The sequence below is a fragment of the Populus trichocarpa genome, chromosome 6 (assembly GCF_000002775.5).
Source record: "Populus trichocarpa isolate Nisqually-1 chromosome 6, P.trichocarpa_v4.1, whole genome shotgun sequence".
Lineage (NCBI taxonomy): Eukaryota > Viridiplantae > Streptophyta > Magnoliopsida > Malpighiales > Salicaceae > Populus > Populus trichocarpa.
Window position 1 is genome coordinate 11,596,548 of NC_037290.2, and position 72,089 is coordinate 11,668,636.

At 31.3% G+C, this 72,089-nt stretch overlaps 4 protein-coding genes across 4 annotated transcripts; 1 reads left to right on the forward strand and 3 right to left on the reverse strand.

The window, feature by feature from the left end:
• Nucleotides 1-6,358: 6,358 nt before the first annotated feature.
• On the reverse strand, nt 6,359-11,803 carry LOC18100306 (beta-galactosidase 15). The gene is made up of 19 exons (XM_006381528.3): nt 11,442-11,803; nt 11,238-11,333; nt 11,023-11,135; nt 10,839-10,905; nt 10,127-10,219; nt 9,879-10,022; nt 9,656-9,744; nt 9,473-9,578; nt 9,289-9,376; nt 8,950-9,071; nt 8,698-8,865; nt 8,424-8,614; nt 8,223-8,317; nt 8,022-8,119; nt 7,786-7,899; nt 7,594-7,698; nt 7,214-7,425; nt 6,847-7,129; nt 6,359-6,775 (listed from the first exon to the last, which is right to left on the reverse strand). The coding sequence occupies exons 1-19, from the start codon at nt 11,622-11,624 to the stop codon at nt 6,662-6,664; spliced, it is 2,481 nt and encodes an 826-aa protein (XP_006381590.2). The 5' UTR covers nt 11,625-11,803; the 3' UTR covers nt 6,359-6,661.
• A 14,856-nt stretch (nt 11,804-26,659) lies between these two features.
• LOC18100307 (FCS-Like Zinc finger 13) lies at nt 26,660-27,868 on the forward strand. Its single transcript, XM_006381529.3, has 2 exons — nt 26,660-27,348; nt 27,478-27,868. Exons 1-2 carry the CDS (start codon nt 26,759-26,761, stop codon nt 27,635-27,637), a joined length of 750 nt encoding a protein of 249 aa, XP_006381591.2. The 5' UTR covers nt 26,660-26,758; the 3' UTR covers nt 27,638-27,868.
• Nucleotides 27,869-31,712: 3,844 nt separating this feature from the next.
• On the reverse strand, nt 31,713-36,456 carry LOC18100308 (oligouridylate-binding protein 1). Its single transcript, XM_006381532.3, has 12 exons — nt 36,219-36,456; nt 35,480-35,541; nt 35,078-35,180; nt 34,828-34,904; nt 34,690-34,751; nt 34,507-34,594; nt 34,323-34,398; nt 34,183-34,213; nt 33,703-33,819; nt 33,143-33,228; nt 32,503-32,676; nt 31,713-32,190 (listed from the first exon to the last, which is right to left on the reverse strand). The coding sequence occupies exons 1-12, from the start codon at nt 36,291-36,293 to the stop codon at nt 31,903-31,905; spliced, it is 1,239 nt and encodes a 412-aa protein (XP_006381594.1). The 5' UTR covers nt 36,294-36,456; the 3' UTR covers nt 31,713-31,902.
• A 27,566-nt stretch (nt 36,457-64,022) lies between these two features.
• Nucleotides 64,023-66,573, reverse strand: LOC18100309 (protein TIFY 10A). Its single transcript, XM_006381533.3, has 5 exons — nt 66,090-66,573; nt 65,253-65,433; nt 64,713-65,023; nt 64,548-64,605; nt 64,023-64,377 (listed from the first exon to the last, which is right to left on the reverse strand). The coding sequence occupies exons 1-5, from the start codon at nt 66,253-66,255 to the stop codon at nt 64,269-64,271; spliced, it is 825 nt and encodes a 274-aa protein (XP_006381595.2). The 5' UTR covers nt 66,256-66,573; the 3' UTR covers nt 64,023-64,268.
• Nucleotides 66,574-72,089: the final 5,516 nt, after the last annotated feature.

A 72,089-nucleotide genomic window follows, 5' to 3' on the forward strand; every position in this document is an offset into this window, starting at 1 on the left:
TTTGACAGTCTACATCCACACCTCAAGTACCAAACTATACTTGAGTATTGTATTCTTTAACTTGTCTAAGCTTTAGAGTACAATGACCATTTGATAATCCACACCAAGATTTTATACCACTTGAAGATATTCTTTCTTCAAGATTTTTCTCCCACTTATAGATATTCCCTCTTCAATATTTTTCCCTTGGTAAAAATACCTCACTAAAATCAAAAGTTTTTCCCTAACTCTCAAAAGTTTACAAGTGTAATTTTTGTTATCATAATTTACTCTCTTAATAGAATGGATATTACAATTGAAACTTCTAATATCTCAATATCTCACAATATAACACATATAGGATTAAAAAAAGTTTAAGTGTAATAAGAATGAGAATATATACTATTGTGCTAGATTATGAAGGTTTTATTACATAAATTTTAAGTATAATTAAAGATTGATATTTTTGTTATGTTTTCACTTAGAACAACTTGTATATGATATATGTTCAGAATCCCTTTCTAATTTTACAATTAGACAAGTTATATATATGTTTATACTAAAAACTAACTGTTTATAGCTATCATAGCTCCACCAACAGCTAAAACAGTCGACCAGTTTTGATTGGTCAAGCCAATCGGTTGATTAGTTCATGCAGAGTTCCTAGGTGTTCATTGTTGATGAATAAGCGATGGACCAATTCATTTATTCATACCAAATGGTCGATCGATTCATGTAGAATTCTAGTTTTGAAAAATTAACCTAGGTGAATTCTTAGAATCGTCTATTTTAGATTATATTAGATTATTTGTCAATCCTTTAATGCATGCAAAGTGAAGTGTGTGAGTTCATTTTAATTGTGCTATCAAATAAGATATAAAGATTTACAATCAGCATTTAAAATGAATACTAAATATAAGTCTTCATTTTTCTTCTTGGACTTCTTGATTGATTTATTCATGAAATCCTTCATACTTGTTGATATTTTCTTTGAATAAACTTGTTTAAAACTTATCATCAACAATGCATATTATTAGTCAATTTACAACTTTATTGTTATCATCAAAATATATAAAAACATGAATATTTGACCTAAAGGTCAACAACTTTATCTACATACCTTTAACTTAATCTCTTAACTATACTTTTAGAGTTCTTCCTATTACTTTCTTTACTAAGTAGTCTTTCATCAAAAAAGAAATTTTCTAGTATCTCGAGTATAGAAGCATTGAAGATGATATGTAATGTCTTTTTATACAAGATAAATTTTTTTGACTAGTGGCCTATAGTCTTTGAGAAATCTCTCACATGAACGTATTAAAGTGACATTTTATTGCTTCAGTCACTTCTTTAACTTGTTCTAGGCCATTAAAAGCCACAATATTTGGACAACCTCTATTCATAGTATAATACATTGGTATTAGTATGTTCCAGGCTATAAAAAGTCATCATGTTTAGAGAAGAAAAAGGTTTGATAGGCTAAGAGACAACACAAAAAAAAAACTGTGAGAACATAAGACAAATAACACAATTGAGTGGTATAAAAAGTAAAGTGTTTTTACCTAAGAATTCATTTGGATACCTTTAACTTAATCTCTTAACTATGTTTGCATAGTTCTTTCTATTGCTTTCTTTATTGGGTTGTTTTTCATTAAAAAAAATGATTTTTTTTACTTGAAAGGATTTAAAATGTTATTTTATTGCTATTGTCACTTCTTTAACTTTTTCCAGGCTATTAAAAGTCACTATGTTTGGATGAGTTTTATCCAAAGTATAAAACATTGAGAAGAAAATGAAATAGAGGAATCCTAGTTTTATAACTAACAATTGAGGGTTGTATGGTTCACAAGAATAATAATTGTTCTTTGAAATCGGATCTTTACTAGTTCAAATTATAGATCCCAATAAGTTATAACACTTTTTCAATCTATAGTGTTTTCTTCCTTTTCAGTATATGTCCTTTAACAACGAGGAAGAAATACCCATTAAGATCTTGTCCTCATTAATGCTAGAGGGGATAATTTAATGTCACTTTTATTTGTGATGTTTAGAAGGATTTCTACATATGTTTTTAAGAGAAAATATGAAAGGAGGATTATAAAAGGCTCCCTCTTATGTAAGAGTCTAGATTAAGACTTGATTTCACATTGTTGATCCCTTAAAAATAGGCAATTTTCTATGCCTGAACCCACCATACATTTCATAAAGTTTTTCCTTCATCATAAATGGCTAATCCTCATATTTAGTTTAGCATTCTCCCAATTCCTTATAAATATAGTTGAGAATAAAAGGCTTTAATTCCATTATTCTACCTTTAGCCAATGTCATTGTCGTCTTTAGGTATGCTTTAGTGGGTTTAATAGACATGGAACAAATCAAATACCTACATATCTAATATAGTAGGAAAGTTATTATTCTTTGTGTGATGGTAAGTATGTTTTTTCTTTCCCTCTTTTTATTATGGTAATGAATTTAGGAGCGCCCAACACTAAATCTCTTTATTAATATTTGAATGGAAGGAAAAAGCTCCTTACCTGTTAGATATAAGCCTCTTATTATGGCCAGGTCATACAAGTCAATATTTTTCACTCTATACCTAAATAAAAAAGCGTTACTAGATTTTGACACACACACAGAGTAGCCAATAATTCTTTGTTAGGTTTGGTGGTGAATTTGGATAGCTAAATGACATAAAAAATATTTTGACATTTCCATTGTTCATTGAAGTCTTATTGCATCCTATTTAGATACCTAATATATAATCTGCAACAAGAATACTAGGCTATATTGAAATTGATTTCTTCTAAATATTTGACATCGTCATCTTCTAATGGAAGTCTTTTCTTTTTCGATGACTAATGTGAATACATGTTCTTCATAAGATGGTTGTTTTTTTCTTATAAAATAAGCCAAGCCATTCTCCTTTTGTGTTTTTTGCAACATTGATTATGAATAAATTGAAATGAGATAAACTATCTATATGATTTTGGAAACTAGTAATAAGCATAATATTGGTGCAACAAAGCTTGAGGATGTTATTTTGGTGTCTTTTAGGAAGAAGAAAAAGGTTTAGAGTTCTTAATTTTTTCTTTGTGAAAAAATATCTTGAGCTTTTAAAAGAAAAATTGAGGGTTTTACATGCAAAATGAATAACCGAAGAAAAATAAAGCAATAGGATTCTAAACATTGCACCTAAAAGCCAAAGCATGCATGATTTTTGAAAAGAAATAATTGATTGATATGTCAGACAAGCATAAAGAGCATGGTCAATATTTTTGGGTAACAAGTGCTCCTTTCCATGTCATTTATGGTCAATTAATTTGTTCGATTTCAGCATTAAATGATATAGGATATCACTTCATTTTTTTTTTCTAAAACAAAGAAATATAGAGGCATTATTTATACCAAAAATAAACATCCATTTATTGACTACATAAGAAAATTAATCGTCCATAGAAGACTGAAATCGATTGTGATTTAAGAAATCAACCATAAAAGATAAGAAACAATTGACCAAGGGGATTATATGTCATGATCATTCACGAGTGCTAGAAGACATGATTGACTAGGAAAAGGTAATTAACCATATAGATAGTGTTTCAAGTTATTAACCGGAAGATCAAGTCCTACTCTAAGTAAAAGTCTATAACATATTATACTTGTAAAAATTACAAATTAGTAAGAATACATGATTGCTCGAAAAGAGACATACTAATAGATATACAAATTGTATTAGGATTTTGTAAGCTCCTGGTTTTCCATGGATAATTTTTATAGAGTAAGGAATTGTAGTTCATACAGGATTTGAACTATGTAACAATGTAAATAGACCATTCAGTTATCGTAAAAGATGATTAGGAAAGAGACATACTGATAGATATATAAATTGTATTAGTATTTTGTATCTCCTAGTTTCCATGGATAATTTTTATAGAGTAAGGAATTGTAACAATGTAAATAGACCTTTCAGTTACCGTAAAAGATGATCATATCTAGATCTACAACTCTTATTTATGCAATTTACTATTTACTTCTTGCTTCTTTTAAATTCTATTTTATTTGGAACAATATATTTTTTCTTAGGAAATGAAATATTGGACACCCATACCTTTTTTTTTTTAAAATAAAATATTGAACACTTATACATTTGGTTTGTGACAATGGTACTTCTTTTTCTTCGGAATTAATTTTCTAATTATAGACTATTTATTTGTTTTGCCTGGAGTTAAGTTTCTATTATAGTTTTTTCTTCTATATTATTATTGGAAGAAAAAAACAAAAAACAGGTAGCAATTGATCAAGAAAATTATGCATCATATCAACAAATACCCGTGTGTGTATGGGTTGGTTTGGATCTTGGTCGTCATTAGGGCAACACCACATTTGTAGTAGCTGAAAATAGGCTCGGAAAGAACTGCAAGAGCATTAAGCATTTGGATACAAGATGTCATAACCCAATTTTTGATCATTTTATTTTATTGTTAGTATTACTATTACTATTATTTTATTTACTGAAAAATGATAATAAAAAAAATGAAAAAATGATGATGAAAAAAAAATAAAAAAATAAAGAATAAATTAAAATTTGGGTTAAGGGCAACATGATTAGAAGTTTTGAGACTTAATTGAGCTTGAAATTAATTTAATTAATCAAATCAAGGATTTAGTTGAAGAAATACCAAAATTTGAGGTTTTATTGGGGTTCAAATTGCAAAATTAAAATCCAAGGACTAGCTTGAAAATGACGCGGAAATGCAAGGATCCAATTACATTTTAACCAGGGGCTTGGTTGCAGCCTTTGAAATTGGAAAACGGAGTCGTTTTGGGCAGGCGACTGTTCGCTCGTTTTCTTCCTCTGCAGCGGCTCCGCCATTAAACGCAGGGACGTTTCTCCATTGAATGGAGCGCCCCACGCCATTACTGTCGGCTGTTACAGCGCCGATCTATCTCCCAGCCCTATAAAAACCCGGGTAAAGGCAACCTCGCGAAGGGGGACTGCAGGAAAGAAAAACAGAGGACTGCAGGAAGAAAAACAGGGGGGCAACACGAAAAAGCCAGGGGACCAGAGGAAAAACTGGTGAAAAACCAAGGGAGGATAGAAAAAGAAAAAACGCTAAAACAGGCCGGAGAGATTGCTGGCCTTCCTTCAGAACTCCAGCTTAAGGGATTCCAATTTCCCCTCTCCCCAGAGCACAGGCTCAACACACCAAACGCACCAGACGAAGAAAAAGCTAGAGAAAAGGACAAGGGCATAATACAGAGACACAGCAGAGGAAACGAAGCAGACACAGGGGGGAGAAAACGAACACCAAAGGAAGAAAACAGAGGACTAAACCCAGCTTTGGTTTAGTCCCAGAATTCAAGCATAACACAGAATAAAACAGAGCAAGAAAACAAAGAAAAAAGCAAGCACAAAAAGAAGAACCACCCGAGAGAACCGGCATCGTCATCTTCTTAATTCCTTCATCCCAAGAACTGAGAAAACAGAAAAAAAGCAGAAAAGGCGGTGGGCAAGGCAGCAAAGGAAAGCAGAAGGCAAGGTCAGACGCAAACGGGAGGCACCACCGCGCTGCAACCATCTTCGTCGTCTCCAGAAGCAGGAACGCCCCTTCTACTTTTATTCTCTGTGTTCAATATTTTATTGAACACAGTGTGAAGGTAATTTAATTACCTTCACAATGTGTGCATCTTGCCCAGCCGGGTCACTGGCTTGGGCCAGTGACCGGGCTGGGCTAGCTGGGTCTAGCCCAGCCCATGTGGGTTGAGCTGGGCCCAGCCCCAAAAAAATATATGCTGGGCTGGTCCAGCCCAGCCCAAAAAAATATATATATATATATAAAAAAACAAAAAAAAATAGAAAGTGTAGAAATAAATATTTTTGCATGTCTTAGAAAAAATGTATTTTTATTAATTTATTCACTGATATCAGGATAAAATATATATATATATATATACTGATTTTTTTGTAGATATGAATTTTTACCAACGTCAGAGTTAGAATTATTCATGGTGGAATTTTTACCAATACTAGAATTGAAAATATTCGAGATCGAATATTTACTGACGCTAGAGTTAGGAATATTATAAGCAAATTATCATGGCATAAATCAATAATTTTTTAGCAATTTAAGACAAAGCCAGCAATGCAGCCTGCCTCAGACAGGACGTTTAAGTGGTGATAATACTTCTTTTTTACGTAACTAGTCCCGAATCATAGAATCTCTGTTGATCAATTAGATTTTCTAGTGACCATAATACTAGGTGGCGACTCCTCAAACAAGACATTTCCCCCTAAAAAAACTAGATGCCAGAAATTAGTTCTTTCCTAGAAAATTTTTAGGACCGCCGCGATGTCGGGATGGAAAATTCTATCATAAAATGTAGGGAAGATCTGCCAGAGGGTTGCTATTGAAATGTACGAAATTGTCGATCTTTGTACAGTCAAATGTCAATGACAGTTCTCGAGTTTGATAAACCTGGAGACAATAATTGACGACTTGAGTACAGATATATGTGAATCTCCTCATGAAAACATGAAGCCGTAAAGAAACAGAGATATCATCAAACAGATTTCTGTTTCTGAGGACTTGTGTTCATGGTGTACAGAATCATTTTTATCTTTGATAGCAAAACCCAATTGCAGTAATCAATTTTCATTCTTTTAACAATGACTCTCATTGTATCATGTGCATACAGCTTGAACAACCAGCCTGTTATTATCAACGCCAAAGCTATCTTCTACTCCAAATGTTGCTTTTGAGACGTTTATTGAACAACTCTCCTTTCCCATGCACGCCTGCAACACCAGAAAAACTTTCAGGAAGGGAAAAACAAATACCTAATGAATCATCATGTTGTTTGATTTACCTTTTCAACTGCAGAAAAGCTACGACTGGCCTCAACGCTGCCTCTCTGGAATGAGCCGCAGCTGCTTCCCTGCGGGTCTCCAAAGCTGGCGTATTGGATATCTGAGATGATTCTTCGTCCACCGTTGCATGATAATTCTAATGTGGTTCCTTCATATGTATTTCCGCATATTGTTTCAGTTGCCGTAATCTGGAAAGAAACATCTGAAGGGTTTCCTCCGATTTCCTCGAACAAAATCAATGTGTTTGAGCCATTGTTGAGGAATGATCTTGGGACATGATACCTGATACAATGCCATCCTTTAAATACCTGATCTTAGGATAATAAGAGTAATGAATAATAAGAGCAGTTATTGATAACACAGTACCATCTTTGAGTTGGATTGCCACAATTTGACAGGCATTTGCCCTCCTTATATTGTCCACGGTAATCACATTTGCCATCGCATCCGTTGGGATCGGCAGTCAATATTGGCCAGAAGCGACCTAGACTATTCCCATTCACCCAGGCATGACCCTTGCCCATACCTTGCAAGTCCACCACCACAGGTTCGGTTCCTGATGGAGCCTGGAAGGTGGTCTAGACGAAGATACAATTTAAAACAATGATCATTGACCAAAATTCCGTTGGAAACTCAGACAAGAGTTGCTGACATAATTTTTCAAGACAATTATTTTTATATCAAATATCAACTGATCAAGAGGCATTTCGTTGGCATGAGGTGCTATTGAGGATTGAGAAGTATACCTTATACCAGGTCATGGCTCTCCCCACACGAAGATTACCTGAGACCCATTTGGCACGGCCTGAAGTTGGATCGTAGAATCGTCCCCCCTCACCATTCAATCCAACCTTAGGCCAAATAAATATAGATGATTAGGTCAATCATTATAAGCGCGCACAAAATCCATAGCTACTGGCAGCTTCCATATAATTTACCTTATAACTCCACTCGTTTGATGATAAATCAGTGGTGGTGTTGCCGCTGTCGATCAACTCAACGGGACCTCCTGCTATGCCTTCAGGTCCCTCATCAAAAAATTCACCATAGTTCTGTGTGGAAAAATAAGACAGGGAATTGTGTGAGAATTGCTTCATTGAATTTAAAGATGCTAATGGAAATTGAAGCTGAACTTGATAAACTGTGGGAACTATAGTAAGCATAAGTACAGTACCTGCAGTCCAACAGTGGCACTGAGCAAAGAAATAATGTTTGTCCCGGGCTTCAGCAAAGCAGGTTTCTCGAATGTGAAAGTGTAACCATGTTGGGAACCTGTTATATTTGGCCAAATCAGACGAGCATGAACGACCGTGCAATGATGATATCAATGTTGATGATTATCCTAAAGATTGATCTGAATTAAGTAAGATCTTACCTATCTCCTTCCCATTAACAAAAGCATGAAGGAATTGCCCTGAATACTTCACACGCAACGTCACATTTTTCGAGGCTGTCCCATTATTGTCAACGCTGTATTGCATAGATGAAGGTGGAGAATGACAACGACGGTGAAATATTTTCTAGATGTCATCCCCATAGTAATTGAAGCGTAGCACAAGAAGAAATCAATTAATACCTAGTCATGTACCATAAGTAGTCACTTTCATCATATGTTGCCGCCTTTTGTTCAAGAAGCTGAGTCGCTTTAAAACCACCTTGTCCGTGGAGGGGGGCTTTAGTTGGCTCTGGTGCCCACTCCCAGGAGAGTTTTAGAGGTGTATCATTCTCATGTAATTTCTTTACAATCAAAGAGGTTTGGACGTTAACCTGTAAAAACAAGCATGTCTTAATGTCTAAGTACTTTTAGAAATGAAAAAACAATAACATCATAGGAAATGCTTTGGTTTTACCTTTGCAGTGTTGTAAGTTTCCTTGTTACAATCTTGAAGAATACTAACAGACCAAGCAGGCACAAAGTACTTTCCATCTTGTTGCAAGTCAACATCTAGACCATCCATTTTTGTGTTGCTCAGGAAACACAATCTCTCCCCATCAATGTTGCTGGTGTACGTAGTCAGCTGATGATGGACAACATGAACTTGAACAAACTGATGCTTACTTCATACTCGTTATATTGATATCTCATTTATTTTTTCACTTACCTCAACCCACCCATCTGAATATTTTGTTGTTTTCACTGTGCTGTTAGTCAGAATCTTCTCCCCCAATTTGAGTGCTGCATGGAGGTTTTTGAGGTGTCCCCACTTGGGCTGGTTTAAATTTCCTGAAAGTTCAGATTGAAATTTTCTTATAGTGGTTAATCATAGTAGTGTTCAACAGAGAAAGGATCAATTGATACGTTACGAGCACAAATCTTCTCAATTTTTTATGCCATGAAAAACGTCATTAGAGGTGATGAAAGAGCAGACAAGTAATTTTCTGAACGCATGCTTTCAATATTGATGCAGGCATGTGAATGGTTAAGTTAATTCAGTGATTACCGTATTCATCAAGTGGTGCATCATAGTCGTAAGATGTTGCGATAAATGGGCCTCCTGACGTGCGTCCAAAGTTGGTTCCTCCATAATACTGAAAATAATTCAAAGAAACGAGTAAAAGTAATCATTTGAAGAACACACATGCTTGAAAAACTGTCATAACAGATTATGTTGGGGAGAGTTCGACCATGTAGTAGTTCTGCAACACTCCATTGTACTGGAAAAAGCGTGCCACTGAAAATGCTAAATCTTCGGCAGTCCTGTGTGGATCTTTTTGGCCCCATTTCTTGTACCTACAAGGCAAGCGTGTGGCAGGATTCAAACTCAGTGTGATTAATCGGATGAATGTAGGGAAGAAAGATGTGCTTACCAGCCAGTCCAGTTTTCAGTCCACATTTTCGGACTTTTTGGACTGTTTGGTGTAAATGTATCGCAGTAGAATCCATTGCATGTGTTAATCTATTAGGGCAACATAAAAGAAAGAAAAAAAAAGAGTGATCAAAGATATCTACAGGATAAATTAAACTGAAATACAAATGATCAGTAGCCCGATTCAAAAAAGATAGAAGCGAAGAAGAAAATGCAATAAATACCACGGATGATGGAGAATCGCTCTGCTGGCACATAATCCAGGGTACACCAATATTTTGGGCTACAGCCATTTGCGCGCACCACTGAACGTATGATTTCCCTGCTTCTCCGTAAGGCCCCATGACATTTCCATATTCGTTCTCTATCTGATATATTCAAATATGTTTAGGAGTGAGATTAGAAGCAGTTAATGCTACTAGTAATATGTGTGAAATTGTGGATTAAAAAAGATGGCTGCAGGCCTGCAAACCTGTGCGAGAATTATAGGTCCTCCTTGCGATGCAAAAAGCTTCGCTTCTTTAGCCATGTTCACAATCTTGGTTGTAAAAGTCTGCATTTCATTCTGTACAAAGAAAAGTAAGTTGAGATTGTAAAACAACTCACAAGGTTAAGTTTTTAGAATAGATTTTAAAATATAATTTATATAATTTTTTAATACATGGTAAAAGCTCTTAGAATATAAAACTTATACATATCCATATTATATTATATTTAATTTTTATTAAATAAAATGAGGTTATAAAATAAAATAGAGATAATAACATTTAAAGTACTTGTGATAACTTGGTAAATAAAATTCTAATACTATATTAAAAAATAAATTTAACCTACTAACTTAAACTTTTAAATAAGATATTAAAATATAATATATATAATTATGTAATATAAATTATTTCTTGTTCATTATAATTGCCGAACAATACCAAGGAATGTATGAGATGAAAACAATAATAAATTTTGGACTTTTATCTCAACATTTATAAGCCCATTCTCTTGAGTTTGAGAAATTATTAGATAGGCCTGGCCATGGCCATGATGGATAACTATTTTTTTATAGTTTCCATAAGTGTGGTCCATGTCGTCGTGAGTAACATGATCTCCCATGGACAGGGAGGGTCTCACATAGTTCAACAGTGGGTTCATTAGGGCAAAAAAAGAAGAAGAAGTTGACAAATTCAAACCTTGAAAATCTCATTGTCTGTCCTGAATTTGATTTCTGGAATATTGTGTAGCCACACAGGGAAGCCCCTGGTAAAGTGGAGAACAAATAAATAATTTGGTAAATCCCGTAACAAGTCCACAACTGAAGAAATTAAAGCTTAAAGGGGGGGGGGGGGGGGGGGAGGAAAGGTAAGAGTTTATTACCCGTAGTTCCATTCAGCACAGGCATAAGGACCAATTCGGAGAATGCCATATAGCCCTGCTTCTTGCACTTTTTGGAAAAACTTTACAAAGTCTAGGTTGCCCGTGAAATTATACTGTTATGACAAAATCAAAGAATGGCACAATCGAGATTAAATGGTAGGCAAAGCCAGCCTCTCGTCAGGCCGATCGAATATAAAAGCAGGTGAGTCTCCCACCTCACGACGGCGACGCTCGTGTGCGTTCCAGAAAATGTATGTTTCAATCGTATCAAGTCCTCCTTCCTTTGCTTTCTGAATCAAATCTGACCACATCTGTAGACAAGACTCAATTAAGCGAGTATATATACCATATTTTAAGACTATGTGATGCTTTAATTAATTTTCTGCAACATTTTCTTTGTTCAATATATATATAATTACCTCAACAGTGCTACGAGGATAGTGAATTGATCCTGAGAGAATAATTTTTCTTTGGCCATTGATGATAACAGCACTAGAATCATATTCAACTGCTGCTGCTGCTGCTGCTGCTGCTGCTGCTGAGCAGGAACCTATCAAACCTAAACTAGCAATGAGAAGAATACCAATCCAGGAACCCGGCATCTTTGCTTATTCTCATAAAACTGAAAAATTCAGATATGTTTGCTTTGAGATATGTAGACTTGTATATATAGGAATGTATCAAGTCCAATACAGGGAAAAACTGATCTCTAAATTTTATCTATGTATAGGCAACCCCATCATTATCCACATTTTTAAGTTAACTAATTTGGGATTTTGAAGGAACGACTTCTACGGCTCTGGGATTTGTAGTTAGTCCAGAACTCATTCAGTTGCAGGAATGTCATTCCTTATATTATTGGCCAAATATAGTTTCCTTTGGAAGGGTACAATTGAATTTATGTTTTTTTTATAAACTCACTTGTATACATGAACACACTACAATGTGGTTCGAATAAAAAATAATTTGAATGCGGAAAAAAAGTAAATCACATTGTTATTAAATATAATCCAATGTACTAACCTTGAACCCTCCCGATCCAACATTTTGCTTACCTTTAATTTAAAATTAACCCGTGTAGAAGTTGTCTTGACATAATCTAGTTGATTTAGTTGACTTGACGGATCCAAAAGCAACCCAGATAATTGATAAAAAAACATTGTTTGGCTTTTAAAAAAAGTTCAAGATGATATCTTTTTTAATATTAAGATGACAACATATTGGATCAATTAGGGTATCAAAGCTTAACCCGCTACCCAGATCATGGACTCCATTGTATTCAATAACTTTGTTATTTCTTAAACTATTTTATACTTTATGATATGATAATAAAAATAGACACTCACAAAATTAAGCACTAATCAAATGCAAGAACATTTGTTTGAAACTGTGATAACCTAAAAAAAAAACAAACCAAAACAAATTACGAAGATCAATTCAAAATAAATCAAATATTGAATGATGAAATTGAAAGGAGAAAAAAACAAAAAAGGATTCAATTGAAAGAGAAAAAAACAAAAGATGGAACTTCCTAAATGCCAAAATTTCACATGCTTTAAAAACCTTACCAAAACCATTATGTGGCCGAACTCCCCCGTGTCTACAGGTCCTATGTTATTGAAACCTAACACCATGTTCATGATCAAAATCTTCAGCCTCCTCTTTTGCATTTTCAACTATAGATTCCTCTAAAGGAGAATTAGAAAAAAGAAAGTGAGATTAAGACTGCTTATTTTTCTAACATGATTATGATTTTACTTGTGTATAAGAAGATATATTTTAACACTAATGAACTTGATCCTTGTATTCCTAGTATTTGTGTTTCTTTATTACATGGTTACGAGGATATTTTCCCTGATAAGGTTCCTAGGTAAATTGTCACCTATTAAGGGAATTGAACATCAAATTAAGGTCATAAAACATTTTCATATATGATAAAATAAAAGCAAAGTAAGGAAAACATAGTGGTCGATGCACTATCGTAAAGATGTGTACTTCTTTCAAGATTTATATAATGATGATGATGATGATTTCGGTATAGGTTATAGTTGTGTCAAGCCCAATCACAAGCCTGAATTTAGGTTTCTTAGAAAGGGTCGATTTGAATAATGATTTTTTCATATTTAAATTCATGGGATTCACATCAGGTAGTATCAAAGCAAGGCTCTAAAATCATTTTATATCATTTTATCTTGGGATATATTGTTGTCATATCTTGACTTTTAGGGTTAGTTAGGTATGTTTTGTTGGGTTACTTCAAAAAATAAAATAAAAAAGTTAATAACAATCAGTTTTGCATCAATTTTGCTTTCTTGATAGTTCTAGCTAGGTAAAAAAAAATATTAATGTCTTTGCTTAGTTGGGTTATTTTGTTCTTATTTCATTAGTCCTCTTATTTTTATAACTTTTTTGTGTCTTTGTATCATTCATATTTTGCACAAATTCACTTTGATATTTGCAATTCAATATTCATAGTTTTTTATTGATAGTTTTTAGTTTTTATTGCTTCTTATTATTTTGGATTGAGCTATTAAGTGGTTAATTTTTCTAATTTATTGTTAATTAGTTCCTTAAAGAACTAAAATTGAGATTGGGTAATAAAAGGTAAAAGGTGAGCTTATTATAGTGAAAAACCAAAATTTTATGTGAAAAGCCAAAATGTTATATGAAATATGAGAGGAGTGACATCTACTAAGTGTAAACTCATGAGGCAGCGTGTAAGGATATATTTTATCTTACTACTAACGATGTCAATAAAAAGTGGATCATCACCACCGAGGGATAAGAATAATCTAGAATTGGGTTATTTGGCTATGCAATAATAATTAGAGTTGATGAAAATAAAGTTTGGAGTGGTTATAAATGGGATGGTTGGATTGAGAATCGAAGAAGCTAGCCTTCAAGATTGGCTAATCCGTAGAGGTCTAAAGGGTAGAAGACCTATGAGACAAGCTATTTCACCTTTAAATGAATATATAGACAAAAATAAAGATGGAGAGGTTAAGGATTTTGATCATGAACATGATGCTAGGTTTCGGTAACATTGAACCCTCGGATATGGGTAAGTTTTACCATGTGATTATTTTGGCTATAGGAGAACAAATAGGAAAGATGATTTTCGTGATGTTGAGTATGCAGTTGATATAGAGGCTTTGGTGATTAGAAGATTGCTAATGTTCAAATTAAGGAGGATGATGTGGAGAAACAAATGAAGAACATCTTCCATGCTATAAGCAACATAAATAACAAGGTATGTAGTATATATATTGATAGTGAGAGTTGTGCTAATGTTACTACTGCAACACTTGTTAAAAAGTTAAATCTAAACACCATTAAGCATGAAAGACCTTATAGACTTCAATTGTTGAACGAATATGGTGAAGTAAAAGTTACTAAATAAATTTTGATTTTTTTTTCGATTAGAAATTATAAGGATAAGGTTTTGTGTGATGTGGTTTCTATGTATGCTACTCATTTACTGTTAGGGTATCCTTGGCAATTTGATTAAAAGGCCAAGCATGATGGGTTTTGAAACATATATTTTCTTGAAAATGATGGAAAAACTTTCAAACTTGTACTATTGTTATGTAGACATGTTTATGAAGATCAATTAAGACTAAAGAAGAAGAAAGGTGAAGTCAAAAGTTCAAAACAATCATGCGAGGATGTGAGGAAAAGTGAAGTTAATAGGAGCAATGAGAGAATAATTTCTTAGGTTATTGTAAATACCTTTTCTTTACAACCTTGCTAAACAAAGTCCAAGAAAAGAACTTTTTGTAGACTTATATCGTAAGCATTGTAAAGAGAGGACAATTATCATAACTCAATTTTTACCCCCCCACAAAAAAAATATAAAAAGAGAAAAATCTTCTTGCCTAAAAAGAAACAAAAATTACAAAAGAAAAATATATTTCACGCTTTTACTCTAATTTCAGTGATTTTCGTAAATTTTTATTATTTCAAGTGTTATTATTTTTCATCATTTTTGTTTTTTGGGCAATCAAGAGAAAAAAAAGACAAAAATAATAATAACAATAAAGAAAATAAAATAAAAAAATGTGCAATTAGGGATAAAATTGAAAGAAATAATAAAAAAATGGGTACAATTGGCAAAAAAACAAAATGAATCCAGGAACTAAACTAGAGAAAACAAAGGAATGAGAAGGATGTAAAAAAAAGCAATTAGGGATTAAATCAAAAAAAATTCTGAGAAAAATGTGTGATTGGCCAAGAAAATAAAAAATACAAATCCAATGACTAAAATGGAAAAACAACAAACTTGGAGGATCTATTTTGAAAAAAATAAAACTTCCCCCTTTAAGTTAAATGGTGCTATTGCATGCAAATAAGAAAAGGTATGCACCAAACAATGTTGTTTTGGTGCAGCCTTGCACCATCTTCCTTTTTTTTCTACAGCACCACACATTTTCCACCCCTGAATGATTATATTTTATCCTCTCTAACACATCCTAAACACACCTATTTCTTTCCCTAACATCCCCTCTCTTATAAACATCCATCTCCATAATGAAAAGACCTTTGAAATCGCTATAAAAAAAGGTTAAAGGAGGCTAGGCAATCATGGTTTTTAACGGGAAAAATGACTTGTAGGGATGGAATTTGTCCAATTGGAACCACTTAGGGAGGCTTTTATAAGCCCTTCCCCTTCTATAAATAGATGAAGAAGAGAATAAAAATTTATTTTTGGATGTAGGTTACTGTTCAAAATGAAAAATAAAGTACATTTAACTATTAATGCATGGTTATTATTCATCTATACATTTTTATTTTATTTTATTTTTATTGATTTCACATTCGCATTATCTTCGTTTAGTAAATTGAGTGTTCGCATTTTTATGTTCGCATATGTATGTAAAAATTCATTTTTGAAAGTAGGTTATTATTTAAAAATGCAAAAAAAAAATAACATTTCATTATTCGTGCATGGTTATTATTCACCCATGTATTTTTATTTTATTGACTTCATATTCACATTAGCTTCATTTTGCAAAACATGCTTTCACCTTTTTACATATGCATGTGTGTGTAAATTTTAGGAAGTAGGTTACTATTCACTCATGATTTTTTATTTTATTTTTATTGTCTTTGTATTCACATTAGTTTTATTTTGTAAAATTATACTTCCACCTTCTTATATATGTATATGCATGTAAATATTTATTAAAAAAAATAATGTTGATGAGTTTTCAATCAAGTTAATGTCATGTTTTAATTAAGCTTAGATTTTAACAGTTAGGTCAACATGTTTTTTAATTTTAAAGACTGACGTAGGTCTAACATGATATTTTTAACCTTAAAACTAGCTTAATAATGAGTCGACAAGTCTTCACCAAGTTAACATCATTTTTTTATTGATCTTGGATTTTAATAGTTAGGTCAATGAGTCTCCTTGTTTTCAAGGATTGACGTAGGCCTAACATGATATTATAATCTTAAAACGAGTTCAATAATGAGTCAATGAGTTTTTTTAAAACTCAGGGACCAAAGTAGATTTAGTATAACACTAGTTTCATCTCGTTTTACAAGAATTTATTAAGTTGCAATACTCTATATCTAGGGTTTGATGTTAATTCAACGATCATCCACCAACAATAAATAACTTGTGAATAAGTTCATAAAATAATTGGATAGTTAATGGCGTACATGAAATTAATTTAGAAAAAAACATGACTAAAGTAATCCCTTTTTTTAATCAAATGTTAGAATTTTATAGATCAAAAAGTTAGACTAACTGGAAAACCAGCAAGTCATATATACACCTGCACAGAACAAGCCAATGGGAATAGGTTCCCAACAAGCACAAAAAAAATATAACCTAAAAGAACAAACCATCGGTTGTTTTAGGAACCCAAAAGCTACAGGTGCCAAGGATAACCGAGGAAAACAGCTGTCCTCCACAAACTATCAAGACAGACCATCAACACATAAATGTTTAAACGCCATTTACACAAAAACACTAGAAGCCATAAGCTAGAGATCATGAACCACCCGAGGACAAGCAGGTGGGCTCAGCAATAAGGTGTTTCACGTGAAGCCAATATGCATGTATCATGCATTCACGTAGTAGCAATTATCATGGAGAAAAACCATGATGAAGAGCTCAGCCATAAGCAAGAGAGCACAGCAACCCGAAGACAAAACCTGGTGGGCCCTGCAGCTTAATTTTGTCATGTAAAACCAATATGCATGGACCATGCATACACGTTGCGACGATTCTCATGAATCATGAAGAAACCAAATCAGAGGATTCAGCAGCACAATTAAGAGATAACAGGCCACCCAATCAGCCTACATATAGAATTAAATAATCCTTTTCATAGAAATGGAAGACAATGTAGAAAAGGATTTGAAAGCGCCTGAACATTGTAGCAATCTCCTTAGACTGCCCATCAAAAATCCACTTGTTTCTTTCCTCCCAAATGAGATACACCGTGATACCCAGAGAAACTCGTCTCATCCGAGCCTCTAGGTTATTCCTCTGAGAGTGTAACCCCTGAATAGCACTGATCAAAGTCTGCATGGTCCTCCCAATCCGCAGCCAAGATTTTATCATTGCACACAGACAACATGTCCATTCACAAGCACAAAACAAATGACTATAGGACTCTTCCACTTGCCTACAGAACATACAATTGGGATTAGTAGGGACGAAAACCAACCTGACACGAGTCCTAAGCTTTCCTAGGACAGCCAACCAGAGGATGAAACTGTATTTAGGTAGAGACCATTGTTCCCAAACCACTCAGCCCCATGAGACTGTTGAACTAACCAGTTTGAAGAAATCATAGGCATGGGATAGAAAGAAACCTGCACCAGTAAACCAACTACTCAGCAGAGTAATACTCGACTCAGAGTCCCCACAGAGCTGCAAGAGGAGGTCCCTAATAGAAATGATAGCTTTCCACAGCGGAGAAGAAGAGTGATATGCATGAACAGACCAAATGGTGCCAGAGTTCAAATAAAAATGGTGAATCCAACGAATCCAAACTGAATCCATTTTAACATGAATATTTCATAATTGCTTGCCAAGAAAACTTCTGTTACAGGCCTAAAGATCAAACAAGCCAAGAGCCCCCCTGTTTTAGGCAAGCAAATAGACTTCCAAGCAACCAAAGCTGAGGTACTTCGTCTGATGTCACCTGTCCAAAGAAAATTTCTGCAAATGCTAATAATGTTCCTCATCACAATGTCAGGGATGGGGAAGATATTGAGCCAGAATTGGACTTTCCCAAACAAAATAGACCGGACAAGCTCCAACCGACCATCATATGTAAGGTGCTTGCCAATCCAACCTTAGACTGAAGATTTCAAGTCCTGCAAAAGTGGGGAGAACTGACTGGCAAGAAGTTGATGGGGACTTAGAGGGACCCCAAGATATGTGAAAGGAAATCTCCTTTCTTTGAAGCCAGAAGCAGTGAGAATAGATTGCTTTTCAGAAGTGCCAACTCCCCCGAAGAAAATGGATGATTTTTGCTGGTTGATGTACAAACCAGAAGTCTGGCTAAAGAGAGTGACCTGTTGAAGTAGACAATGAACTGAAGAGGAGTCACCATGGGAGAGAAGTAAAACATTATCTGCAAACGCAAGGTGGCTGATACCTTGCACCTCACACTTTGGATGGAACCGAAAGCCTTCCTATTGGGAGGCAAGCTTGAGCAGCCTGGAGAAATACTCCATACAACAGATAAAAAGATACGGAGACAAGGGGTCTCCTTGTCTGACTCCACTCTTCCCCAAGAAAAATAACTAAAGTAATCTTTCATTTGAAAGGATGCGGTAAAGGTGATTTCTATCTTTATTTAAGCATAACCAACCCTTTTTTATGGATATGTGTAATTGTATAAAATGGAAAAACTATACAAAAATACGAGGATCATACCCCCAAGAAGTACGTTATCCTATTACCCAGATCCAACTGACTTTAGGCACGAGGAAAAAAAAGCAAAAGCTAAAGAAAACTAAAAAAGATCTGAAAACAAGACTAACTGAACAACAACTGAGAAGCATGTCAACTGGTTTCTAGAAATCTCAGAGTCGGTCGACTAGTTATACAAATAAAAATGCAGAAAAAAAACCTAGAAACTGGTCGATCAGTTTATGGAAAACTCAAAATTGATCGACCAGTTCTGCAAAAATAATAGACATGCTAAGAGGAACTAGAAGAATAATAAAACAAAGGTACCTCATAACTCTAAAAGACGCCATAAGACCTTAGAGTAGCAGAAATCTGATACTTTGGTTCTAACTCAACCAACTAGGACCAAATAAGCTTAAAGATCTCATTAACAACATGGTGAAGTCGATAAGCCTGGTGAAAAAATCGATTATTCCTCTCATACCAGATGACGTAAACCATGGCTGAGGGGACTAACCAAACAAGTGGATGTATAATCTCCTTCTTCTATATATAGTGCGTTTATGCCCACTAAAGCAAAGGTCACCATGTCATAGAAGGTCAACTCACAAAGATCCTGCCTGTGATAGGCCCTAAATTGAAGCAAAGAAAGGACAGTGAAAGAATAGATGGTCATGTATCTCAACATACGACCTATAAAAGATATTTATTGAGGAGCTGATGATCTAATAAGCATGGAGTCTGTCCATGGTGTGAAGACGACCTATAGAAACAAACGATATGACATGGAAACTAGATGAGGTGATATATAGAATTTGTGGGTCTCGTGTCTCCAAGAACCTCTTATGCCAAGTCAATAGAAAATATCCCTAATGAATGACCTTCCAAACATAGTGATATGGCAATGCAATCCTTGGATGGGAATGAACGGAGTCCTAAATAGGCTAAAGCTCCCGACTACCAAGGAAAAAGCCCAAGTGCCCTTCTCAATAATGTTTGAGACCTTGACATCCCAGGGAAGCCCAGTCGAGGATAGCACCCTGAAAGGAAAATTACTTCAATCTCTAGATCTAGTGCATACTTTAGCATTCTTAGTCTCCTTCAACAACTATATGATGACTTCAAATTATTTTTTTTCCAAAAATACCTCGATATGCATTTTTTAGATCTGTTTGCATCGCCTATAATGACATCTTTTTTTAGATTTCCTGGAGCATATATTGTCTTTCTTTTAAGGATGTCACTCTATGAAATGACTACATTTCGAGCTAATCACTTTATAAAATGATCAATTTTTAATTTTATCTTTTATAATTTGTTTTTCCATCTTGTTATGATGTAAAAAATACAAAAACAAAAACATGACATATCAAAAAAAAATTATAAAAGGCAAAATAAGATATAAACGAGTTGCCACCTATTTTTAGAGGTAACTAGGACATTTAAGATTGATCTTGCAAAGTCTTAGGTCAGAGGCTAATTATACCTGAAAAAAATAAAAAATAAACTATCTTAAGATATCATGTCTAAGTTAAGTTACTCTATTTTGTTTAACTTAAAGACCAATTTTAAGAGTCACACCTTTATGTCAAGTTGCCTAAACTATTAAATATGTTAATTTTCTATTTGTTTTTGTATATATTTCTTTCTTTTTATTTCTATACCCTTTTTTTATTATCTTAAGATTGGATTCTATTTGTTGTATACTTCATTTTTGTTTGCTCATTTACTTATTTTGTTAATATCTATTTATACAATTATATTTAATTACTAGGTTCAAAAAAGGTCCCTAACCTGGTTGATTATTTGTTATGCTCATGTGTATTTTATTATAATTATTTTTAATATTCTTATATATATCCTTTATGTTTTCTAATTATTAGAGTGGATATTAAGAAATGCTCATGCACTCAATTCACTATACTTTGTCACACATTTGTTTTTAGTTTAGAATGAGAAAAAAATGATGTCATGATAGACTTTATCTTTAATGAGCACTCAAGAAACATCAATCCTTATGGAAAGCTTATTTGGTTGTGATGGTTAGTCAATAGAATTTTTCATTTCATACTTTTTACACCTAGTAAACCTTAGACCAACCTATTATAGCATGTGACCCGAGGATTAAATGACTTCTTTTTAAGACTAATCTAGGTTAGTTAGCTTGACTGTAAATTTTAATAACTTAGAATCATCCCTTGTAATTTTCTTGCATTGTCATAATAAGCAAGCCAAATATGGATGAAAGATTGACCAAACATCATAAGGTCATGAAATTTTGGAGATGGATGACAATAAAATAAAAAATGCAAAGCTTTTACTCTTAATGTATCCAAAATAACTCAAGAATCTAACTTTGACAAAGATGATATTTCTTTTAAAAAAAAAGTATAAAATGTATTACATGATCTAGTATATCTTCAATATTTTATTGGCGATACCAAGTAATTGAGTGCTAGAGCAAGTTGATTGACTCTATCCATAAGTAAATCTGCCCAAATGATTTTGTTTATGGATTTATCAATGAAGATCCATATTCATATTCACAATAGAATTTTGAATAGATAATAATCCTCAAATGGTTGTTTTGTTGAATTCACCAAGAAAACATCGTCAATGCAAATTATAACCTAATAAAATAAGCAATGTAATTTTTTAAAATCATAAAATATAAAGGATACCATTTGCCTTAGAATTTAAAACTTTTAAAGTGTCATTGTTGAGTATTTACTTATATTAAAACAATACTTAAGATGTCCCAATAGGAGAACAAACATGAAGCATAGAAACTCTCATCATCCCTCATTGAAGGCTATTCCATATCCATTTTCTCGTTCTATATATATATATATATATATATATATATATATGAAGGTTATTAATTTTTTTTATAAAAGAAAATACGTTTTTTTTTTTAAATCTGCAATTTTAGACAAAGAAAAAAAGGATGGAGAAAGAGCTCTCTTAGACCAAAATCATTAAAAAGAGATTGAAGTCATGAAAAGTGAAGTGCATCGATTAAATGGTTTGCTTGATCAAGTGCATCAATATGGAAATTCTAGTGAACAATCTTCATATATGGAAACTACTATAGTGTAACTCATTATGATAGCATGGATTTTCTTTTCCATCAATCAATTAAAACCAATCTTGAAGAATCTTATCTCTTCTCTTAAAGCATGTCTACTTTGTTAAGAACAAGACTAGTTTTTTTAAAAATCAACTAAGTTGCACCATTTATTGTTGTCAAGACTTAATTTCCAATAACTCCACACTCATCTTTGATATTTCCCCAACTATCCCGACCTTAAACATTCAATTACTGGTCTTATTTTAAAAGCTTATAAAGGAGAATGTTTTAAAAAAGATGGGTTAGATAAGTACTATTCAATTAAAGATAGGTTGTTGAATTATAACACCTTAAACTTTTTAAGAATAACAACATTTTCTTGAGTGGAGTTTTCATATTATTGCAAATGATAATTAGGAAAAGACTAGCCTCGAGGAGATTCTATGATAAAGGGATGATTATATCAAATGAAAGATAAAAATCACACTAAGATATCATACCTAAGATAAGTTGCTACGTGTTTGTTAAACTTAAGGAACCATTTTGAGGGCCATGTTTGTATGTCAAGTTGCCTAAACTACCGAGTGTGTTTGTTATTAGGTAAAAAAACCTATTCAATCCTAAAAATAAAGTGATTTTCGATTCATGACAAGAAATGTCTAATTCCTCACTTTTAAACAATAGCAGGTGTTGGGCTAAAATTAGTGGTGAAAATTAAAATTGGCCTAAAAAGATTTCTTTTTAATAAACATAAAATAGGGTTGACCACCACCAATTGCACTTAGTGGGCCTATAAGGGGTTTAAATAACCTATTCTAAACACGCTTGCTTAGAAGAAAAAAAAAAACAAAAAGAAAGAGAAAACACAACTTCTAACACCAAAAACTAAAATATGAATAATGCATCAAACAACCATACAATCTTCTACATGTTAAATGAAAAGTACATAAAAAATAATATTTATAAATATATCAAATGTTAAAATCTTAATAGATAACAAAAATAAATAAAGTCACCTTATAAGTGACCTAACTAGCTAAACTATAGCTAGATGGAAAATTGACATAACTGCTCAAATGAGTATTATTGGTGACACCCTTGAACATGCTAATCTAGATACACAAATCAAAATCAAGGAGTTAAAATTATTAATTAGTATAAAATAAAACAAAATGTTATATATTTATCTATCCATGTTATAATTACAGAAGGACATCATTATTAAGGGACCAAATAACTGAGGAACATTATAATCAAGGGTTACAATATCGAGAAACATGATAACCAAAGGACACTCATGAAATAAATAAATAGATAATATAAAAAAGAATAAAATAAACCACTTCATTGGAAATATGGTGGCCTTATGAATCGATAATGTAAAAAAAAAAAAAAAACAAACATATAAGCAGACTAACATTTTATTAAACAAGCAAGTAGGGTTCTAATTTTAAGAGTAGGGGATGGTTTCACATTTAAGGCATTTCCCTTTTAATGCATAACATAACTTTAAACTAAAAAGAAACATAACACGAATCTAACAACATATAAATATAGACAAGACATCGATATATAAGTGCAAATCATAGCAATCATGTATATTGTCAAATAAACCGAATTCAAACTTTAAATTTGAAAAGAACTTTAAAACTTAAAAGAAAATTAAATTGGTTAAAATGTAAAATAAAAAAATAAAACCATGTGTAGGCCAAGTATTTTAAGTTTTGAACTAAAGGTGCAACACCAAAAATTCATTATTGGAGAATTTATATGCAAAAAACTCCATGCAACATCATAACAATCCAAATAAATAGTTTTGTATTTGTAACTCTCACAAAAAAAAAAAAATTAGGCAATTTTCAATTGAGAACCTTTCTCTTTAAAACGCTTTTTTCACTTGAAAACTGACGGGAAAAAAAAAAAAAGCATGCCCACAAGTTAGAATTTTAATTTAGAGTTGAAAATGTGATATTTATTTTAAAAAAAATAGAGATGACATAACCACACTCACATATGTAGTACATCACTATTGGAGTGTAAATCATGGGAATGTACCCTAGTATTTTTCTCCCTTGAGTTTATATGTGGAAGATTGTTCTATCTTATCTCATTCTGAATATGATTGGGTTGATCGACAATGACATGTATGGTTTCAAAGTTTGTCTCGATTTTGTACCACTCACATAGCTCACACTAAAATGTTTGGTTAGCTATTGTGCCTCAATGCATTTTAGGGAGAACTAGCTAACTCTAGGTTCACAGATCTGATCTTCTTCCTTTTAGGTTAGTTATTAAACTCGGACTGGCCCGGTGGGTCGACCCGGTGGCTGGACCGATCCAAGTAATGTGAAAGACCGGCAAGAGCAAAAAAAAACAGTCAAACCCAATCAACCTGTCGAGTCGACTCGTGACTCGGGTGACCCGGCAAAACCCGGTAGAGATCTTTTTTTTTCAAATGCTTTTTTTTCCTAACCAGAGACCCCTCTTTTTTTCATATTTTTAAGTTGGTTATTAACCCTTTTCAAATTTCACTATATAAATACTAGAAGAATGTTTTATTTTTCAATATGAGATTTGAAACCCTTTAGTAAATATACTCTATGTTCACAAGTTATTTTTTCAGTATGGAATTTGAAGTCCTTTAGTATATATACTCTATGTTCACAAGAAAAAAGTTATGTTTTTTCAACGTGGAATAAAAAAAACTTTTTTGGTTTAAATACTTCAACTTAAAATGATAACATAATATCTTTTAAATGTGGGATAAAAAAATCTTTTAAAATAATCATTTAAACTTCATTATTTACAACATGTATAGCATATATTCACATGGATTGTTTCATAATTTTTTCATATGAAATATTAAAACTTCAAATATTTTTTTTATATTTTTCCTAGTTGACCCGAGCTGACCCGGGTCAACCCGTGTAACTTGAGACCCGGCTCCTTGACCGGATTAACCACAGATCGGGTTTGATAACTATATTAAAAACAGTGAATCTGTTGTAGTTAAAGCCAATAAAAAAAATGAGAATAGGTGAAAATGGATAAGAAAACAAATAAAATAGAAAGGGTAAATCAATGCTTATAAAAGAAAGGAAATAAAAGCAAAACTAAAAAAAGAAAGATAGATTGAATTAATTGCATAAGATAAATTATATTTTTTAAAAAAATTGTATGTCCAGTGTTGGCCATCTTTTTCATTTATTGATATTATATTTATATCGGTATAATATATAAGTCTTATCTAAACATCTAATTTTAATCCTATAAAGAGTTATGTATATTGGATAAGGAGCTTACATATTGAATTATAGTACAATCTTAATTTTTTATTATTGATAATAATGTAAGTCCTAACTAATTTATAACTTTGATTAATTTAACTAATTTATAACTTTGATTAATTTAATTTGTTGAGGTTCCCACCTTGAATAAAATTGAACCTTTTAGTTATTCCCTTGCACTTAAAATCACGTGGCCGATCACTTCTTTTTTTTACAAACGAATATTATCTAATGGACGGAGCTCTTCTATCTTCCTCAATGTCCTTCGTCCTCTTGTCTTAAGGGAATAAATGAGATTTCGTTCAATCTCCGTGTCTTTGAAAATTATGTTAAATGTCCAAGTTAAAGTTAAAATAACTTTCTCAAGAAAACAAATTGCTACTATTTTTATATGTAATTAAAACAAATTGCGACTATTTTTATAAATAATTAAAAACAAATTGGTACCTTAATATCTACAAGAGATTATGCTTTTTTTTCCTCCAATTAGTGGGACTAAAAAGGTGTGAGATCTTTATTCTCTAGTGAACAAAAAATTTGTGATCTTGCTTGCTCTTTTCTATTGGAATATGCCACCACTACACGGTATATCCAAGCACACGGTTTTGGCGAAATCCATCGTCCCTCGAAGCATTCAACAAAATATCCAACAGATAAATTTAAATATTTTTTTTTTTAATTTTAATTAATAACTCAAAATCGTGAAAAGAAAATATCAGAATTTTTCAATAATAGAGAAGAACGCGGGAGAGGGTAAATTCCAAGCGGAAAAGATAGGAAGGAAAAGAAAACCACTTCGCGATGCCGAAAACGTTGGCCTCCAATCAGGGGGCCCGTTGGTGGTGTTGGTAATAATTGCCCATCCCTTTTCTTCCTTCAGATTTTCGACACGTAACCGAGACCCAGACAGTGATGTGACGAATTCACTTTTCTTGGAATCTTTTTTTGGAGGGCTAGATGAAGTCTCAATCATTAGATTAGTTCATGCTTCGTCATGGGTCCCACCTGACAAGTGTACTGTAGGTATACTGTAGTGTTTTTCTAAGAGTTTTTTTTATTCGAAAATATATTTTATTATTTTTATATCAGTATAATAAAATAATTAAAAAAAATAAAATTTAATAAAATATCACACAGCTTTTAATAATTAAAAAAAGACTAGTAATATATGAGAGAGATATTGTTGAATTCAAAATAATTTTAAAATATCTCTATTATTAAACTAGAAAATGAAAATAAAAGTGGGAAATAATTCACTGGTGGGGTCGATCTTTCCTGGCAAACAATCAGAACGGAACCATCATTATTATATAATTCCAAAAAAGCATGGCCCCAAGTCCACCTGCTCCATAATAATAAAATAAATTGGAAAGAGAGAACTCATAGCTAGGCCTACTTGCCTAAGATATCAAATCAAATCATTTGGGGTGATTTTCCTTTTCCTTTATAAACCACCCCAACATCTAAATCTTTTTCTCTTAAAGATTTACATTAATCTTAACGATGTTAGGCAAGAGAACAAATCCTATGATCGGAAGATTGTCGGAATTATTGGTCTCAGGCACCCGTGCCAAGTTCATGGATGCTAACACCAGTCCTAGAAGTCCACTGGACTACATGAACCAGTCACCAAAAGGTCTAAAGAATTATCATGATCTCGGTGGGGTTGGATTGGGTATTGTTGCAGCCCTTGACAAGCCTTCTAATACTGATGTGGGGCATGAAGTTTTGGCTAAGTATGCTGTTTGCAGGTCAAATTTGAATAGATCAAATCCAATTCCAGTTAATTCTGGTAAAGATTGTGAGATATTTAACTGTGGTTTTGAGGAAATGGATATGAAGAGCTTGGAAGACTATACATATGTCACAATCCATGCTCCTAATCAATCATTCACGAAGGTTTACTATGATGGAGGTGAATATGGAAAACAAGGGCATGATAGAAGATGTGAGAACATGGGATGTACTTCTGTTCCTAAGGGATTTCCTGCCAGACTTGTCGAGGATGTTCCCGTATATCCCACTTCAGATTTTCTGAGTTCATGCCACTTGTGCAGGAAAAAACTCTACGGCAGAGACATCTACATCTACAGGTACAACAATTTTTCTTCCGGCTCCTTGAAGTTTTCTTTAGAAGTTATTTGCAGTTGTATTCTTTACATGGGTTTCAAGACTAGAATTGAAGCATGAAATTAAACGTTTGTGTTCTAACCTGTTTTCAGGGGAGAGAAAGCATTCTGCAGCGTGGAGTGTCGATCGAGTCAAATAATGATAGACGAGCGCAAAGAACAGTGCAGATCAGAAGTTGCGAGATCTGCAGATGTTTCAAGCTCGCCTTTCAAAACAAGCCCCATCTTCTCAACTGGGATTCTTGCAATTTAGGATAAACATCTCAGTCCTGAACTTCCAATTTTACACGGCAATACGCTATACATATGACAATCTTATCAGCTCGATATTGAATATAATATAGAGCAAGCATAGCGAAAGAAAATTGTGGGATATAGGCTATGCAGTTTATGTTGTATTGAGAATTTTTTAGAAAGCGAATTTTGCATCACAAAATGATTATAATAATCATAAAGCCATGTTCAGGCAACAATTTTATTTTTATCCCTTTTTTAGATCAACGAAAACTTTTGAGTTCTTGAAGGGTAGCGCTCTCTCTCTCTCCCCCCACTAAATTTCATCCCATCTTTTTTCTGGGTTTAAACTTCAAGTAGAAATCTCAAATCCTTTCCAGGGTTTAAACGTAATCTGCAGTCGAAATCCCAAGTCTCCACTGCAGGCTGTACCCATAGGATAGAGTAACAGTACAGTTAGCCTGTTTGGAAGTGTGTTTCGTTGCTTTTCAAATAATGAAGATTTTTAATACAACAGACAGCTTGGTATTGTGTTACGTTTTTTTTACTAGGTTTTATGCGTAGTTATTTTTAAATTTTGATGAATCTCACCATTACTGAAAGGACGATCCATTTTAGAACTTGAAGGAGACCAGAGAATAAACCAAGAGAAGGCAGTAACACTCCTTGTACATTATATCAAGAACAAGGTTGTCAATTCCGTTTCGATAAGTATTTTGTTTTCTCAATTGAAATGAAATGTTTCAGTTTAGGAGTGTTTCGGCGTGCTGTTTCGGAGTTGTATTGTTCATATATATATATTCAATAAACATAATTCAAATTCAAGATAAATTAATTATAAATTATACAATACAAACACAATGTCAAACAAATATAATTTTAAAATTTAAAATATTTCTAAATAGTCAAGATTAAATAGATCTTTAACTTAAAGTAATTCAACTTAAACAAAATATCAAAATCTTATGAAAGTAAAATGTTTTAACACAAATATTTTAAATATAAAGTTAGGTCAATATTATCAAGGCTAATGGAATCTAAAGCATCCCTTGTTTTGCTCAAATTCCTACATAGTATAAACATGAAAAACAACAACATGAATATAAACCATATATATTAGTGATAAATCTAATTTTAAAAAATTAATATCATTGTTAATGAAAATAGTAATAATAATTTTCAATATTATTATTAATATCATTGTTATTGAAAATAGTAATGAAAAAGAGTTTTTTTTATAATTGGGTGGTTTAATTAATTAAATTGAACAAGGTTCAATTTGATTCAATGACTTTTCAAGAGCGGAACGGAACATGTGGAATGAAACCGGAACGTTCCGGGTGGAATTTAGCCGAAAAATCCGGAACGGACCGAGATTTAAAATGAGATGAAATTTGTTCCGTTTTGTTTCGTTTTTTGAATTGGTATGGAATGTTTCGGCCATTCCAAACGAAACGGAACGGAATTGACAACCTTGATCAAAACTGATCACTGATCGGTGACAGGTTCCAAGAGTGACGTGGCAAGCTCAGCACCTCTGCAATGATTCGAGACTTTGGAAAGAGATATTACCAGGTTTCGTATCAATTTAAAAAATAAAATAAAATACAATAATTTTTATATTATTTCAAATCTGAATTTTTTCACTAAATTTTTACTTGAATGATGTGGTTTCATTTTATATATTCCGTTTGAATTTTAAAAACTCTTTAAATTAAATAGAAGTTAGTTGAATTTATTTAATTAAATTACTCAAGTATAAATAACTCTTTTCATTACTATTTTCAATAACAATAATATTAATAATAATATTAAAAATTATTATTAATTTTTTAAAATTAGATTTATCACTAATATATATAGTTTATATTCATGTTGTTTTTTTCATGTTTATACTTTGTAGAAATTTGAGCAAAACAAAGGATATTTTAGATCTCATTAGCCTTGATAATATTAACCTATTGAATGAATGAATTTGTGAAGAACCTAGCTTTTTTATTGGAGATGATATAAGTTGGGAAATTATTGAAGTACCTTTGTCTACTTTGACTTTAGAGGATGAAGAGATGTTTTAATGACGAGAATGAACTCGGTGAAAATGATCAATTATTGAAATGTTTAGTTGATGACTTTCCCTACATACCACCACAAGATCAAGATCCTTATTTCTATATTAATGATGGAGATGATGTTTAATTTATGTTTCTTTTGTATTAAAACATTTTATTTTTATAAAATTCTGATATTTTGTTTAAGTTAAATTACTTTAAGTTAAAGATTTATTTAATCTTGACTATTTAGAAATATTTTAAATTTTGAAATTATATTTGTTTGACCTTATGTTTGTATTGCATAATTTATAATTAATTTATCTTGAATTTAAATTATGTTTGTTGAATTATATATATATAAACAGTACAACTTCAAAACAACACGTTAAAACATTTTAAAACTAAAATTTCTATTTTAATTAAAAAAATAAAACATCTACAAAATAAAATTGACTAACTTGAATTATACAGCTTAATGCTGGTCCACAGCAAAATACAACTATACTTCCTCGCAAGAAAACAAAACCAAAAGAGATGGGTGTGGTCATGCGAATCCATCAAGAATATACTAGTTTTTATAGCCACGTTGTATCGTAACTCGAATTATAATTTTTTTTAATATAAAATATTAGGCTATTGACATGATTCAATTAACTTAGCAGATTAAAAAAGACAACTCAGATAAGATGTAAAAAATATAATTTGATTTTTAGAGTGTTAGCAACACTCATTTGCTAACACGTATATTTTTTAATTTAAATATTATTTTATATATCTTAAAAGACTTAATTATCTTTAATTCCATATAAAAATAACAAAAAAATATATATAACAAAAGTTTCATTTATAATTTTAAAACCTGACCCAGTAATCGATCTGGTATAGTAATCGAGTCACGGGTTAGATGGGTTGACCCGTGTCAACCCAAAAAATAGAATTTAAAAGCCAGTCTTTCTTTTCCCTTGCTAAAATTAATTAACGAAATAAAAGCCAAGGCATGCCATTCGTTTTTAAGGCAACACAACAGTTTTCTACAATAAAGTCCTAAAATTAGAAAATAAAAGCCTAGGCATAACTTATATTGCTGGTGGTGGTTGCTAACCCTGGTTAGTTTAGCATCTTGAAAAAGATTCATACGTTTTTTTGTTGTCCACAATTACCGCTTAGGTTTTCCCTGCCCTTCATACATCTTTTTTTTTTCTGGAAAAATGGATTGTATCTCGTTTATAGCCTGCATAAAATTGTTGCATTTACTCTATTCTATGTCGTGATGTCCTATTATTAGACTTATGGCTTCTTCCCAGATCGAGATTGCTTCGTCTTCACCGTTTGTTTGTGGTCTAAGAGATCACAATCGACATGAACGATGTAATAAAAGAGAGCAAGAGAAAAAAGGAAGTCATGAAAAGTTAGAGGAAGAATTATCTACTTTGCTAGCAGATCTGAACCAGTATGGGTTGCCTTGAAGTCTTTTGCTCCTGTGCTCGTCTTCACGAATCGCAATAGATAGTGAAATAGCTTTAAACTTTGAAAATTGAGGTAAGAAAGATTTATATTTTAAAGGCATCCAAGTAATTTCACTTGAAATGATAAAAAAATTAAAAGACCCAAAAAGCCTCTCGACTTGAGGAACACGTTTTTTTTCCCTTAATAGATGATTGAGTAATTACACTGAATAAAAAATGTAAAAATACCAATTAACCCACTCCCTTTTAATGATTACTATGAAGAGAATTTTCCTCGTAAACTCAAGCTTTGAGCTTGCCAAACAAAAGTAAACTAATAATTTTACTCTGCGAGTCCATATCCATAGTGAAAATCAATTATATGCCCAGTAGATGTCTATACCATGCTAAAAGCCAATCTATTTGTACTGAATTGATTAAAATTGAAATGATTAAAATTATCATCTATCTTTCAATATAGAAGTTGTTTAAATAATAATTATTTTTTAAAATATTTTTTACTTAAAAATACATTAAAAAATATATTTTTTATTTTTTAAAATTCATTTTTAATATTAGCACATCAACACAATCTAAATATACTAAAATACATTAATTTAAAGAAAAAAAATCAAATGTTGAAAACAGGGTTCTCACCACAATGCCAAATATTTAACATGATACAGCAACATTCCAGAGAAGGAGTAAAATATCTTAAGCAACTCAATTCTAAGTTTTTTTGCCACTTATTTCTCCCTCCCATGCTATAAGGGAGTTTCCATACAACATTAGTGGTAGTACATTAGCTGCTGTGTTGTTGCAGCATTCTGGAACCCACCATCATAAATTGCCTGGCTACTTCCAACAGTACCCATTCCCATGACTGCCTGCTTAAGGGCATGATGACCCTGTGGATGCATAAGGGCCGGTGCACCGTATTTGCTCAATGCCATCTGCTGTTCATAGGCTGCAACTGCAAGTTCAGCAGCTGAAAGGCTTGGCATATGTCCAGCAGCTGGTGGGGGAAGAGGGGTAGAGCTTGTCCCTGGGGGAGTGGGCTTGCTACCCCATGAACACTGCAACATCAAGATATCATTCGATTAAAACCATTTTGACATCAAGCTCAAAACATTTGCATAACTGCTACTAACACAGCTTTAACCATGCCACATTTGGATACATATGATATTTTCTTTCCTGAGAAAAGTTCAATAAAGAAAAAAGACAGCAAAATGCCATGCGATACAGGTCACGGAAAACAAGCATTGGCATTCTGTAGTAATCAAAACTACTTATTCAGAACCTAATCAATAAAAAAAGATCTTAAACATAAAAAAAGGGAAAACAAAATCCCACATCAATAAAAAAAAGCCATCATATGAATATACCTTAATTGGTTTTCCATACATAATTCGAGCATTTCCCATCTGAATAGCCAGAGCTGCTTCAGCATGGGTGCTGTATCTCACAAACCCAAAACCTTTGTCACGTTGCACCCGCACATCTTCAATAGTTCCAGCACCAAGCATATGGAAGTGCCGATGTAGATCAACAGAAGTAACCTGCAAGTCATTTGTTAGACACCAATCAGAGGAGGTAGTCCTATAGCATTTTGATCAACTTCTGTCCAGAGGAACATCATGTATAGAAACACAAATGGAACAATAAGATCCCGACCAGACTTACACAACTCCATCTCATTGCATTAACTATCTATTGATCCAAGCAAATCCGAATCTCTTATATGATAACAAAAATGAAGATCCCATGTAAAAAGTTTTAATTAACTCACAAGTTGGTGAGTATCATAACAGTGTTTAATAATAATATGGTAAACCCAGCAAGGGTATGCAATGTGACATAGTATAGGAAATATAATCATAATCTGATAAACAAGCAAGGGTGTGCTCACTACAATTTAACCTTCTTTTTTCAAAAGACAGCAAGGATAATCCATAGTAAAAGTGCATCATGCCAACTACATAAAGATCGAATAGGATGATAATTAAATCACAGCTAAGTTCTTGCCTCAGGAGCAAGATTGCCAACATAAACTGTGGTATACTGAGGATTGTTCTCTGGAGCATCATCATTATTCCTTTCCTGACCATCTTCTGCATAGAAGAAAATAACCATTTAAGCTATAACATGGTAAGAAGATGCATATGTAACTTCAGCATTTCAAGCTTATATGATACAACACCTCCAGCAAGAACATTAACATATAAACTGAACCTAAAGAATAAATTCTATAGCAGGTTTGGATACCGATATGCATCTGAATCATTCATCTAACATGTATACAAGACAACAGATTCTGTACACCACACACAAAACCATATTTTCTTTTTTTGCTGGAAATCATTGTGAAGAGAAGTTGAAGACCAAATTAGCAATCCTTTAGCAAAAACAGACAAATCATCAGGCCCAAAAAATAAAAAGACAATTCAGCTAAATGCCAATTGCTTAAAATTTTGGCTTCCAAAAATAATTATATAAACAATTAAGTTGAGAGGAACTTCACGACAGTAAATTTACAAGTTGATATTCAACCACAGGTTCAATTCAATGTTCATAGAATAGCTCACCTGATGTTCCATTTGTTAGATCTATACTTTTGGCATCAGTACTTGGCTTGTCGTCATTAGTATTGGCACCTTTGGTGGCCCAATTACACCGAATTTGTCTGCTCCCAAGCCACTTTCCTGCAACAACATCAAGTCAGAACATCATTATACAACTCCATAGTAGTGAAATGAATCCGACAGGAAAACTTTGACACGCAAACAATGATTTTCTACATCTAAGGAGTACTTAACTTTCCAATTTTTCAAAAGTAATTCATGACAGCAGAGTAGACAAACCAGGTGCTCAATAACAGATACGCCAATGCATGGGCAAGTAGAGATAGAGTAATTCTGCTAATTATAGTTTATAAAACAGCCAAGAAATGGCACACAAAACAACTCTTTAATCTAGCAATGTAGGGCTAATATATCTCAACAAAATACAAACTGATTAAGAGCACAAATATAAAGGAAACTGCTTCACGACAAAGCAACACATACCATTTAAGTCATTAATTGCATTTTGAGCCTCCTGAACAAAATAAAAATACAAATAAAAGTTATGACATAAACCAATTGAATGAAGACAATTTATGGAGGAAAGGGAGTAGCCAAAAAATTCAAGTAAAAAAATTTGATACCTGCTGATTCCTGAAAGAAACAAATCCAAATCCTCTAGAACGACCAGTCTTCTGGTCCCACATAACCCTTGCATCTCTGTAACCGAGCACCAGTATGCATGTCAAATTAGTCTCAGATTCAACTTAGAACTCAAGATGATCTGAAACTGTTCATCAAAAAAGTTGAGAGTAGAAAGGAACTTACGAACAACTAGGATATGCAGAGAAACATGCATACAATGTAGCATCTGTAACTTCAGGGCTAAGATCACCAACAAAGATATTATAATGACCTGCATGTCGCACGGAACAAATAACATTAGTTATATCCTAGCCAATGAAACCAAAAACAGTAAGAAACAATAGTATAACTGATGCATGCATAAACCTGATGTATCCTCTCTCTGACTACTAGCATAAGCCCAATTAACTTTAATAGGCTGCCCAAACCTGCAAACAGCCAAAGAACATATAAAGAAATAGGAACGATAAAATCCAAAAACAACCTAGTTTGTTTCCAGCTTACAGATGCCTTCCATTAAGGGTCAATATGGAAAGAGCGGCGGATCTGCGATCAAAGTAATCCACAAAGGCATAGGATGACTGCAAAGAAACAGGATGCCACCACATCAGTACCCAAAAAAAAAAAGATCAAGGGGCAAATGAAACAAAGAAGTCACTATGAAACAAAATTGACAAGAAAAAACAACAATGAGTTGAAAAATTTTCAACAAATATTGCTTGATAACAAGTTATGCTGGAAACTTAAGCCTAACCTTATCTTTCCGAATGAGCTTACATCCTTCAATAGGTCCAGTGTTTGAGAAAACCTCTTGAAGAAGGGGATCTGTAACTTGTGGGTGGATGTTTCCTACATACCTGCAGTTTCCCATGAAAAACAAAAGTCCTATTAATAACCAATACACCAATACCGAATAAATAGAATCTGGCAAAAAATAAAAACACAGCCTGTCACATAGTGCAGGCAGGACCAGAGGATGAAGTACCAGTGTGTTGAGACCACAGAGTAACACTAACACACAGATTGACACATAAAAAGGGAACATATAGAAAGGAAATAGTAGTTCTAATTGTCAGGTTTTCAGGTAGAAAAGTTATCCAGTCCAAGCACCAACAATTGAGTGTATGCTAAAAAAAAATATGGCTACAACACTCACACACTGCGGCAAGTACTTGAATCAAAGCCAGGAGGCAGATTTCCACTCAAGATAGGCTCTATCTGCAAAAAATAAAATAAAAAAAATAAAACAAAAACTCCTAAAACTTAAAAACCTACACTCCACAACACTTTCAATATATATGTTTCGAAAAACACCATCCCCGAAGCTGAATGCAGCACCTAATAAATTAAGTTTCAATTCAGTAGTTCCACGTCTTCCTTACAGTACCAAAAGGCCACTTGTGACTAAAAAATCAAATTGTCAACACCAAAAAGTAAGCTTAATGCTAAATTCCTATGCTTATTATGTGCACTATAAAAAAAGATGCTAAATTCATCAGTTCCTCCATTCAATCACACTATTATCATGACCAAACGCCCACCAGCCCTCCGCTCACTCAAATATAAGCAAAGGAAAAAAAAAACAGAAATTAAAATTTTAAAGCCCTCTTCCAAATAACATAACATACCCGTTTAAGCATTTGATAAAACAATAAATTAAAATTATTTATATGATAATTTTTTTGTGAAGACACACACCTCAATTAATATTTTTCACACACTGAAACCATTTTCTTTTCAGCAATAATATACCTCAAGCACTAAAAAGTCAAAATAAAAAAACAAAACAAACATCAGTATTAACGAACTAAAAGAAAAGGCTTTAACTTCGATCACATAAAAAATCAGTAGCTTTAAAAAAACCCTAATAAATCCAAAGGAAAAGAAAAACAAACCTGAGGAGCAGCTAGGAGAGCAGGATGAAGATACTGCATCATGGCCTGTTGTTTTAGCCTCTGCTGTTGCATCATCTTCCAATCAAAAATAAAATTAAGAGCTAGGGTTTCGAAATTAAAAGAAAAAAAAGGAAATTAAAAAAAAAAAAGAAAAAAGAAAGAAAGAAAAAAAAAAGAAAAAACCCTCGAGAGAGAGAGGGGAAAGATCAAAGAAAACGAGAGGGAGTGATAAGTGATATGGAGCCAAGTTTCATCATTTTTGTTGCTGCTGCTTTATACTGTAAATAAATAAAATTAAAAACTAAATACTAAAAACGACAAGTTAATTTGGTGAGAAGTTATCATGTCTTCTTCAGTACATGGAAAGGCTTGGTGTTATCCATTTACGTTGTTTGGTTCTATTCTGTACGTAACGCACCCAATTGGACCTGCTGATGTGCCATGTATTATATATTAATTTAAATTAAATTAAAATTAAGTAAAAAATGAAAATAAATAAATAAATAAAAGAATCCATATATGTTGTTTGGTTCTGTTCTGTACGTCACGCACCCCATTCGACCTGCTGATATGCCACGTATTATATATTAATTTAAATTAAATTAAAATTAAGTTAAAAATTAAAATAAATAAATAAATAAAAGAAGTACTTGTCCATTTTGGATTGTGATACAATGAAGTGGATTGTAATAATTGTTTTTTAATTCCTTTTCTTTGTTATTATTTTTTTTTCAATTTAATTATTTGATAATGTTGATTGGAATTTAAAATTGATATTTTATTTTTATTTATTTATTATATGGTTATTGAGGTCTCGAGAAGCAATTGTTATTGGGTTGTGTTTAATTTAATGGTAAAAAAATTAGATTTGGTTGTTTCCAATGAATTAAAAGTGAGGGACCAAAATTAAAGGAAATGAAAAATAGCTTTCATTTTATTTTTTATGAAAAAATGTCAATTCTAACCCTTTTTTTCTTTTTTTCTCCCATCAATCATCAATCTTTTTTTTCTTTTCAATTAAATCTTTTAATTTTAGATTGTTTAGGATTTGAAGTTGATACTTTATTTTAATCTATTTTTATGTAGTTATATCAATCACAAAAACCAGTCTTGCTATTTTTTCTTAATCATGATTGAAAATGAGAGGACTAACATTATATTTGTTAAATATTTGAAGATCCTTTAAAAGAAATTATTTGTCAGTGCCTCTGTGCTCTTTTTTTTTTGTCAAAAAAAATTTTTGTTGCCTTTAGTTTCGAAATTACATGATTATATTTTTCTTTTATTTTGACTCTCAAGCTTGAGAGAGGAGAGAGAGAGAGATGATGTTTTACAATGAAGGAAAGAAAACGTTGATAGACATTTACTTTCCAACAATGAAACTTGCCTTTTTGTTTTTAGAGTTAATGGGTTCCATTTATTTAGGTGTTCCATTTAGGTCTTTTTTTCTATTTATCTTGCCTAAAAAAAGTAGATTATACTTTAAAATTTTATCTTGACTCAAGTTGTTTTTTTTTTTGTTTTTTAATTGCTTAAATGGTGATTTAATACCAAAAATAAGTTTTTTGAGGGCCATGAGGTGTTTGCTATGTGTTTTGGGTTGAAGAATGGGTTTTTAATTCATAAAAGATAGCTACTTGATTTTCCAGGAACCAATAGTGGCCAAAAACTATAATAGTAGGTGACATGTCGCTTATTATTTTTTTTACTAGGTGAGTCGGACGACATGTCATCTATCCCTAAAAAAAAATTATAATGGGCTAGACACGTGCCCTACCCTAGGCCTATGATCATGGGCTTGTTTTAGGCCCAGATGTGCTAAGCCAACAAAGTGTGTTGGGCCAACCAGGGCTACATGTCTGAGCTTTTTATTTTTTATTTTTTGTGGTTTTTGTTTCTTTTCTTATTTGATTTTTTCCACCTTTATTTTTTTCTTGTTTTTTCATAATTTTATTCATTAATATTTTATTTGTTTTGAATTGGCCTACGTGATTTGTTTCATTTTGATATTTGTGGATTTATCACAGTTTCAAATAAACACCTCAATACTTAGGTGATGCTTAACTTTGTGAATGTTTTTTTAATGGTACAATTAAATGAGAAACAGTTTCAGAAATAACAGAGTTGTTAAACCAAGTTGAGTCCATTACTCGACTCATGTATTTTATAATTAAATAAAAATAATCTAAAAAAACAAAAAAAAAACATTGGAGTTCATAACCTAGGTTGAGGGTTTAACGGGTTAGGCCATGAAACTCGGGTCATTCTAATATGTCATCATCTTAATATTAAAAACAATCGTGTCGTCTTTAGATTTTTTTTTACTTCAAAATTGTTTTGCTGTTTGTGAACCTTTATTTTTTCAATTATTTTTTAACAGGTTAACTGCAAAAAACAAGTTAATCTAATATGTCTTCATCTTAATATTTTTTAAAAAAATCTTCTTGGGATTTTGGTTTCTTTTTTTAGTTCAAAATATTTTTTTTATGGGTGGACACTCTTTTCTTTTTCAAAAAAAAACCTTGACGAGATAGGCCGTGAAACCTGAGTGTACCTTCTTTTTTTTTTTTCATTTAAAAAAGTGTGGTTTGGCTTAGGGCTTTGCTCAGGCCACCTATCTAGTTACAACACTAAAAGTGGACCTGAAAGTAATGTATCAAACAAGGATTTTAATTCTCATGATTTTAATGATGTTCTTTTTTTTTCAGAATTTTTTTTTTGTTGCCTCGTAATTTTGATATAATCAACATACTTTGTTTATATTTTTTATGAATTAATTATTTTATTTTTATTTTTATTAAATATATATGCACAAATACAATATACTAATTAATTTTAATTTAATTGATTCTATTCACGGGCTCGCCGAAAAGGAAAGTAGATGCACTGGTACATAACAACATAACATAGAAGTAGAAATTGAGAACCGAAAGATCTCCATATAAAGAAAAGAAGACGTAGATAGCTTCACTTCCAAAACAAGACTAATGGCTATATTTGTTGGTTTTATTTTTTATTAATGGAAATCCTTCATTAAGCAGAATGTCAAGAACTAATCTTAACAAAGAGTTTAAGTGTAGAAAATAGGATTGCGAATTAGAACAAATGAGAAGAATAAAAGAAATTCTGCAATACAGAAAGTTTATTCATTTCCAAGATAACTGTTATTTACCACATTGTTCTATTTATATTGATTCTCCAACTAATTAACTAATTCTGTTACAATCATCAACAACTTAACTTTATTCAAGTGTTAAATGTTTGCCTATATTAACTAAATGTAACAACTTTTCCCTCTAATCCTTTCCTTTTGGTATTTTTCTTCATTTCTTCCAACCCACGTCACCTTGTTGCTGTTGTAACAATTGTTATTGCTGTAATAATGCCCTTTTCTTGAAAACATTCTTAACCTGAAGAATGTATGTTAAATTCTAAAAATTATAGTTGAAGCTCTTCAAGATCCTCCCAAGTTTCAACTTCAGTAAACAAATTTGACCATTTAACTAGTCTAACAGCCATAAACTTGTATTTTTTCTACGTAATCCTTCGTTCCAAAATCTCTATAAGATTTACCCTCACCTTGGCTTATTCATCTGTTACTGGAAATGTTGAAGATACTACTGCATTATTCCTAATCTTCTTTTTCAGCAAGGAAACATGGAATACTGGGTGGATATTGATTATTGTAGGTAACAAGTTTATAGGGTACTTACTTAATCTTCTAAATGATTTTATATGGGCCAAAATATCATGGATTCAACTTTATATTTCTTCTCAATGCCATTGTTGTTTGTTTGTAAGGTTGCAACAATAAATACACTTATTCTCCTACCATGAATGTTTTTTTTGTCCTTCTCTTATTTGCCATTTGCTTCATCTTATTTCTTATCATATCTATTTGTCTCTGTAATCCCTAATTCATTCCATTTCTCTTCTGCAGTAATTCTCCAACTGTAGCCATGATTACCATTTCTAGTAATGCCACTTTTATTGTTTGTGGAGAGTAGCCATACATAGCCTAGAAATGGCTCATGTTAATATTGGAATGATAACTGGAATTGTAGCACCATTTTGCTAAAGTTAAAAAGAAGTACCATTGTTTAGTATTATCTATGGACATACATCTTAAGTATGTTTTAAGGCATTGATTCATATTTTCTGATTGCCCATCAAATTATGGATGGTAGATTGAGCTCATAAACAATTTGACTCCTAACAACTTGGATAATTCCTTCTAAAACAAACTGGTAAACATTTTATCTCTATTAGTGATAATGATCATTGGTAATCCATAAAACTTATAAAAATAATTTAGAATACCTCAGCTACCACCTTAGCAATGAAAGGATATGAAAGGACAATAAAATGGATGTACTTAGTGAATCTGTCTACAACCACCATTACAGTGTCTTTACCTTCAGACTTTGGAAGTCCTTCCATAAAGTCTATTGTAACGATATATATGTCCTTAAAACTTTATTGTTCATCCTTTAGAGCAAATGATGTTGTAATGAGCCTTCCAAGATTCCAACAAAACTATTTTATTTAGATGCATTTCTAAACAAGGTCTAAAAACCAAGAAAATACAACTTAAGTATCTCTCAACAAGACTAAACCTAAGTCCTAGATTTGGGAGGAAACTCTTCCTACAACCTATTTTTATATTAATTTTTCAAACCAAAATTGATAAGAATTAATTCTACTTAATACCATAATAAATTCCTACTATAATCAACTTTGTCCACTCGTTGTAATACTAGAATTAATCCTAATATTTTTTGGTTTAAATTTCTATTAAACAATGTCTAGGTTTATAAAGAATCAGTTTTTAGAGAAGAAACTGAAAAAGTTGATCAAACTTAATCCATTAGGCTGGAAAAGATAATGGGCTGGAGAAAGTAATCCTTCATGGACTAGACCCAAGCCCAATATTATATTTGCAAAAAATAGTCTTTTTTAGTCCAAAACTTTAGTTCAAAGTAAACCCAAGGTTCTAGCATAAGTCGAACCATGCATGCAAGTGTGTGATTTTTAGCTCAAAATTCACTTTACTTGGGTTATCTCTCATCTAAAAGCTTAAGTGCCTTTTTGACCCAATTTTAACTTTTCACCGTCCCACTACATGAATAACAAACAAAGCTTGTTTCTTTTCTATTTGAGATAGAGGTTTTTAAAGGGTTTTGGGTTTCTCCAAAATATGTCAGCCATGAATTCTTTGAGATCAATTTCTCATTTACTCATAATTTATTTAAATTATGTTGATATCCTATGTTAAAGAGCTTATGTTGGAGATTAAATTCCAATAAAGTTTCAACCTCAAAAGTGAGTAGACCTTACTTTTAATTTGGTTTCAAATGTGTTCATTAACCATGTTTTAAAAAAATTTCCAACATGACTTTCCAAAAGTGTCCAAATCTTTTATTTGATATTGCCTTTGCCAAATCTTCCATATTGATCTAACTTTGTTCAAATCGTGTCCACACAATAGAAAAAAATGATTGTCTTGCATAAAATAAGTCAATTAGCTCAATTTAATGCAAGATATCTTTTGTCAAGTCTTGATTTTGTTGTGAGAGGAGTTCTTTCCTTTTGCAATAAGTTTTATCTTAGTTTTGTGGTTTATTTTCATGTTTGCAATCAAGATTTTCTTAACATAATTGTTGGGTTTTCCAAAATATATAGACATAGTGAAAACAATAATTTTAAAATTTTTCAAGAGTCCCAAGGATCATGTCAGATAGATCTAGAGTTGTTTAGGGTTTATACAAAAATTACCTAAAGATTAGATGTTCTTTTCACCTTTGAATATTTGCTTCAAGACTGGGTTATCACAAACCACAAGTCATCCAAATATCTGATCTCTAATGATAATCCATATAGCCACTAATGAGAAATCTCATAAACCTTTGTAGGAAAAATAAATTGATATACCTTTGAGTGCTAACTTTTTTTCTTTTGTGTTTTAGGTGTTTCTGTACTATACTTCACTCACCTTAGAAAATAAGAGGCATAACATTCTATTTATAAGGAAATCTTAAAACCCTATAAATGGTAAAATATCAATTTGCCCTCTGAATAATATCATATATATTATTTCAGGATAATTTTTAGAAATTTATTCAATCACGTCCCTACTTGATTTTTTTAAGTCTATAATTCTAATCCCCTGTATTAATTACATTCTAGTTCTCAATTTCTAAAATTTATTTACAATCAAGTCACACTTGATTAATTATCTCATTTTGATTTCTAACTAATGGTTCTTATGTATGTGACTCGTTAGGTTTCCTAATAAGTTGGTTCAAATATAAATCATAATCCTAAATAAAATAAGATTAAATAAATTAAACAATTTAATGTATTATTAATTTAACAATTGATTGACTTATATTTGAAGAATAAGTACAATGTCTAGGAACTTATCATTATCCCCTAAATATTAAGAAAGTCAAAAGTGGTTTGACATAACCTTTTAGTGACCAGTTTTGCAGTGTAATTATTATCAAGAATGTTCCAATTATTATTAATACCTTTAATGTATTATGCTTTGTTAAATCATTTTAATTATCAATTATAACGACTCCACTTTTAATACATTTTCATAATAAACACTCAATGCATGTATAAAGAAGATGAGATTTTTTTTTTCTCTCAATAAGTCCTGTTTTAATTGTTATTAATCCTTTAAGATTGATTTATCCTCTACCAAAATTCTTGTTAATGTTTCGGCAGAGTCTCCTCTATATATAGGGCATCCTAAATCTTGACATAGTCTTGTATACTTCTAAAATCAATATCTCATCACATGATCCAATCATCCTGGATCAATACTACATCATTATACACAAGAATAGACAATATCTATTCTCTCAGTCCATCTTTTGACCTTTCACATAGATTATAAAGCATACAAATTTAAACATATACATATCAACCAATTAAAATAAAGCATGCATTTAATCGGTACTTGGACAATTATAAACTAAGAACATTAATAAAATTTATGGAACATATTCATATTTAAAACAAGAGAGCAAACATGGATATGATTAAATTTATGATCTAATTTCATTTAGTTACACTAAATATGACATACATGTTCTAATATAATTTACAATAACATCATTAAATTTGATTACATAATATAAAATACATCCTGATTACACAAAATAAGATACATCTAGACATTCAAATATATATTACAATCTAAATCCAAAATACATTTTTGTTTCTCATTACTAATTTATCAAAAAAAAAGTTACTAATTTATCAAAAAAAAGTTATATGAGAAGGCCAACTATTCTGCACGAGTTTGTAAAGGTCCTGTAATAAATATGGCAATTACATTAACACTAATTTAAGACAATTGAGCAAAGTATATGGCAAGTTATATAATAACACACTGCATGATAAATTAATTCTTCAACCCAAATATTCATGTTCCTTTAAAAATAACATTCTTAATTTCAGAACAAACATAATATATCCACTCGATAGACACATTAGCACTTCCAATACTCCTCAGGGAAACAAGTTGATAAACTTTCGGTAATCAGGTAGCTTGATGCCTCTAGTACCCCTCAGGTATTAGTCAATTCTTAATCTCGGTCATCAGTCACACTCATGCCTTTAGTATCTCACGGATACTAGTCAATTAAAAATCTTAATCGTCAGGTAAATCTGATGCCTCTAGCTTTTTTTAGACAATTAGTAAGAAGACTCTTGGTCATCAGTCACACTAATACCTCTAGTATCCAATGAATATTAATCAATTTCATATCCCGGTCATCAAATAAATATTGACAAGACCAAAGAGTTGATGTCTTCTCCCAAGTGTAGGAGTGTCGAAGTAATAAATAACCCGGCAAGACTGGGATCGAACCACAGGGAGGTTAACTGTATACACTAGAAATAAAGAAATAGATAATAACAAAAAAGGAGTTGAAGAGAGCTTTGAGATGTGATATTGATATAAGGATTAAACAAGGATAAAATAATTGTCAAGGTTAGAGGATCCACTAATGGTATTTCAAACAAGTATAGTATAAACTCTTTTTATTACTCAACTGGAAACCACACACAAAGGAGGTTTCAATCGGATTATAAATTGTTAACATGATTACATTAGTTATTTTATTCGAATAATGTTAATACTTGTAAATGTTGTTGGGTTTTCATGATTATAACTTATGTTAACAACAAATCCAGTTCCTTTCATAGCACAAATGTCGGTTATACCATACGGTTGGACTATGAAATTGCCAAGTATTTGTTGTACCAAGGGTTATACAACATAAATCTAGATTAACCATTTAACAAGCAAAGTATTAAAAGTGAACAAGATAACAAATACAAAACATGTTAGTATCAAACATTAAAGTCCATGTTGAGTTTATACTATACTTATTTTTACACCATTAGTGTAACCTTTTCGACTTGACATAATAAACTTAGCTAAACATAATGAAAGAGAGAAACATAAATAAACAAGATAAGAATATAAATAAGATATAAGTTAAGTAAGTAAAGGAAAGAAAATGAAAAGCATAAACAAGAGATTAATATAAACAAAACTTAAGCATTACAAAAATATAAAGAGAGAGAGCAAGAACATGATCTTGATATGAAAACTAAGATGCCTAAATGCATGGCAAATGCCTCTTTTTATAGGCCAAAATTCAGAACTATTGATTTGATGACTAATTGTTAAGAGGGTGGCCACCTCTTGACTTGGTAACAATCCTTATCTTTTTGTCTGCAGAAAACGTCATTGCTAACATCAGAATTTGAACAGATAGTCTTTATGAAAGTTCTAGGAAATTGTCTCAGCTTTACAATAAAACAAGAATTGATGCATTTGAACTTCTAACACTCGAGATATAGGCTGAATACTAAATAGTGTCTGGGCTGCAGGATAGATTCTGACTTCTCCGTTGTTGCTACCATTTGAATTAAGAAATAACACTTTTAAATCTTGGACTCTCATGAAAGTTTTAGGCCTATGTCTTAGCTTTCCATGCATATGAATCAGACCTAAATCCAAGTTCTACAGCTCCAGTTATAATCCAATAATCGAATGGTGTTCCAGTTTGGACTGAACCAGCATCTCTTTTCTAAGCTTAGCCCTCTCTTTGTCTTCTCAATTTCAGTAGTTAAACTCATCAATCAATCCTTTGATTTATGTGATAGGCCTGTATTTAAGATGAACATTTACCATAAATTAAAGGTATCTTATATTATTAGACATGTTATTATAAAACATGCTCTAATTAGGGAGTTATTGATACTTTAAGTGCAAAATGATAATATAAAACCTTGATAAAAATGCACTTTTAAGTACTAATCAAATATGGTGCCTCAAGTACCCCATGAATACTAGTAAACTTCATATCTCGTTCATCAGATAAATATGATGCCTTTAGTACCTTCAAGTACTAGTCAATTCTTATCCTTTTCGTTGCACAATAAAAAAATAATAACAATGTAATACCCATTTAATGAATTTGCAATTAAATGAATTAAGACAATCTTAATAATATTTGTCAAAGGTACAAGTCACCTACCTTCACCTCCAACTATATGCACTTCTCCAGCTGCAGAAGATGTCACTCTCGGTATCTCTCTTTAATCTAGAGAAGGTACCATTATCAATATCTCTTTTATCTCATAACATATCATTATTCATTTTTAAATTTCATACTACCACACCATCCACCTATAAATTGTATCCTTCATTTTCACAACTTAAGTCCTACTAAGCATATTTCAATTAATCAATTTATGCTTTATTTACTATATGAGCTCTCAATTAAATCAAATTTAATAGCATCTTTTTGCATTATATGACCTTCCTAGTCTATATACTTTCAACCATAAGGTCTTTCTCTCCTTTTCTTTTTCCAATTATTTTCTTTAATTCTTTAATAGTTTAAGTTCCAAATCCTTCATTACATATATTGTTTAAACAAAGCACTCTAATTTCTACATCCTCACTTGCAATTAATTCCAAAACTATAACTCACAACTTTTTAGTATCAGGAACAAAGAGCATATTTTTCAAATAAATAGTGTTAGGATTAGTATCAATCTTAGCATTAGTGTTATTGGAAGAATATCACCATTTCCAACCATGATAAAGTCATTATCAATGTAAGTTTTAAAGTTATTTAGTTTACCTTTGTTTGTAATCATATATGTTAAAAGTTGTAGTATTAGGCAACCATTTAGAAGTTTGATTATCTATAATAGTAAGAATTGGTAATGCTTATGAAATATCATTATCTTGGAAGGAAAACGTTAAACCTATTAAAATATTTTAAAGCATATGGCTATATTTATCACATATTTGAAAAACTATATCAATTATATTATTGTTTAAATTTTTAGTTCCTTGCTAATTTATCTATAAAGTTATTTGTAAAATGTTTTGCCTGTTACTATTATTATTATTTTAAAGATAGCTTTGATATCCATTCATTTACTTTATCTTTATTCTTGAACAAATCTACATCCTTTGGAATTGAATCTCTATTGAAAATTGCTTATCTTTTTATTTGAAGCTTGCTAGCTCAAAAAAGCTATTTAAGGGTGTTAAAGGTATGTGTGTGTGTGCGCGCGCGCATATTTATTTTTAAAAAGATACAGGATAATAACTATAAGATTATAGATCATTAAAAATTCATTCCCTTTCTCTCAAGCTAACTTTTTCCCTTGTTCTACTATAGTATCTTAGTATATTGTATTAGTACACTCATAACTGTTTTAGAAAATCAATCTTTATAAATCTCTTCTACATCACAACCCATGACAAGCTTTTTAGCTTTATTGATCTATATTTTCAAACTCGGATTTTTTTTTATGGCCTCAAACAGGCACCTCGTGCATGGTTTAATTGGCTTAGTCAATTCTTGGTCTTCTTAGGATTTCACAGTTCCAAGGCTGATACTTCCTAGTTCATTCTACATCTTGCTAAAGCTACAATATTTCTTATGGCTTATGTTGATGATGTTTTATTGATTAGTGATAATCTAGTCTTTCTTCAGCATCTTATTATACATTTGGATATTGAAATTGACATTTGTGATCTTGGTTCACTTCATTGCTTTTTTGGTATTGAGGTTTCTTCTAGTATAGATGGTTTGCTTCTTTCATAACAATGGTACATAGATGATCTTCTTAAGAAAGCTAGTATGTCTAAGTGTAAACTAGTTGTCACTCTTATTGTCATTGGTTCTTCTTTTTCCTAATCAATTGGTACTTCACATCTAGATCCTACATAATTCAGATAGTTAATGGGTCTTTTTCCATATCTCACATTCACATGACTTAATATTTTTTTGTGTTAATAAAGTACGTCAGTTCATGCATTTTCCTACTAATGTTTATTTGTTGGCAGTTAAACACATCATTTGCTATATATTTGATACTTCATCCTCTAGGTTGCATTTTGACTCGTCACTTAATAGTTTAATGATTTTGATTGGTCTGGTAAATTGATGATCGAAATACCACTATTGGTTATACAACTTTCCTTGGTCGCAATTTTATCTCTTGAGAATCTAGCAAATAACATACAGTTGCTTGCTCTTCTACATAGGCTAAATATAAGGATATTGCTAATATTGTTGCTAAACTTAAATGGGTTAGATCTCTACTTCATGAAATTTGTATTTTTGAAACAACTCCTCATATGAGATGTAATAACTTAAAAACCACTTATTTGTTTGCAAATCTAGTTTTTCATACTCACATCAAACATGTTGAGATTGATTTTCACTTTATTTATGATATGGTTGCTTGGAAGGAACTCCAAGTTTAGTTTATTACTTCTGATGATTGGATTGTTGGTATGGTGATTAATCCTTTCTCATCATCTTGATTTATGTTCTTATGATCTAAGTTAAATGTGGTGCTTTTCGCATTCAACTTGCGTAGTAGTATTGAAGTAATATGACCGAAATGAATTTTAGGCCCATGATTAATAATATATTTATTATATTAGGGTCCATTAAACAAAACCCATTAGAATTAGTTGGGGTTACTTAACTACATCCCTATATATATTAACCAAAAATATATAAGGTGTGAGTTTTTCATTGTAATATTAAACACATATTATTGTCAATAGCTACAATGAAATTACCTTTTGCCCATTGGTTTTAAAAAACACTAGCCTTGGTATTGGGGGTAATTTTATCTTTTCCAATGGCTTATTGGTCATTAAAAGATTCTTAGAGGGTATATTCATCTTTAAAAAATAATAAAACTATTGAACAAGGGTATTGTTTTTGTCTTTTCGCTTATTAGAATACAATAAAAAAGAGTTATTTGCCCTTAAAAAACATGAAAACAAATAAGGCATGGGTCTAGGGATATTTTTGTCCTTTCACACATGTTTTTTTTTTAATTTCTAGAGTCATAGGGGTATTTTAGTATTTTTACATTGAATAATTAATTTTTTATTCAAAAAAACTGTTAAAGCGTGCTCATTACTTGCTAGCGAATGGAAGACATCTACACCATTTAGGCAACGCATAAGGTGCCACCCAGTGGCCAAACCTTCCCTTCTGCCATGTCTTTATAAATGTTATCGTATCCTCTTCCTCCTAGTATGGCGTGTGATGGTATATGATAGACGATTTAGTGTTGATGATCATTTTTTTCCTTCTTTTTAATCTCTTACCCGAAAAAGTACATGGTTGGCTTTTTTTTTTCAATTTCATCCTTATTCTTTTGATTTTTTATTTTCGTTCTTATCCATTTTATAAATTTTTTGTTTGTTGTCAATTTAGTTCTTCAATTAAAATTTATCATATATAATTTTTTTTATCATTTTGGACCTTATTCTTTTGATTTCTAATTTTTTTTCCTTAGCCTTTTTGTTAATGTTTTATTAGTTTTCAATTTCATCATTTAATCAAAGTTTATATTGTTTTATTTTTTTAATTTGACCCTTATTCTTTTGATTTGTTTTTTCTTTCGTTAAGGTTATTTTTCTCTTCAATTTAACCCTTCAATTGAACATTCTTTATTGCCCTCTAATTTATTTTTTATTTAAATTTTCACCCCATTCTTTTAATTACAATTTTTTGTTTTAGATTCTTTTGTGTAATTGATTTTTTTTTTCTAGTTTTATCATTTGGCATTTGATTTGTTAGGGATTAGGCTTCGTGGTTTGTTTTTTTTTTTTGCAGTGCTTTTAATCAAATAATTCAGATCACGGTTCTGAAAAGTTAATGCGGTTTGACATCTTTTTTCCCCATTTTATTTTATGATTTTATCATTCTGCATTATTATTATTTAAAAAAAAAGATTGGTTTTGTGATTATCTTCAATTTTTTTTCTATCAATTTATTTCAGTCTCATAACATAGGTCATGAGTTTTGTAGGCCTTTTTTTAAAAGGTTTTTTTTTTAAAAAAAAAAAATTGTTTGTATTTAATTTTTAAAGATGTTATTTTGATTCATCCATAATATTTTTTATCTTATACAAATGAACTTTGTTTTTAAAAATAAAAATATTTATTTGTAAATAATATTTCTAATATATTCGGCCTTGCGTAATATTGTTTTATTTTATTCAGTCATCTTCATGTGTGTTTCTATTTTGATTATTTTTTATTGATTTCAATAAACAAATTCAGTAAATATAATCAAGTAAATGTCTCATTTTACATGATTAAATATCTTGATATATATTCATCTCTTAATTTTTTTCAATTTCTCTTTTAGTTATTGTTAATAACTTTTTTTGTTTATTTACATAAATGATTATTGGGTCAAGTTTTTCAGTTTCTCTTTATAAATAAAAATTTACGACCCACGACAGAACATAGGTCAAATAGCTAATGTAATATACATGTATATATTTATGTGAACATAGGTCAAATAGCTAGTGTAATATACATGTACATATTTTTAAAGAGAATATATGGTAGCAAATACAAGATTATAACTCACAACAATTTCTTCCCTTTCTCTCAAGCTAACTCTCTACCTTTCGCTCAAGCTAATTTTGTTCCTTATTTTATTACTAGGTTCTTATAATTGATGAAGAAGACATGATTGAAATTGGTACTCTATTGTGTTACCAACCTTGCTTTGAAATCATAAAAATAAGATAATGAGTAGAAGGTTAAATTACTCATTAGGAGATGAGTTTGTATTTTTTTTTATGTATGGTTTTTACAATAACCTATAAAAATCATAATTCTATAAATCATACATGTTAATATGAACAATTAGTGGTTTAATTACAACAAATGATCATAAATCATAATTTTGATGATTTCTATATACATCTTTATAGTATAGACTAATTCTCTATCAATTATCATAAGAGATTTTTAAAAATGTTGACTCTTTTTTATGGATGATTTAAAATATTTTTATCATTTTTATATATTTATGAGAATAATTTTTTAAAAAAATATTAATTTTAAGATTCAAATTAAAAAATAGATTATTTAACGGGCCAACCTTAAGGTTCTCTTTAAATTATTTGGGTACGCAAGTTGTCATTGGTCTTGTATGTTAAAAGTACAAGTAATGTGGTGGTAAATGTGTTTTTTGTTTTTTGTAGACAAAGAAAATTTTAGGCTGATTTAAATTTTAATTGAGATTAAGTACTTTTTTTTTTTTTAAACGATCTTAAAACATATTTTATATTAATCTAGTATATTTAAAAGAATTTAATTAAATATTCTTGATTTTGACTTCATGATTTTAAACCTAGAAAATCAAGGCAGAGAATAAATCTCTTTAACCACTAGATGATGGCAGATATAAATCTTTATATTCTCCATATGTAGGGTAGGATTTTTAGTTTTCTTTTCTTTCCTTCTTTTCTTTTCTTTTATTTATTTATCAATAGGGTATGCTCTCAAGCTGTCATAGAACCAGAGACATATTGAAGTTGGGCCGGACCACAGAAAGAGCCCAATGTAAAAAGCAGCCGAACATTCGGAGAAGGTAAAGAAACTTTTCGGAGCCCATTGTTCACTTTGTCCACCACAGAAAAGAGCAATGAAGAACCATGCTGAGGAAGAAGAAGACAACAGATGGCAGAAAACCCAAATGGAAGACTCTCCAGCCCTCTGCTCGATTCTATTTTTGTAACATCCTTCTTCTTTTATCTGTATTAATTTAATCTCTTCATTTAATCTTATTATGTTAAGATTTAAGATTAATAGCGTTAAATCTTCTGTTAAGTGAACAAGATAAATAACGTCTTATATATTTTTTATAAAAACAAATTATGAAAAAAAAAAAAAAAAAGTAACAGACGAATGTAGAGAGATAATTGGGTATTTTGGAAACTTATGCAGCACTCTTTTTATAAAAATAAAAGTTCAAAAAGCTTATTTAAAAAAAGGAAAAAAAAGTGACAGAAGTCACTCACCTTCGTCTTTCTTTCTCAAAAAAATTAATTAGGAGGGCCCGGAGCATGCATGCGGGGCATGCCACTTCAGGGCTCTTTTTTCTCGATTTTAATTTTTGTAAAAACTTTTCTTCATTCCTCAAAAAATTCAAGAAATTTTATGGTGTTTAAATTATAATTAATGATATACTGTTAGTTATACAATAAAACTTATTTTATAAAAATAAATAAATACAAATAGAAAAGAAAAATATTAAATAAATATATTCTTAATACTTTTGATGAATCATGAATTTTATTCTTTTTCTCACTTGTATCGGTTTTTTTTCTTTAAAGTGGATTATATTAAATAACTAATAGGATGTTATTAGTTACAACTTGAGTGCCATAGAAGTTTTTCAAAATATTCACATAATTGATCTTTATTTCTTCTTTAATCTTCATGAACTAAAGTGAGAAATTCAAAGAATTAATCTATATAATAGAAATTTAACAATACCAATATAATAGAAATGATTAAGAATATAGTGTGATGACTTTGCTTCAGATTTATTAGAGTTTTGATAAAAATGAGACTTTGAGCTACAAGTTTATTTATTAAAAAAATATTTTATAGTGATGAAGAGTGAATTAAAATTGATTTTGAACCATAATTTTTTTTTTAATATGAAAAGTTTGTTTGTAATTTACTTTTCTAATTCAACCAGATTTTGCAATATCTAGTCTAAGCAATTCATAAATAGATAAGCTAATTGTGTTGGATCATGATTGGAAATATCCAATTCAAAGAAAAAAAACAATGTTTTTTTTTTGTTTAAAAGCTTTATGGAAATACCCTATCTAGCCATTGCAATTTTTCATCATGCTGCAAAACTCTTACATAATTATCAATATCAATTAATTAATATTTTTTTATACACTGATGAAGGAAAAAAAAACCTATATGGGAATTGAGCTTTCTTAGACTACAATCTTGAATTTGTCTGTGAGCTTTCTTACAAAACAAGTTTATAAATTATTGAGTGGTTGTTTTTATTTCTAGAAATTGTTGAATGGTTATTTATAGTTCTAGGAGTTGGTGGTGGTTCATGGGATTGCTAGATTGTTAATGATAGTTCATGAAATTGTTGGGAGGTTGATGGCCACGTGTAACCGGGCTTTTAATAGTTGTGATTGACGTATTTATACACTAAGTCCTTGAACTTATTTCTTGGAGAAGGAAAATATTTCCTAGAAATTTGGGTCATTTATGGTTCTATGCTCCCTATTATGGAGATATTAGTGATGTTATTGGCCATAATGTTTTGCTATTCCATTGGTGGAGATGTTTGTGGCAAGTTATTGGTTACCTACTCTACATAGAAATGGTTTGTGTTTATAGAAAAAATTTTATGTATGGAAAGTTTATGTGTGCAACTATTGGAGAATCCAAAAAAACACATAGAGATATGTGTGTGATAGTATTAAACAACTCATGGCCTGAAATACCAAGATTATAGTCCTTCTGGGACAACCAACCATGATTTTTAGTTGTTTGGGCCATGCCCAAACGACTAGTTTAGGTGGTGCATGCCATGCACACGTTACCTATAATTTGAAGAAAAAAAATATGCTTCATCATTCCCTCTCGAATCTTTGAATTGTGAAAAATTTTAGAGATTTTCATCAAGTTTTCATTGAGCTTAGGTTATAGTTAGAGAATATTTTCATATGTAAAGAATACTCTACAACCATAGCAAAGCATTATGGACAGAGACATTTGCATGGGGTCTTTGTCATAAACATGGAAATTTTCATATGAGTCATTAGAGACTTTCATGGATATTGTCATGTAGACTTTTTATAGGAGATATATAGATTTTCATGAAAATATTTTTGTTAGAGACATGGAGATTTCCACAGAGACTTTTATTGGAGTCATGAATATTTTTCATTTGGGATCATGGAGAAAACTATTACTTTATTAAAAAGTTCAAAATATTTTTCCAAACAAGTGGATATACAATTTCTAATAGTTCAAAATATTTTTCCAAACAAGTGGATATACAATTTCAAAGATCCTCTGATTTTAGGTATCCCATCAAATCAACAGATTTTCTTCTTTTCTTACTCTGACTTTGTTTTTATTTTCATTAACTATTAAAGGAAACCTCTGGCAATTAGTCTTTTTATCTTATTTTTTGGGACATGTCATCTCTTAGTGTCATGTCCATGGTCATAATGAAAAAGACAAAACTTATTAGAGTTTCTTGTATTTATGCTTTTTTTTTTATAGAGGAAGGATAATGCACAAATTCTTTCCCTTTGATAGCAGCTAGCACCTCAACATAAGTAGTGGTCAAAGGTGTGGTTAGGAGCTCATGAAAAGTCAAGCAATCATGGATGTGTCTCTTAGTGTTTTTTTCTCGAATGTTTTGGTTAGGGGAATGATGGCATCAATGAGATTATGCTTTCTATAGATGTTTGTTTCTTCCACTTTGATATAGTTTTCATTACATGTTTCATACTGAGAAGATTTTATCAGGAAGAGTATACAATCTTTCTTTAAAAAAAAATACTTGTAGACTCTATTAATCAGAGCTTCAGTGGTAATAGGTTTAAGTAGTCTATTCAAGTTGAGAATTTCCTCATTCAATCTTTGAAAATATGTCATAGTGTTCTCATCTTCTCGTTGCATAATGGCAAAGATTTTAGTGAGAAGATTTTTAGTTATGATGTTTGTACTGAAGTGCAAAATAAGTTTGGCACTTTGATCATAAAAGTTGATGATGGAACCAGGCTTAAGGCTCTGGTACCATGAATGAGAAGATATACGAAGCATTGTAGGAAGTATATTACACATGACGTCTTTGTTTTCTATAACAAGTTATAGGATGCTTCTCCCATTTTGTATATGCTCTATAAGGTTTGTGAGTCCATTGTGATTGTCTAGACTAGCTTTTTTAGAGATGCAATCTTTAAATAGATGAGTGTGTAGTATTTTACGATGAAGTGAAGATTTTTCTACTTGATGGGGATTGTGCTTGTTCTCAGGAACTTGTAAAGTTGTTGATGTAGTCTCATATTTATATTTTTTTCCTAAAAAGATTATATGGGTTAGAATCAGATGGAGATAAATAGATCCTTATTTAGAGCATCTAGTATAGGAACGTTTCTAATGGTAGGGTAGTTACTTCCAATTATATGACTACAAGTTTCTTCATGCCTACTTGCTTGCATTTGATTCTGATATGTCTTTTTAGGGAATTAGAGTTGTCTCTGTGCATTTTAGGGAATTGTCTTATATTAAGAAGATTCCTAAGAAATTTTCTAAAGATGAAAATAAAACTGTGAAAACATCAATTGATATAAATGTGTATATGTCCAAGAATAAAGGTAAAGGAATAAACCAATTGGAATATCCTCGAATAATTGGAAGCCATTAGTATGTTATGAACTGTATAAGTCCTGATATTGCTAACTCAATTAGTAAACTGAGTAGATTTATAAGTAATTCAAGTATGGATATGTAGAAGGCAAAAAAAAAAGTAGTCGAATATTTGAGGTACATCTTAGACTATTGGCTATATTATATTGGTTACTTAGTAGTACTAGAAAGGTATAATGGTTCTAATTGGATATGTAACACTAATGATTCAAAATATACAAGTGAATATGTCTTCACATTAGGTAGAGTAGTTGTGTCATGGAAATCCTTTAAACAAATATGTATCGCTAGGTCAACAATGGAATTAGAGTTTATTGTTAGAAATGAAGCCGAATGGATTCAGAATTTTTTATAAGATATTCCATGTTGGCCAAAACCAGTGTCAACTATTTGTGTCTATTGTGACAGTTAGTTAGCAATTGAAATGGCACAAAGTACTATGTATAATGGAAGTCTGTACATATACATCATAGATATAATATCGTTAAATATTTACTCTCAAATATAATTATTTCCATTAATTGCGTAAAGAATATTACGAATCCGCTAACTAAAGGTTTATCAAAAGAGCTTTTCTGTAATTAAGTCATTAAAGATGAAAGAGTGTAGTGATGGTAACCATACCTATTTGATTAGAGATTCTAAGATCTAGGTTTAAATGGAAAACTAAGTCATATAACATTCTTGGTAACACTATTAGTTGAGGTAGCTTTTGTGGTTGTAGTTTGAAAAAAGTTGTTTTACAAAAAGTACTTTTAGTTGAAGTTGGTTTGATATTTATATATATTTGGTTAAAACTATGGTTGAAATTGAGGTTGAACAAAAAGTAGTTTAATGTGTTTGGTTAAAAGAATGCTTTTCAAATTAAGGTTATAAAATAATTAATACACACACACACACACACATATATATTGATGGTTTTAAATTTAAATATTGTAGATTTAACTACTGTTATTACATCATAAAATAAATAATACTTATATCAAATATTTTTTATTGTTCCATTAAACTATCTACAATTTCATCACGTACAAAATCCATCCGACAAGGAATACAATTTCCTTGATTTCTTAAGCGCGTTACAACATCAGGCAAAATATCATCAGGAACAAAGCGATCAAACTCTACAAATGTTACGTCATCAAGCGATCTCCTTCTAATTTTTTGAATAAAACACAATTAAAAATAAATTGTGATGAATTACTTTAAACGACTGTAAAAAATATCTCTCCAAACCTACAACTGTTGTTTGAGAATTCATGCTCAATAAGAAATTTCTCAATCTCCAATTTATTTCTTTTTATTTAAACTGATATTTTTTCCTTAAAAAAAATCCATATTAAATGTATTTGTTTTGAAAATACCATTTCGATCACTGTTGCGGTAGTAGTATTGAAAATGATGTTTTCAGAATAAATGCACTTAATTTATTATTTTTAAATGTAAATAATATAGTAAAAAAATTACTCTTAAACGGTGCTAGCAACTTCCAGATATTTTCCTAAACCTGGAATTGTAATTCTATGCATGCCACGTGTCTTTCGAATCATCTAGTCAATTACTTGCAGGGAAAAGTTATTATAATTAACGAAGTCATGTAACTCCACTGTGTCCGCAGGTTTGCGGAAAGCAGCTGAGAGCTGCTTTCCGCAAACTAACAGTTTTAACCAACTTTAAATAGGTCCTACATGAATGGTATATTGTGGTTCTTCATTACCAAACATTTAAAATCTGATGCTTTAAAAGCTACCGCAGCCGCGTAAACAAATGGCCACTAAAATTATTATTTCATGATTATTCATATGATTAAATAAGTGCTAGCAATAACATGATAAAAGGGTGAGGTGAGCTTTTAATGATTTTCATATATTGGTACTCCAAGTGGAGTATAACATAATACTATAATGAAAGATCATCTATATGAGCGAGAAATATTTTTGTTTTTTTTAAGAATTTTGATAAAGGCTGAATTCTATGAAGCAATCATGAATCAAATAGTTGTTTCGAGCCAAAATGAACACAACTATGAGAATGAAAGGAAATCTCTAGGTATAGAATTATGTGAGTACTATTGTCTTGGTTTATATAAAAATATTAAATAGTTCAAGACATCACGTTTACTATATAACCAAGTAAATTCGATAATATTTCACTAAGTTCAAAGCCAAAAGCTATATATTCTAATGTAGTAATCTACCAAATCAGTATCTATCAACAAATCTTTGAGTCACTTTTAAACTAGTAAGACAATTTTCATTCATGTGAGGGATTGTTGAAAATTTGTTTTAATTAAAAACAATTATGAGTGAATGAAAAATTCATCTTTAAGAACCCTTGATTTTTATATATTTAATTCTTAATTTATAATGGCTAATTAAAAGTTGATAATGATAGAAATTAATGCTTATTAATTTTTCAATCTTTTAGCTTTCAAAATTCACTATAAAAAGAATGGTGAATGAAGAGTTTTAAACTTGAATTTTTCAGATTTTACACACTCTTCCTCATCTCATTTTTAGTATTTTTTTATGCTTTGATTTTCCTTTTAAGTCTAGAGTTTAAGTTCATCTCGTTGAGAGATATTTAAGTTACATAATATTTGGTTCAAATACCTTGTTTAGAAGTGCATCTAAATCAATGTTGTGTTGTTGGGATCTTAAGAGATATATCGCAAACATTCTATAGGCACAAATGAAAAGTAATAAAGCTTTAAGAACAAATGAGTTATTCTTAACAACAACAAAAGTCTCATTACTTTAAAGTTCTTCAACCTCCATTATTTTATTTTAAGCATGCATTTTTATTATTAATATGCATACTAGAACTTTCAACAAGTACCCTCTGCTTTTCCATTTGATGAACAGCGGAATCACCGAACCTTTAGTTTATTTGTAATTGTGATGCAAGTGATGTGAAATTGAGTTCTAAAAATAATGATTCATTACATTTTGCTTTGATCTTTTCATATGTTTATTATTGTTTAATAATGGAAATTAATCCATGTACAAAGTTCTTTTTTTTTTTTAAGGTAAATTTGAGTTTTCTTTAAATTATTTTTTTATATAAAGAAAAAATTCATATTTGTCTTTCTTGTATCATATGCGAGGCTAATAATTACATTACTCTCATTAAAAAAAAAAAAGTTGTTCTATGATTAAGAAACGTTGCTTGTTTATTTATTAATGCATTTAAATTTTAATCACTGGTATTATTATATATTAGAAGATTAACATATAGATTGGATCTCTTTTACTGTATAAACCAATGAAAGAAGAAGATTTTAATTATTGATATCTACTTGAAAAAATAGAAAATATAAGAAAATCTTGACTAAAAGACTTTCAATTACAATTTATTAGCACGAGTTTCTTATAAATTATTTTTAGTTAAACCAGTTGAAAGCTCATACCATTAACTTCAATTATACTCTATATATTTTAAGAAATTATATTTTTTTTTATTTTAGTTTTAAGATGGCAATCTTTTTAATTTCATTTCAATCAATAAATAAATTAAACATTAATATCGATTTAAAAAATAATATACCATAAAAATCATATTAAACATGAGTTAAGCATTAATTTCTAATGGGTATGAGGTCTAGTTTAAACCCAATGTTTAAAAATATAAATAAATATAATTATAATAACTACGATAATATTATTAATAATATCAGCACCACTAAGCAAATTTCTAAGTAATTGGTTATATATACAATCAAGAGTGTTGTATTCTTGTACCACAGGGCACACGCACAAATATTTGATTATCTTATACCATTACTACCGCCCTAATATAATTGTTCTTCCACTTAGCAGCAGTTTAAAATTACGTTACGAATGGAGTTTCTTAAAAATTAAAATTATTTTTGTTTAAAATTAAATTTTTTATATTTTCAAATTGTTTTAATATATTAATATTAAAAATATTTTTTAATAAATAAAAATAAAAAATATTTTAAAAAAATAATTACTATCACACTCCCAAACACTCTCTTAAAAGTAATTAGATCCCGTTTATTTTTATATTTTAAAAATATTTTTGAAAAAATTTAAAATGTTTTTATTTTTTTTTACTTTAAATTAATTATGTTTTGTGTTTTTAGATTATTTTGATGTACTTATGCTAAAAATAATTTTTTTTTAAAAAATATTATTCTAATACATTTCGAAGCGAAAAACACTTTAAAAAACAATCATTATCACACTTTCAAGCAGTGTTTTTAAACCGGCCCGGTCCAAGGCCTAGGTCATGAGTTTTGACCGGGTCACCCAGGTCAACTCCAATTTTTTTTATAATCAACTGGTTACAATCGAGTTTTTAACCAGGTCAACCCGTCGGGTCATCAAATTTTTAACTACTTTTAATTTTTTATAAACCCAGTCTAGTTCCAACCTCTCGTGCTCATAAAATAAGTCGTGGGCATAAAATAAGTGCCTTGTAGGATAAACGGAGGAGCATCCCACACCAAAGTCGTGGGCATAAAATAAGTGCCTTGTAGACATGGACAAAGCAAAATTAACGTCCTCTCCTTTTTGTGATCGGATAGGGGCAAAGCAAACGCTTGGCAAGATCCATGTGGAACAGGTCAAATGAAGCCGACCCCTCACACGTTGCGACATTGCATGCCAATAACAAATACTATATAGTGTATTATTTATTTATTTATCCTCGGCAGCCACAACCACCGCACATGGCTGCCTCTCTTTCTTGCTTTTCGAATAATTTTAATTTTATATGTAACATCAATGCGGTGAGACATGAACAACGTGGAAATATCAAGGGTTATTTGACTTGGACTCGTGGATACGTTCTGAAAGGTTCACACAGAATGCCTCCTCGCCTTTGCTGAATCTGACTTCACCGCTGAATGCTAATATTCTGAACTATATACCAAAAATAAATAACCCCTGCCGCCATTCAATTGTTATTTTCACCTCCAGTTTTATATATATATATAAACAGCTCCCTCTCCTTCACCTCGTTCTCTTCTCATCTTCCCCACCAAAAACCATCGGGTTTTGATGTTAAAACAGCCACCACATTAGTTGCCATCCATGACTGAACTCCACAGGCGGCCAGCCACCATCCTCCTCAGATTTTGTATGGGTCGTTGGAAAAACCAAAGCCAAATTGTCTTTTCTCTTGGATTTCTTAAATTTGAAGATTTTTTTATATTAATTTAATTAATTAAAATAAAGATGATTGGTTTGGTTATAAGATTTTAGTATTATATTAAAAAATTAATTCAATATAAAAAATTAATTTATTAAATAAGATTCGAGAATACTCTAAATAAGCACGAGTTTTCCAAGTCACAATCTCCCTCGCTAGTGGGTGTGACTTACCTGGCCTTTAGTGAGAGGTTGACGAGATCGTGAGCTACACGATACGCTTCTCACGCGCTATATGAGTCATTGGAGTGGTCATCAGCGATGAGGAACGGTAGCACGTTGAGATTTCATTTCTCTTGTGATTATCTTGAAGTTAGTCAAAGTGGAACTTTTGTTAGTTGTGAATTATTTCTCAATTTGTTGCGTTTAAGTTTTTAAATATTCTTAAATCGACAATGTTTAATTATTGTTTGAAATAACTTTTAATTCTATATATGCGGATTATCATGGGTACTTTGTTCTCCTCAAAGCGTGTGGATTTTTCAAAATGTGTTTCTTTAATTCAACGTGCTTCATTAATTCCACTCCACGTGCGGATTTTTCAAGATAATCTTCAATTCAATACAGATTATCTCTCCATTCATTGCATTTAGAGTTTTCATATATTTTTAAAATAATGTGATTTATTTCACTCGACATGTGTAGATTTCTTTTTCAAATGATTTTTAATCTGATAAATATTGATGTTGTGGACATATTTTTATATAATAGCGTTGTGTTTTATTTCAAACTATGTAACATTCTTCCGGTTTGATTTCATTGCATGCCATGTTTTATATTCAAAATATAAAAATATTGTCTTTGGTTCTTTGCGTGTTGCATGTGTGTGTGTGTGTTATTTGTGACTTATTTCCATCTGGTTCAGTGCATTGTTGTGTTTCAATATATACATATATGAAATAATAAAAAAATACAAGAGGATATACATGCACAAAGCTTAGAAGATTGCTCAAGATTAATGGTGAAGAACTAAGATAACAAGTAGAAAAGTTGGAGGATTAAAATGTATAAGATTGATAAAATTGACAATCCAATTCTGACTGACAAAAGGCTTCACCGGTGAAAAATATTTGTATTTGGGGTAAAGAAATACAAATTTGGATGGTTAAGGATTCAATAAAAATTTTAAAATGCTTAATTAATTTCATTGAGGACTTGTTTGCAAGGAAAAATAGTAAGTTCGGAGGTCAATTAAAGACTTAATTGTAGATTTCCAAGACCAAAGACCAACCTATATGTGGCGTGCAATTTTGATGGTAGAAATTGATCAAATCATGGGCTAAATTGAAAAGAATTAAAATTTTGATGGTCAATTAAGGATGAAATTGAGCAAATTAAAAGTCAAGAACTCGTTTGTAAAAGGAGTTGAACTCTATGGCTGATATTTGAATTTGAATGCAATTAAGAGTTGGGAGACAATTATGAGTGTAATTAAAAGAAATTGGAAGAGTAAAGACCAAATTGAAATTGGTCAAATCCCAAATTAAAAAACTCTAATTTCTAGGGTTTAACCTAGACGACGTGTTGTTCACCCATTGTTCATCTCCTTCCTTGGCAATTTTGGATGATCGAATGAGCATGTTCAGGAGAATGAATGTGGCACCTCTAACTACCTCAGGAGTTATAACTACCATCATTCAACTGAGAAATACCCCATCTACAACGCCATGCCCATGAAATTAGATGTTTACACCCCAATTCTTTTATATAAGTCTCCAACATCTTGTTCCCGATCAGCTTCCCTGCATTTTCAGATTATGGGTTGATTGAGTTGGTACCCTTGAACGAATAAATGTCAAGCTTCTCAAAGGGCTCTTATCAATGACTTTAAAACCTCCATCTCAATATCAAAAGGCTAGAAATAGATCATTGCCCTCCAAGTCTAACAAAACCACCAAGTACACCTAAAACCAAAGCCACCATTCAAAATCAGCCTAATATAAAAGCTTTCGGTTGTTAGCTCTTGTCTAGAACCCTTTCACTTTGATCAATCTTTGAGGAAATCCACCAAAAAAACCTAGAAAACCCCGATAAATACCCCTGGAAATCAAAGGAGAAAAAAAAGAAAAAAAATAAGGAAATACTCTATTAACAGACCCTATTGTGAAGGTTCAAGAGCCTAACATAGAAGGTTTAACAAGCTTTGAAAAGAAAGAGAATGAAAGGGAAAGAAGGAAGGAAAAAAGAAGGAAGGAAAAAAGAAGAAATAATAGCCCCTATAGTCAGCAAATTTGGAGAATGTATAACCATGTAAAAACTCAAGGGTGGAGTCCATGTGGTCTACCCATTCATGTTTCTTAATGTTTAAACCTCTTTTGTTGATTTTTTTAACTTGTTTTAACGTTATGATGTTTTTTTAGTTTTGTTTTGATTAATACGTAACAATATTGTTTTTATTGTTTAAATATTGTTTGGAGTTATTGTTGATGCTACTAAGTATCAGGATAATATGTTTGTAATTGATTTTGATAAAATATGGTAGTTTTGGATTTTTTTTTTCAAAAAGTGACAGTGGGTGTTTGTTGTCTTTTCTATTTTGTTAGTGTATGTTCTTTGTTCTTGAACATGATATGGGTTCCAAATGTTCAAATAGTCAGTTTTGAATCGGAATTTGATGTTTTTGTTGACTGTCATTGAGGCTGTAGTTATGAAATTAAAATTTAATATATGTTTGTGATGATTTGATTTTTTTGTTAGTTCTTTGGATTCAACTATGTTTGATATTGGTAATATGGTTTGTGAGAACTAAAAGCAGTGTGTCTAGGCCTAGAGGGCCAAATCTGGGTTTTGGCATTAGTTCTTTAATTTCTGGAAATTTTCTAGATTTTGGGTTCATTTTCATTCTCATGAACTTTGCCTTAGCCTTTTGTTTTTGAGTTGTTTTAGGTTAATTCTTGATACAGCCATGTTAGCTTGTCATTTTTAACAAATAATCTAGAGTTAAAATGCATCAATAACACGTATGCATGCATTTAGATTCTATGATTTTTTTTACTGCCCACACATATTTTGATCAAATTGTAGCTTTTGAGTGTTAATCGAATAAAATAGATGCATGATTCTTGATTTATGCATGATTATGAACAAAACCTTATTCTTGATTGCATAAGAACTTATATGATTTATGATATGTGTTTGCTAGGTTTCGATTTGAATATTCATCGTGTTCTTTATGTTCTTAGTATTTGATCTGTGTTTGTTAGAAAATTTTATATTTTTGTGTTTTTTTTTAAGTTTTGATCTATTTTTAGTTTAATTTTTTGTTTTGCTTTAGTCTCATGTCAAATCATAATTTTCAGTTCGGTTCAGGGTTGAATCAATATTTTTGGTTTAATTCTTGATCTCTTTTTTTGTTTTAATACCTAACAAGCTAGATAAAGATATATTTTTCATCTTGAATAAAATGTTGTTGGATGACGACTTTTTTATTTTTAATTTTTTTCCTCTCAAAATTCGTCTTGGTCCTTCGATATTCGATCTTACTGGAGGCCATTCCGCGTTCAGGTTTCAAACACGCGTGATTTTATTTTAAAGTGGAAGATGAGGAGAAAATAAATATCAAACATGGCGGTCATTGCAGGGGCTGACCAGGCAATAGAACTCTTGGTGTTTGAGCCTTTTCATGATTTGTCAATCCTCCCTTGACAATTTCTTACAAGGGGAGGAGATTACTGTATTCAAAATCTAGCGTGTGATCAAGGTAAATCCTCTATTCATCATTACATGCCACAACAACCATATCCAAGGTATTTTGTTTTTTACCATTTCCAAATATTCCACCGAGAGGGACATGAAATTTGATAATAATTGCAGATGAGAGTTCCATTTAAAAAAGAAAATCATCCATCAATAAAGCTTACTTACATGAACTAATAGTGAGATTGATAGAGTTAGATGATCTACAAATAGAATCATTAAAGCCTAAGCTTAAAGCAATCACGAACGAGAGCTAAAAAAAGGGGGAGAAAAATAGCAGGTTTCAACCCACCCAAAAAAACCAAATAAGGTAGCAGCCTAGCAAGGCCTAAATTTGTAAATATGCCTAGTGGAATGAAAACAATTATCAATGGACTAGTGTGTTGTAGATGGAGCAGCCAAGCCGAGCCACGAGAACTCGCTTTCAGCTGGCTTAGACGTAGTTGCTGCAGGATTTATTTGGTATGGAGCCTTTGCGATGATCCTGAGCGAAGGACACAAGTAAACAGCACGATCAATCAAATGAAACATATAATCAACAAAGTCGTACATTTTATTTTCTAGTTACATTAATCAACATGATTTGAATCTTGTGCGTATATAATCCGCAGCAAATGGCAAATGATTTTCATTTTCTTTGGCATGGTCTCCTACCTGTCTTTTCTCTTCTCCAAAAACCGGTGGAGGGAAGCTCTCCTTGCAATTGGAAGATCTGAAGTTCAAGAGAAAACCCTTTATTAGAAACATGGTGTCAAAAGATCCAGTCACTCTCCCTAATCTGTGTCCATGCAAATAAAGAAATCATGGGAAAGAGTTTACCATTAGCTATAGGTTGAGGGGCTGGTTGCATGCACTCTTGAATCAAGTTATTGCCAAAATTAGGATGAGCATTTGAGCTAGACGGAATTGAAATGGTGGACTCAATTGGAGTTTTTGAAATATTAGGAGCGAGGGCAGGGTGACTGTTGGCTGGAATAGAAGGAAAGGCATTCTGGATCTGGGAGCTTCCCTTGCTGGCTAAGAGCATCACTTCCTTAGCCTTGTCAGCCGGGAAATCGTTGAAGACAATAACTCTTCCGGCATAGAATATAGTCATTTGCGCAGTTTGGGGTTCTGCGGTGGCAGACTTGCTAAACAAGGTTCAAAAATATTAATCAGTAAAAGCAGAAATTCCAAGTACAGATAACGAGTTACCACATAGATGTGGAACTTCAAGTGCAGTAAATTCACCGACACATCCTCAATAAATTGATTTAGATCACACTTGTCTGTCCGATTTTCCACATCTCACATGTTAAGAAAACGGATTCACATGCCAATCAAGTCCATGGATAAAAGAGGTAGTAAATCCACACACACCTTGAGTCAAGTTTCATTGGGACATCTTCCTTGGGAGCAAATCCAGCTTGTTGAGGGAACAAATCCATTGATGTAAAATTCCGAGGAGCCCCCATGTTTTGGCACGAAATGTGACCTGGTTTCTCGCTCACTGGAAACAGATTCATGGTAGACGGGGAGCGACGCAGCATCTCAGACGGACCTGCAACATCACGATACAAAAAACTAAACATCAGATCTCTTTCTCCTGTTTCTCTAACTTGTATAGCTACTAATGTTGACTCTAAAGACAGACATGTAAAAGCAAGCAGTGGCTTGTTTATAATGAGGCAGAAGAGAAATCTGGACCGAGTTTCTTTCTAACCGAAACAGAAATAATCTCAACAGAATTTTGAACATTTAAACAGACTTATAATTAAATTAGACACATGCATTAAAAAAAAAAAAACTGAGTTTGAGTATTCCGAGGAGCGGCGGAAAAAAAGGGCACGTTCTCTGACCCATAATTAACAGGAACATGTCAAATTATTAAGTCTGAAAAATTCTTGGATCTAAAGTAAAGATAAATACTTCAAGATAAATCAACATTACAATTTCCTAAAGTGGTCAAAGTGATTTGCAGATCTAAAAGCCTTAATTACTGCCAACAAATTATCCCCTTCAGCTCTAAAATAAATCGATAGGGCATCATTCATCAATGCAAACAACAATTTTATTTTTATTTTTTTAATAAAGAGAAAAGAGAGAGGGAGGCTGGAATAAAGGGTAACCGTAATCAAATTTTTTTTTTTAACAAAAATAAATCTTCCTGAAATCCTAAAAGAGATGGTTAAAACAGAGAAAGGAGAGGATTCATACCGTTTTTATTCGGGGTTGATTCGCTGTTGGATGCCATGCCAAGATTAAGATCTCCGAAACTACCTCTCTCCTTCAAGTATTGACTCAACAGACTACAAGTCTGCGAGAAGCTCGGCTTCTCGCACATCTTTCCCATGTTCTCAACGAATTCCGTCGAGCCAGACATCTTCTGTAGTTTTCCAAATCTCAAAAAGCAAACGACAGAATTAAGATGATTCCGATGTGCGTATGTGTGGAAGAATGATTCAGTTCTTTGCAATCTGTATTTTTTACAGCACAAGGAACGGAGAGGGGAGAGATAGGGTTCTCTTTATGGAGGAGTACTGGAAATTAAAAGAAGCACGAGGATTATATGGGCATTTTAAGCTTGTTTCCTTGCAGCTTCGCAGATGGTTCAAATTTATTACTCTACTTTAATGCTACCATTATTAGTCGTCTTTTTGTTTTATTTATTGGTGTATTTCAAACACGTTTTCTTTGCATTTCTAAACGGCGATGTTTGCGTTCCCTCCGACTCCCTCCTTTCTCTTTTTCTTCATTATCTTTATCTGCCTTCCCATTATCATATTGCTCACGTTTTTTTCTTTTATTTACGGAATTGCCTCCGCATCTTATGTTTGCTTGCTCATTGTTAATTTATATTATTTGTTTTCAAAGGGGGTTTTTTTTCATATAATTATATTAAAATAATTTATTTATTTTTTACATCAACATATTAAAATAATAAAAAATAATTAAAAGAATATAAAATTAATATTTTTTTAAGATAAATATATTTTTAAAACATACTCAAATATAACTAGAAATACAAATTTGCATATAAAAGGAGAAAATAAATACATATACCGACTATTTTTTCTAGTTTAGGTATGGAATATAATTAAAGTATATAGAGATTAAATATTTTATTCATTGAGTGCACTTGTTACACGTGAATACTTTACTTGTATACCTCTCCTGACCCCCGAAGGCATCTCAAATTTTTTAATTAATTAATACTGTCGTTTAATTTAACGCGACAATCTTAGTAGACGGCGCTTAAAATAACGGCGTTAAGTGCGGTGCCGACTTGCTGGTAAACAATACGACCAAGAGTGGGGCACCACCCCATACCAGTGGTTTTCCTTTTTTTTTTTTTTTTTTCCAAAAAAAACAAAAGAAAGCGGCAATTGAACGTTTCCTCGACCAACTAATAAGAGCCACGTGGGGGAAACGATAGGTGAAGGTAATTGCCCGTGGGAAATCCTAGACTTGTGATGGATTAAAAAAAGAGGATGGGACATCACCATGTCCCTCTTCCACAAGATTTTCATGTGTTCCCATTTATCTCATGCTGTCCTGTCGTCTCATCTCTCCTCCCCCAAGCAACACAAACATTTCATGTGTTGCCGCCTCGTTCGTTTCTCTGTTTTCTAAATAATTTTCAAAACATTTAAAAAGTTTTATTTTTTAACTTTAAATTATTTTTTTTATTTCTAGATTGTTTTAATATTTTAATATAAAAATAAGGTCTTAAAAATTAAGACATATTATTTTAATATATTTTTTTTTTATAAAAAATACTTCAAAAAAATAATTATTACTACGATCTCAAACTCCTCGACATAATCTCTTCGTACCACAAATCATGTCTTCTCTTTGAGTGACAGGACTAACGGAGTAAGTTTATTTAAGAATTAAATAAATAAACTTTATAGCTCAACTGGTTAAGCTCTAAATTTATTCTTTAAAAATCTCCAGTTCAAGATTCCACAAATCTCAGGCTACTGGAGGCTTATATGGTCGTTAACTTTAAGGCCCGTGAGATTAGTCAAAATGCACGCAAATACCTACGTTAATAAAAAAATAACAATAAATAAACTCTAAACTTATACTAAACTTATATGTAAGATTATTTATTTAAATTAAATTCATTATATATATTTATATATATCAAACCTCTTTATACAATTCAAATTAGCTTACCGATTGAAATAAATCTTGAGCACCAACTTGGTTTATTTCCAAAACCCTCTCTTAAATTAAGCCTTAAAAAGAGTCACAAACATTAGCACGAGTCGTTGTAGCAAGTGACTAGAACATGAATTCAAAAGGCATTATCTTTCTATAATCAGACTATTAATTCTTTATCTTCGCGTGCCTTGGTGTTGGACCGCTGCGTTTGAAATAAACCACACTCTCTTGTTCTTGTTGGGCAAAAAATACTTGATTTTCTTGCACTTATTACTTGACCAACTATCACCTATCCACTAGCATCTTTTAAGAATTCATTCACACCCAAAACAATCAAAATTCTCTTCCCCTTCTTTTTAACCTTATGATCAATTGGGAATTCAAACAGTATTTTCTAAAAAAAATTAATTTTTTATTTAAAATTAATTTTTTTTATGTTTTTCGATCGTTTTGAAACTTCTAGTATTAAAAATAATTTTTTTAAAATAATTTTTTGATACATTTTCAAGTAAAAAAATACTTTAAAAAGTAATCGCTATCATACTCTCAAACACCCCGTTATTTTCTAATTTGAAATTCACCAAATCAATTTCTATCTTCTTTTTTTTCCTCCTCTTCGTAGAGAAATATAAATGCATTTTAATCTTTCAAGATTCCTCCAGTAATTTATCGTTATTTATTTCTTTTGTTTTAACAAATATTTATGCACTTTATTTTCTCACAAGATAATTTATCCAAGTCTGACAATCTTAAGAATTCACCATTAAATTTAATAATAGATTCTCCACATCAATTTTTAATAACCAAAAATTATACATGAATTTATAATCCACAGTGACAGTACAATTTAACAAGCATAATTCTTTAACTTCATTTCTTAATAGACGATTGAATACATCAAAAAAATCTTGAATTTAGACTGCTATTCCACTAACCAAGTTCTTCAAACTCAATTTATACCAATCTTGAATTTTTTTTAAAAAAAAAACAAAGAACTCCTTCATCATACTTATAAAGATTCAAATTATATTTCCAATATCTTATTGAAGAATTTCATGGTAATTCAGTTTCTTTTAAAACTTTTTCTTCCTAATAAACACACTTAAGTTTCAACCAACGAACAAATGGAGTTAAATATTTTTTTTATAAAAAATAAATATTTATATACATGCAAAATAAATCTCAAATACTTAAATAATACAACGTTCTAGTAATTGAAATTTCAAAATATATCAACATAACCTATCTATTTATGTCCACATCATTTACTGGATGGTTCAGGCTCATCAATCGCATGATCGAATCCTGCTTCTACTCGAGTGGCTCCATTACCTGTCATGGTATCATCAAGAGTTAATATTTCTTCAAATGTATCAAGTCCATTGCGGTAAATATTGAATCACCAAGACGTAAAGGTGTATCCTTTGTTTTCTTCATCAATATTACGAAGCATAGATGTAGCTTTTTAACCCTCCCATAGCAACAAGCCAACCTAATATTAATAAAATATTAATGTTAAATTAAAAGATCAATAAATAAAAGTCAACATTTAACATATATTAATTCTAAAAAGATTTGATTACCTATAATATTTTGAATATGCTAGGCATGTTACTTGTATTGTGTGTATTTAGGTAGAGAACCATGCTCGGGATCTAGTGTAATGACCTAACGTGTGATACTCGTGTACCAAATCATATACATCTTCTCTATACTCACACAATGCATATTTGTAAGTATCTCATTCCTATATGCATCCCACCATGACACATAAGCTACATGATGTCCATTGCAACGCATCACCCGTATCGATGTCGACCATAATGTGATGTTCATTGATTAATTGTCGCATTACCTAATCTAGACAATGTAGCTTAACCATCTAAAAAATATCAACGAGACCACTAATGTCCATATGTTCATTCTGCTATTGCAAGTAGCTGGAACAACTAATCTTTCATCCAAATAAGGCATTCAAATGACTTGTAAAATATAAGTTTCTGAAATATTAAACAACAATAATTCGATGAAATTAAACTTTTTCTTTAACAAATGGTTCAAGAAATACATGGATAGCATGTTGCCTATCTAGCTTGTTCTATTAAAATAACAACACGTGTTGAATTATTATCAATTACTCTACTAGCACACCATCTGACATTACAAATATGTTAGTTTAATTGGATTTTTAAAGTTACAATTAGACAATATAAAATGCATATAATTACAAAATAACATTGCAATACCTACATCTTAGTGACAGTTGAAGTGTAACCCTCATAGTCTGGACAGTCATAAATGGCAATCTAGGCATTTAAGGCCGACCTATATAAAGATACTATTAAAATCATAATTGTTATTAAATAAAAAAAATGAGTTGTTTATTTCATGTTAATATTAAACATTTAAAATGTAAATAGTTATTTTAAATTTTTTGATTCATACATGTAGAAGTAGCAAACATCTATCAATCTATTTGGCCATCTTCTTGCATGTAAGACATATATGTATGTACATGCATGCCAATACAGCAGATCTCCAACTATATATGAGAATGACATCAAAATCATCTAGAAGCGTTAGATAAATTAAAGGCACATGTCTCCCTGTGAAGTTTGTGAATAATACATGCCAAATAGATGCGGTATATATGTTTTGACATACCTACATAACACATTAAAATTATCATATTAATTCACATATACTTAACAAATAATCATAACATTCAAATCATAATTTAATGGATATCTCTATAAGACCTCGTTGTTAGCATCATATGGTGGTGTGTTAAATGTCTCTTTAATACATTTAAAACATATGGTACCCCCTTCAATTAAGAAGGAGGTGGTGTCAATCCAAATGCATACTCGCATAACGCAATCCAATTATGAATGCTAGTAGATGTGTCTTCTTGTCCATAAATAAGAAGTCTAAGCAAAATTATCACATCATGTAGGGTCAGTGTCATCTCCTCATGTCTAAGATGGAATGTGTATATGTCACGTCTCCATCACTCAATTAATGCATGGATCAAGCCATAGTCAAACTTGATGTGCTCCAAACAACTGATGTATAAAAAAATAGCTTGGAAAACATATGGTTGAACCTGCATATGTTATCTTATTTGTTTATGAGTTCGACAATAAATCATGGTGTTATCCTGCATGACAATTTAAAATGTAATTAAATAAATATATAATACCTTTAATGTTAAGTAATAAAAATATTTATTGAAATCAAATATTCTTACAATCTCGGTGAAAATATTCGTAGGACAGAAGTGTCAATGGGTCTAGTAGGCATGTATTGTGACTCAAACTCTCCATGAAAATAGTCGTTCTCTCGGAATGTCATCATCATAATATGACCACTCAACATGAGAATAAGATCTACCACCTCGAGTGCATGACATCCTATGTAAGAGTACCTGTGTTTAATGTAAAATTAGATAAGCTTAATATGCTTTAAAAAAATATCATAATATATTTTAACAAATGTATGTTTTGTTATACAATTATATTGTCATACATACTTGTCGATTAGGACATGTTTTTCTATTATGACATATTTCATTATATATGTCACGTAATTAATGTGCATGACCCTCTCTTGCATTCATCTCGTTGTGTAAACAAGTAGACATTTGTCGAATACGCCCAAATTTCCATCTAGATAAGTCTACTTCAACTAGAGGTCAAGTGTAATCACTTCATTCTAACTCATTTGGCAATGGACAGAATGACATGCCATATGCTAATTTATAACTCTGAACCATGTAATGATCATCAATAAACTATGTAAAGTTTACGTGATTCTTAGCACAACATGCAAGAACATATGAACATAGATGTTGGGATGTCTGCCATTTATAATAAGTGTATGTTCTACGTTGCGATGTCGCGGTCGCACAAATTAATTACCCTAGCTTAAAACACAACACACAAGATAGTATAGAGCAAGCAAGGGGTCGATTCCACGAGGAAGGTTCAAGTCAGATTTTTATGCTAGATGATATGCAATTTGAGGGGGTTTGAAGGTTATCTAGGC

What these genes read in the sequence shown, in the direction of transcription:
- LOC18100309 (XM_006381533.3), bottom strand. Translation starts at nt 66,255, where the DNA reads ATGTCTGGCTCGACGGAATTCGTTGAGAACATGGGAAAGATGTGCGAG. An exon ending in ATCAACCCCGAATAAAAACG is followed by an intron (nt 65,434 to 66,089) that starts GTATGAATCCTC and finishes GTGATGTTGCAG; the next exon opens with GTCCGTCTGAGATGCTGCGT. An exon ending in CCAATGAAACTTGACTCAAG is followed by an intron (nt 65,024 to 65,252) that starts GTGTGTGTGGAT and finishes AACCTTGTTTAG; the next exon opens with CAAGTCTGCCACCGCAGAAC.
- LOC18100308 (XM_006381532.3), bottom strand. Translation starts at nt 36,293, where the DNA reads ATGATGCAACAGCAGAGGCTAAAACAACAGGCCATGATGCAGTATCTT. An exon ending in TCAGAGAGAGGATACATCAG is followed by an intron (nt 34,595 to 34,689) that starts GTTTATGCATGC and finishes TGCGACATGCAG; the next exon opens with GTCATTATAATATCTTTGTT. An exon ending in TGTATGGAAAACCAATTAAG is followed by an intron (nt 32,191 to 32,502) that starts GTATATTCATAT and finishes TTGATGTTGCAG; the next exon opens with TGTTCATGGGGTAGCAAGCC.
- LOC18100307 (XM_006381529.3), top strand. Translation starts at nt 26,759, where the DNA reads ATGTTAGGCAAGAGAACAAATCCTATGATCGGAAGATTGTCGGAATTA. An exon ending in AGAGACATCTACATCTACAG is followed by an intron (nt 27,349 to 27,477) that starts GTACAACAATTT and finishes ACCTGTTTTCAG; the next exon opens with GGGAGAGAAAGCATTCTGCA.
- LOC18100306 (XM_006381528.3), bottom strand. Translation starts at nt 11,624, where the DNA reads ATGCCGGGTTCCTGGATTGGTATTCTTCTCATTGCTAGTTTAGGTTTG. An exon ending in ACGAGCGTCGCCGTCGTGAG is followed by an intron (nt 11,136 to 11,237) that starts GTGGGAGACTCA and finishes TTGTCATAACAG; the next exon opens with TATAATTTCACGGGCAACCT. An exon ending in CAGACAATGAGATTTTCAAG is followed by an intron (nt 10,220 to 10,838) that starts GTTTGAATTTGT and finishes TTCTTTGTACAG; the next exon opens with AATGAAATGCAGACTTTTAC.